Genomic DNA, 61,809 nt, shown 5'->3' on the forward strand with positions numbered 1-61,809 from the left:
ATAGGGCATTTACATTGATATCAAAATATTTACCCCTGATACTAACCTTGGTAGAGCATCCTACTGGAAGCTAAATAGATCATTATTAAATAATGATATAGTTCAATTTGAGGTTAAAGATCTGCTCTCACACATTTGGGAAAGGGCTTGTGAAGAAAAATCTTATTGCAAGAACTGGGAGCTCTTTAAATTTAAGGTGTCCAAATACCTTAGAAAATATGGTAGTATTCTTGCTAAGACCAGAAGAGCTGAGGAGGAAAAGGTGATCATTAAGATAACTTCCCTTTCTCAGAGGTCACCAGCCGATCTATCGGGGGAGAAGAAGATGGAACTAATTGAGTTACAAAATAAACTGGATAATATATATAAATTAAAAGCAGAAGGAGCCTTTATTAGATCTATAATGTTCACTCTATCAGTGATATAGAATCTAAACAGTGTGATGAACCCATCAAAGTTGAAGAGATTATAGAGTCTATCAAACATCTAAAGAATAATAAATCACCAGGTGTTGATGGAATTATATCAGAATTTAACAAATTATTTTCTGAACAAGTAGCTCCCTTCCTATTTGAAGTCTTTTTAGAGAGTATTAAAAACATTGTTCTCCCTCCTACAATGAGTCAGGGGTTAATAACACTGATACCTAAGCCTAAAAAAGAAGTGTTGCTCATCGATAACTGGCGTCCAATTTGTCTTCTTAATAATGACTACAAGATATTAGCCTTACTACTTGCAAAAAGAATCAACGAAGTCCTGGATGCAATCATTGATGAAACACAGTCTGGCTTCATGAGGAACATACATATTTCTAACAATGTCAGAGTAGTTTTAGACATACTTGACTACCCAGACCTAATAACTGAGGATAGCTTCATATTACTTTTTGATTTTTATAAAGCATTTGACACTGTAGAGCATCAGTTTCTCTTCCACTCCCTTGAGAGACTTGGCTTTGGAGATTTTTTCTGTAAGGCTATTAAGCCTCTATGCAAATGGTAACAGCTCTATCAAATTGAAATATGGCACCTCACCTATATTTGAGTTAAAGAGAGGAATTAGGCAAGGTTGTCCTATCTCTCTGTACCTGTTATTATTAATCACCCATATTCTTGCAAATTCTTTAAATAATAGTCCTGTACAAGGTATTTCCATAGCTGGTAAAGAAATTATTATAAGCCAGCTGGCTGACGATACTACACTTTTTCTGAAAGACGCTAACCAAATTCCCATATCGATCAATGTGATACAATCCTTTTCCAAAGCGTCTGGTCTATATCTTAACATTAATAAATGTGAACTCATAGCTGTCAAAGATTGTGTGACACCTTCATATTATGATATTCCAGTAAAAGAAGAACTTACATATTTAGGCATAACCATTACAAAGGATCAGAAGTATAGAGGTTTACTAAATGTTAAACCTCTTATTAAAAAAACCCAGAAGAAGCTAAATCAATGGCTACAGAGGGACTTATCTTTGAAAGGTAGAGTCCTAATAACCAAGGTTGAAGGTATCTCTAGACTAACATATGGCGCTCTATCTTTATCTTGACAGTAAAATAAGCAAGGAGATAGACCAGATGCTTTTCAACTTTCTGTGGAGAAACCGTATCCGTTACATTAGGAAAACTGTTGTAATGAACACATGAGAATGGTGGACTGAATTTTCTGGACTTGACTACTTTAATTAACACTTTTAAGATCAATTGGATAAAACAATTCCTAAGAAGACCCACTTCTATCTGGAATTTTATTCCTCATCATGTCTTCTCTACTTTTGGTGGCCTTAACTTCATGTTGTTTTGCAATTTTAATATTGACAAAATTCCAGTGAAACTTTGCTTTTCATCGGCAGGTTTTCTTGTTATGGTCCTTAATTTAAACACAATTTTTCTCCACACATATATTATATATGGAATAATAGGGATATATTGTATAAAAATACTTCTTTGTTTTTAGAATATTGGTTCCGAAATAATATCCTATTGGTGAGCCAACTGGTAAATGCAGAGGGTCTTTTACTCAGTTATAAGGAATTCTTATCACTTTACAAGGTCCCTGTAACACCTAAAGATTTTGCAATTGTTTTAGATGCCATTCCCTCAGGTGTTGCTTTATTATTCAGGAACGTGTCAAGACCTGACCCTCAGAGCCTACCTTCCGTTGACCCTGTTGACTCATCAGTAGGAAAGATTTGTTTCTCTTTTGGTCCATTTAACAACAGAGCGATATGAACCTTGTTTCAGCAGGATGTCATGCCTTATTGGAATGGATTTATTGATAATATCTGTTGGGAAAAAGTTTGGATGTTGCCACACACATACCTACTTGTTAACAAAATTAAGGAAGTTTCCTTTAAAATTATTCATAAATATTATCCTGCCAACCACTATATGAAGAAGTTTAGGGAAAACATCAACTCAAATTGCTCCTTTTGGAATGACAACCCAGAAACAGTGTTACATGAATACAATGCCAAAGAATATGCAAGAAAACTCTGGCAAGACATCAGTAGATTTATAATTGAACACATTTATGAAGATTTTACACTATTGTGGAGAGATGTACTGCTTGGATTCTTTACATATGACAGAATAAATAAGCTGAAACATTTTTATGTAATTAATTTAATTATTCTTTTGGCCAAATTTCATATACACAAATGTAAATTTACAAACAAAAAAAACACATTTTCTTACCCTTCAAAAAGAATTTGAACTGTATTTTAAGACAAAAAAGCTATTAGAATTGTAAGTGTATGTCCCTTAAGGTCCCTTAAGGTCCCTTAAGGTGTGTAATTGTAATGTGATATTGTACCCCCTAGCTCGATTGTCCATTGTTTATAATCTATATATACACACTTGTGTTCCCTCATGTACTTTCTGTATTGATTTGTAAAAATATATATTGTCTGGCCAGCTCGGCAAAAATATGATTTGACATTTGTTCAGGTACAGACTCCCACTCTTTTCTGTACAATTTTGATTGAGACATGTTGATTGATGTAAGTTCTGTTCAAGATCAAACATTCGTGAGCAACTATAGTCATTGGGTTTGGCTCGTCGAACCCGTACTACTGCTGCAGTCAGCGAACAATGATTTGCAATTTGCTGAAATTGTTGCTGGTCTGCTGCTGACGTCACTCACAATGCACTTTTGCAGCCAGGCACGTGTGTTGTGACAGAACATCTTTTTTGTTTCATTTAGAGGGAAATTGCGTGCATTTTAGCGTTTGAGTCATTTTTAAAAAGTTGCTAAATTTGTTGCTAGGTGCAGTTTGGAAAAAAAAGTTGACAAGATAGTCTGAAAAGTTGCTAAATTGGCATCACTGATACTCAGAGGATATGCAGTCAGGAGACAAATTATGTGTATCTATATAATTGTCCTTCTGCATATTCATGACTTGCATGTTTCGTCACAATATGGTTTTGAATGTTTTGGACTGATGGCTGACTTAGCATTCTACTCAATGCCTTGTCAATGAGCACTGATGAAGATTCTGTCAAGTGCATTAGTGGCTTGGAAATACAATGACATTCAAGCTAATTAGTAGGAAAACCTTTTGTCATCATTGTGATGTCACCAGATTGACTTTAGATGCAGTATGTTAGCTTGCTAAAGTTGAAGGGAGGCCACCGGATTCTAGCTAGTGTTAGCATCGTTGTTAGCTATTTTTGACAAACTGCTAGCAAATGACAACACTGCCTAAAGAAATGGTGGAAAAATAGTTTCTTACTAAATCTTAGACTACTTTTGCAATGTCATCTTATTTCCAGACAATATAGCGTAATTTAGACTAAACAGTAGTTAGCCTCTGTCCAAAATGACTGGGCTTATCACCACTTTGGGGCACCACCAAAGATTTTTATAGCTAAACCAAGATAAACCACAGCCTGTCGTTTCTAACAGGAACAAATGAGCCAGTGGGCAAAACAAGCTAGTTGGGCAGAGCTAAGCACGAGCTAGCGAGATCCTATTGGCACGTTCTACCGTCATCTGCATATTTCCTTTAGGGAACACCTACTTTGAAGTGCAATTCACCTTTGCACTCAAAATAATTAGTCTAACCTTTGTTCAAAACAGATTCTAGTTTTGGGAACATCAAATGTTTAAACAATGAGAAAATTTGCAGAATATCGGCCAAAATCCATCTCGTCACTACCATATTCGACCGAGTGACAGAGCTGCAACGTATGAGAGCTTGTTTGCAAACCCATATGTAAAGATACATTTAAGATATGCAACTGGCTCACGGGTTTTAAAAAAATCATAAGACCTCAATCAAACAACAAGATAGACAAACATGAGTCCATGAGATATATATATTTTTGTTTTATGATTTTTAAAGAAATATAAGATTAATTACAGCATAATTTACAGATATGTTTTTTCAAATAACATCTACAGAGTGAACTCAATTACCAATTCAACTGAGCACTTAAGTCAGGAAGTGATGGACAAGTGTGGGGTTGTGTGATGTGGCATCACATCATGCGCATATACAGTCAAACAGAAGTGAAATATCACTTGAAACTGATACTAAACATTATGCAAATTACAAAAAAAAACAAGGTCTACACATTCAAGAAGTGTTAGCTTAAAATAAATCATTCATACAGTATGAGAAAGGCACTACATAAACCATTTAGGCAAAGACTAGTGCAGTACTGCGGCAATGATCATCTCTATTGTTATGGTTTAATGAAAACAACAAATGGTATTCTCATTATGACAAACTATGAAGGATAAAGGGGTATGTATGAATTCAAAACACCAAAGAATAATGTACATTTCTATCTACAATAACAGGTTGGCATTCATTGTCATCAATCTTGTCCTGGAGGGAGCTCTGCAGTGGACACTAGCTGGCACAGCCAGTCATAAAATCTGATTTTAAACCCAACCCTAACCCACACTGATAACCCCAACCTTAAATTAAGGGGGAAAAAAGTAACTTTTTCTTTTCATACATTTTTACATCGCCAATTTTGAATTTGCAGCTGGTCCAGCTAGTGGAAATTGCTCAGGGCAAGATTCATGACAAACATCAACGTACTTTACAATCCAGGGAAGAAATCAGTATCTTCCCTTCAACTGAGACATGCTGCCTGTCAGCTGAGAGCAGGGCTGAACCCAGGGGAGAAGGTCAGAGAAATATCCTGCCATTATCAATGCCATTTCAGACACCTAAAACAAAAACCAGCACCACTCACATAAATTACCTATATGAATGAATGTTCAATTAACAAATTCACAAGTCACCTTGGTTTTTACAAACACATATTACTGACTCGTGTTAGTGAGATTCTAGATACAGGTTTTTTGTAATATGTAATAAGGAATAAGATACAACCGGAAAGAATGGACCAGGATATGTCTCAATCAGATACAGGTGTCCCCTTCAATAGAGAATGACATGGGACACAGACAGACGGACTACCAAAAAGGTTATCACGTTAATAGGTCATTGAGAACTATGAAGCTAACAAATAACTTATCTTTGAAAAGCTAGACAGCCATCTTCCTCTTTAGACATTCTTATAAAAACAAGCGCTGGTTCATAAATGAAGGTGAGAGATCAAAACCATTTTAAAAGAAAGTCAAGGAAACAAAAATATACCTTTTGTATTAAAAAATCTACAATTTAAATAAAGTACTTTGTGAAACACCCACAGGAAGTGAGACATGGCTTTTCGAAACATTGAAACCAACCCATCGATCACACCGATAGCGTCATTGCATTTTGGTACACCTAAAGTACATTCCTTTCCAATGGAACGCTGCATTTGCCTTTATCAAACGTAGGCATCAAACTGTATGTGTAGATGGCTTGACAGAAATGGGAGCAGAAGGTGAATGTTGAACTTTTGTTGCACACATATCCAGATGATTCTGCGTACCATTTTGCGCAATGACACTGTAGGTGTGTATTTAGGCGTTAAGGTGAAAGGTAAAGAACAAAACAAGAGGCTAAATGTAATGCATCTCGTTCCCTTTCACAATATGGGACAGAGGTACCTGTGGATTATAGATTTTTGAAGAAAACGGGGAGTTAAAAGATTTAAAATGAGTCTGACTCATTCGTCTCTTCACATGGGTGACGCTACGTCAGAGCTCAACTCCATGTCCAGAGTGAGGGAATCTGGGAAGACAGAAAGCAAGAGGGCTACCATTAAAACAAGTTAAACCTTGCCTCACATGCAAGCACAGTACGAGTATGTGCATGTGTGTGTGTGTGTGTGTATTAGTGTCTGTCAGGACTTACCCAGCGGGCCAGGGTTGGCCTCAGCCTCATTGTGCATCAACGAGTCCAGGGTGCGAGGGGACATGGGAAACAGGTCACTGGTGTTACCAGAGTTAGTGCTGCAACAAGACCATACAGGAGAAGAGACATGTTAACACACAGACGTCATAGTGATTAGACCTCTGTCCTTTTTACCACAAGCGATAAGCTAACTGTCAGTCTACTTCCAGTGCGCAAGTCATTTTCATCATCACTGCTGTTATGTCACCATAGAAAAGGACAATACTCCACATTATTACAGGTTGAAATACATGAATCAAGTAGTTCAGTGTTGACTGGGTCAGATTAGTAACCGGTTAGGACAGTTCAGCCACTATGTGTCAATGTGCTTCCCAGTGGCAAACGAATGACTGAAGTTAGACGACAGTAGCAGAAAGAAAGGAGAGCAGTAGATGTGTGAATGAGAGACAAATGACTTGTCCTCTTGGAGGCAGCACTGAGCACATTGTCACATAAGGATGCTGGGATAGTTAGTGGGAATGTTAATGACAAGTATTCTTGACAATCTAGTTTGTTAGAGCAGGCCAGTGGGCAGAAACACACCAAAAACCCCTACACCCGACAGACATTATATTCTAAAAGTGTAATGACGTCTCACAACAACCTACTACTATAAAGTCATATGTGGAGAACAGTGGAGGCTGCTAAGGGGAGGACGGCTCATAATAATGACTGGAACAGAGCGAATGGAATGGCATCAAACCATGTGTTTTGATGTATTTAATACCATTCCACTGATTCCGCTCCAGCCATTACCACGAGCCCGTCCTCAACGTCCCACGGTGGAGAACTAAAGGAAGGACCAATGTTAGGGCTTTAGGAGTTCATCTCCACTGAAGGCACTTCTAATGTAGAACTTCAGTCTACAGCCTTTCAATCCACAGCCTCTTCTCCCCTCCTGCTGTTCTAGCCCGTTCATAATGACATTGAAATGTAGACCATTTTTGATACCATTATCAAGCTGTAAACTAAACATGGCTAGTGTGGACTGATTTTAATGGAGTGGTCATGACACCAGTACGTAGACTTACAGGGAGTTTGAAAGGTGAATGATCTACTGGGAAAGGATGTGATTGGGAAAGGGAAGCCATCTTTGAGTAGAATGAACCCAATTCAAAATGGCTGCATACAATATGACTGGAAGATTCTGTGGTGTTAGAACCAAGGAGAGCGACAGTGAGTTGGAAACAAAACGGTGGGGGGGTGAGGAGGCCAAGAGACTTATTACACCATTCCTTGTCTGAGTCTTATCCACCCTCTCACACACATACGTAGAGAAACACACACACACACACAGCCCTACATGCCGCCCCCCACCCCCACTGCCTACCCAGGGAATATCCCGTTCCCAAGCAGCTCGCTGTCCGGAAAGTCCATGAACACGGAAGGGCACCTACGGAGACAGGTCAGGATCTCACTGAGCAATCCTCTCCATCACCCCCTCCACCAAACAGACATCTCTACCTATGTAATACACATACTCATCTAATCCTACAGAGACAGGTCAGGATCTCACTGAGCAATCCTCTCCATCACCCCCCTCCACCAAACAGACATCTCTACCTATGTAATACACATACTCATCTAATCCTACAGAGACAGGTCAGGATCTCACTGAGCAATCCTCTCCATCACCCCCTCCACCAAACATACATCTCTACCTATGTAATACACATACTCATCTAATCCTACAGAGACAGGTCAGGTTCTCACTGAGCAACGCTGCTACACCCCCTGTAAACAGTACCTTCAACCCTGGGTTAGCCAGTATACAGACCCTTCTGATCCCTCTGCTAAACTCATACACGCCCTCTCCGTCCCGGAATAGAGAGCACTGAATGGACTTCAGAACACCTCACACACACACTGTCTGTTCCCCTAGAAGTACAAGGAAAGGTTTCTCTTTGGTTCTACTAGTGGTGATCTGTATGCTTATCTGGGGATCGTTACTTGCTTCCTCCACTCTGCTTTGTCTAGAGAGATGTGTACACTTTGCTCTTGCCTGCCTACAGTCCTGTGCTTCCTGTTCCACTGTCCCCAGGTCAGACCAATGCTGACTAATAGTGAATCAGTCTGTCAGTTTGTTGGTGATGACGATCTGGGAACCACTCTTCCAGGGTAAAACTCCCACCCTCCCCACCCTTACAAGAAGCCAACAAGGGGATGTTGTAGAAGATAAAAGTTTTACAGTTTGCAACATGACTGTCCCAGTTTCCATTACACAACCTAGTGTGAAGTTACTTAGGAGCATTAACTCCTTGGAGGGAAGAGAGCACTAACAGCTCAAGGAAAGTGGATACTTACGGGGTTACACAGATGAACTTTGTCTTTAAGTATGGTTGAATGGCTGCGGGAGAAAACCAGAACACGTTTTAACGTACACACAGATCAAAATATTCCCCATCTCACAAAGCATCAACCTCTAAAATGGTAAAGAAGTATTCATTGTGGAGGTACTTCCAGATCTTCTACCGCTAACTCATCCCACAGTTTCCATGACAATACGTTAAACTTCCTGATTGACTTACTACTACACGGGTCTCCGAGCTCCGCCTCTGGAGCAGCTTCCGGTCGGCAGTACTTCCCGAAGGCGTCCTCCTTGGGGATCTCTGGGAAGAGGTAGACCAGCGGAGACACCAGGATGTTGGTGGCGTCCATGATCTTGTATCCCATAATGATCTCCGCAAAGGACATGCTGTTGAGCTGCTGCTTGGTGTAAGGCTCCACCGACTGGATCTGAGTCTTCCCTAACGACACACAGAGAGAATGAGAGGGATACGAAACCATGTCACAAGAGCAATAATGAGATTATGTTGCACATGATTTAGTTCAGACAAAGACCAAATGACACAATAGGAAAGCGAGAAAGACAGACAGAGCGTCAACCAGCCCAACACGCTCTCCTCTTACCACTGATGTCCTTCTCCACCCAGGTGAAGGTGATGCCTCCCTCCTTACTGCTCTCACTGAAGCGCAGCAGGAAGGTACCAGGAGGCTTAGGGCTCAGGATGGCCCTCTCCCTCTCCTTACTGATGAAACCCAGAATATACCTGCACAGAGAGAAATTACATTTTTTATTGTCACTTAAGACAGAGAAAGACAATTTAACTGCATTAAACTTGTGCATTAACCCTAAAACCTGTACTCCTCCTCAATCCAGTTTCCTGCTATCTAGGGTTCAACGGCTCAGTATTACAGTTCTCAGCAGTGCACATATGAACTCAATGTCATGAACTCAACTCCCTCCAACTTGGATTTTGCCCAGCTGTTCCAGTAACAAGTCGGTAAACAAACAGAAGCGACCTCTCACCCTTCATTCCACAAGGCCAGGATGTACTTCTTGACCAGGTCAATGATGTTGTCCAGCCATACCCAGAAAGAGAAGCCTTTACCCGCCATGTTCTCCTGAGGACAAAAGAGGAACTAATCAATTCAAACTGAAGCCATTTACGACAGATAGATAGCTATAACAACATCTCAAGAGAGACTGATTGGGCAAGGACATACTTTGCAGAACTTGGCCCAGGTGATCTGGCATCCAGAGTAGTTCACACACGGCCCTAGACAAACAACACAAACACATTTAGTAGGCAGTGACGCCATACAGACCATCCATAGAAATATATTTACTGGAGTGGACACTCATTCCGACTCCCATTCAATGCTCTGTGATAGACATCATTCTATTGCTTTGGAGCCATGCAATCCAGATGAAGGTAGAGTTGCAGACAGAAAGGTTCCTTGCCTAGTAGTTTCTCAGCCAGGGTGGTGAGCTGCTCGATGGTCAGGCCTCTCTTAGTGGTGGAGGAGAACTGCCAGCTCAGCACCTCCGCTACCTGATCCCACGTCCCCACCGGAGGCTTAGTGAAGAAGTTCACATTCTATAGGACACGACAACAGGAAGAGGAGGTCAAGGTGGATTTTGTACACATTTTAACCCTCTCCAAGACAGATGCCAATGCAAAGAAGGTATGACACAGGAAAGATGATATCAATGAGACTATTTGGGGGACAGAAGTTGCAGGACAGCGGTCTAACGTGAGGTGGCGCCAGCCGTCTTACCTTGGGGTGGTTGGTGAGCATGTTGTACCACAGGATGGAGGCCCAGGCGTTGGGCATCTGGCAGATGTTGGAGATGACCACCACTGGTAGAGAATGGGTCTAATGGACCATAGAGAAAACGCATGAGGGATGTTAACCCGGACGTAGGCTCAATTAGCATATACGTATGGAGCAGAAGCACCTTTTGCCAGGCTTTCAACACTAACCTAGGTTGTTCGGTCATTCTATTCAAGTCTGACATGAAATGCCATTTAACACATTAATTTAATTATATTATTTTTGGGATTGCTGTGACAAAGTAGTCGGCCGTACGGGAGGAAAAGCTGTCCATGTTCTGAGTGAGATGGCAGAGACATGGAGTGCTTAGTCCCTCACTGAGAATGAAGTCTTAAATCACACAGCAGCACCCCCCACCTCGCTAAATGGTGTCATTTATAGAAGACGGAGTGTTGTGGTAAATTATTTCACAACGTGGGAGTGCCAAACCCTCTCTCTCAAATGCCCGCACGCTAATTTCCCTCCATTTCTCAATGCTAATGTGTTAATTACCCTGGCTAATGCATTTTCACACTGCTGTGTTCAGGGTGGGGCATCGCCGCAGTGTTGAGCTCAACACAAAGCACTAAGCCCTGCAGGATATAAGCATTAGATGAATGATTCCTGTGTCCCAGCAGGGGGCTTGGGCTAGCTGCGGTGAAATCAGAGGGAGGAACCATGGTGGTGCTAAGGGAGGTGTTGAGCGGGTCAGAGACAGATTACCCCTGGACTCGCGCCACCGGCCCGGGGGTGGATGGGACGGATGATGGGGCGAGGAGCAGCAACAGTAGGGAAGCACGGAGAACAAGTGTGATTACTGAATCAGCTCATTAGTATTCTCTGCATGGGGAGAGCAGAGCCAGGCCCCTGGAAGCCTAGGGCGCCATCAAGCTAATGATGATGACTGTTTTGTCTATTGGCTCGCGTGTGTGGCAGAGCCAACTCGTGGCCTTAAATATCTCATCTCCGTGTAATTGCTGCTGACGTAGGATTAAGGTGGAGTCAGGGGACTACATGCTGAGTGTTTGGTGTGGCCATAATGAGACTTGACAAAGACCACCTGGGAGTTAGGAAGCACAACAGCAACTCCCCACGCAGCCTGTGTGCACACAGGTAGAGAGCGGAGCTAGGTCTCACCTCCAGGTCGATCTTCAAGCCCTGGTGGTAGACCTCTGTCTCAAAGGTGATGAGGTGGAGCTCCTCTGTAACAATCAGGGAGGCCTGGGGAGGAACAGGACAGTCAGGGTTATAGGTCGATTTGACACTACTGCTACTATCAATACTGATGACAATTCCCCAAATTATAGGTTTAAGTTAACAGTATCGCTAGATCAGTCACCATAAGAAAGGGAGCATTCAAGATTGAGTGTGGGACTCACATCACTGTTGGTCCTGCCACCATTGCCACACCTCTGTTCCCTCAGGGTCTGAAAGAGAAGGGCAGTTATCAGTCAAGCAACATACTGTACAGTATCACACTAGACTCACCACTATACTGACTAACACACATCTACTCACCAGGTGTTTGAACTCTGCTGACAGACTGCCGTTGTTGGACTCCTCCATGTTCATCACCTTGGTGTTGGTACCTAGGATGTTGAACTTTCGGGACCTGGGAGAAGCAGGGGACAGCAGGTAGGGTCGGTTATTCACAGGCTCCATGGCAAAAGGGACGTTCTAATATTGATAGGTTAGGAGACAAAGGGTTTCAATGTAACATAAAAGTCACTTACCCTCGAATGGCAGCCACGTCCCCAGATTCCCTGAGAAACAAACAATAGGTCAATTCACAACTTCCCTGGGACTGAGTCGATCGTTGTGTTCTACGCAAATCAGACATGATCGTGGGAGTGATGGACGCAAGGCATGCAAAACTCACTTATCAATAATAACTTTGATCTTCAGCTGGTAATTCAATTCTGGAAACTTCACCAGTAATCTGAAAAGATTTATAAAATAACATTTGGTGAGAGTACATAAAGCAATCGCCAAAGACATCAAATAAGGCAGTTTGGTATTCAACATAGTCATCAACTGGTGGCATTGAGTTGTCCCGCAGCTCCTCTTACCTGACTTTGTTGGTGAACTGCACACCTGTCTTGATGACCAGTGGTCTGTCTGGATGCATGGGCATACAAGGCTGCCTCTCCACCACGAACGCACTGCAACACAGTGACCAGATAAGAGGTGGTGCATTAGAGCACAACGGTGGAAGTCTGTGATCGACAAAACTCTGAAGCCTCATCATAATAAAATGTCAAAATATCTCCATATTTACCAAAGGCTATGCCATGTATCCGAAACATCTGAATATTATGCAAATTCGATCCTATAATAAATATCCAAACCATCTGGACATGTGATAGATATTGAAGCTAAAAGAGAAGTTCCCCACCTCTTCATGAGGTTCCTGAACAAGTCCACTATCTTCTCCTCCAGAGCGGGCCGGTGCTGGATGATGGGGTCTCCCTTATAGGACACCTTTTGCTGGAGCTCCTCCAGCTTCTTGATCTGCTGGCGGATCTGCAGCTGAGACTCAGCCAGGGAAGTAATCCTAGAGGTCAAAGGTTAATCTAGGTCAGTCATTATGGCAGTGCTACTTTGTTCGTTAAACAATTTTGAAACTACAATTGAATCTTATGGTGTCTTGTATCGACTACCAATAACAGCAACTTCTCCTTCTTCGCCATTCTGACGTTTACTCTACATGAGTGTTGGGGGAGATAGTGTACGGTCATGGGGAGTGCACATAAAATTATTTTAAGTAAAGGCTACTAATGGTAAATGACCATGTCTCCAAGCGGTCCAGGCAAATGTTGGGTGGTCCTCCGATGCAGGCAATCTGCTGCCTCCTCTTCCAGTCAGCCAGCTCGTCATCTGTCAGGTTCTTCTGGACAAAGTCCATGGCTGACAGCAGCCCTGCCATCTCAGTCACAATTTGCTACAACAGAGAGGGACAACAACACATCCTTCAGACACTTATGTAACCAGTGTTAAAGTGATATTCAGGGGGCTCTTGAATTACATTTTATTAATCCACACGAGATGGATATCAGCCGCAGTGCAGCGCCCGATGAGCAGTTTAGGGGGTTAAGTTCCTTGCACCTGAGATATTGATGCCAGCAACCCACCGGTTGCCAGCTCACTCCCTGCCAGCATTAGGATTCGAAGAGACAACCCTCCGGTTGCTGGCCCGGTTCTCGAACGTCGAGGCTATGATTATATCTTGCACACGATTCTTAGGATGATTATCATGTTAGACAACATGATTAGTGAATTTGTTTTACAATTTTGGCCTCGGGGAAATTAAAACTAAATAGTCTCCAGCCCCACATTCTCCAATATTAGACAGCTATTATCGCCCTCGTCATCTTGCTCATAAATATTGAGTGCCTGACAACAGCATGAATATTAGTTTAACTCAATTGAAAATGAATGAACGAGCACACATTAATATCAACACACATAACACAGATCTCTGCATGTGTAGTGAAAGGTACTGCTGCGGAGTCCAAATGTTTATGTCGGGGATGCATCAGATAGGGAAGCAGGCTGCTTGGGGCAGAGAATTAGAGAATGACTAACCCAATTCTATTTAACAAACATGTAAATATGCAGGTTTATGTAATTTACTGCACACACGTATGTAGTTCAAGCAGACTGTCAACTAGCCTAGCCGACTTATCGCAGAAATTCTGACTATCCTGATTCAGGGTATTCGGACCCTCAAAGAAGGGGTGTATGATATAGGGTCAGATGGACACTAAGGAGGGGTGTACAAGGGCCCTACCCTCCTGAGCTGGTCCAGAGCACTCAGCATCTGTTCCAGCTGAGACATCTTCTGCCGGGTGGCTGCCGCCTGGCTGTTCCCATTCATGTCCTGGGACAACTCTGAGCAAATAGGAGAGGAGTTGGGTGGGTTATCTGTAGATTTAAGAGTCAGTGATATTTGGTAGTATTTGATGGTGGGCCAGAGTTTCAAAACAACAAGCAAAATAAATAGTAGTAATAGAGTATCAAATTAGAGCCTCTAACAGACTCGTATCATATCCATAAATTCAGATAAAATTAAATAAAAATAAATCTAGAATTGTATGTAATATTAAAAGTGAAACTTACCACCCTGACTTTTAAGGGTCTTGTAGTTGAAGTCAAAATCATCCTGGAGATTCTCAAGCATCTTCATCTTTTGTTCCATATCCTATAGCAAAGCAAAGCAACGCAAAGCATGTCAATCAAATGAGGTATAAAAAAAACATGCCTGTGTAAAACCACATTCTTCGGACTAAACATGCAGTCTCACCTGCACCCTCTTCCTGATGTCCTGCAGGTTGTGCTCCAGGATCTGTTGTTTCTCTGTCACCACAGTGCCAGACGGGTGAGACGCCGTTCCGTCCTGTGCGGCGGTGGTGGCGGACTGCAGCAGCCTCTGCTCTTCCCAGAGGCAGCGGGCTACGATGCGGGCGATCTCCATGGGTTTCTCCAGGTACTTGGACTGCAGGTGCTGCTTAATGCGCCGCAGGTTGTGCTGGTAGAGCACGTTGTTCTCCTGCAGGAAGCGGCTGTACTGCTGGTCAATCTCCCCCAGCAGGTTGTGGAACACCAGTGTGGCGTGGGACTCCTTGTTCGCTGCGTACGCCCTGCATAGAGCATTTAGAGAGGGGTTTAGCGAAAGCTTACGTTTTTTTTCTCTTCATTTTATTGATTTAATTGATTTAATTAACCAGGTAGGGTATTGAGAACAACCTATAGTAACAACCTAGCTTCTAATAATGTTCAAATCTCTAGTTATAAGTCAAACAAATTGTAATAACTAAATCCACAGATAAGACATGATATACTTTCCAAATGCAATCTATTCAGACCACGTTAAGTTACAGCCTAATTCTAAAATGGATTCAATTGTTTTTTCTCCCCCTCAATCTACACACAATAAACCATAATGACAAAGCAAAAACAGGTTTTAGAAAGGTTTGCAAAAGTATATTTAAAAAAACTGAAATATCACATTTGCATAGGTATTCAGACCCTTTACTCGGTACTTTGTTGAAGCACCTTTGGCTGTGATTACAGCCTTGAGTCTTCTTGGGTTCGACGCTACAAGCTTGGCACACCTGTATTTGGGAAGTTTCTCACATTCTTCTCTGCAGATCCTCTCAAGCTCTGTCAGGTTGAATGAGGTGCATGGAGATTGATGAGGACATGTTTTAATTGAATCCATTTTAGAATAAGGCTGTAACGTAACAAAATGTGGAAAAAGGGAAAGGGGCCGGACTACTTTCCCGAATGCACTGGTATCCATGTCATATGGAAATATGACCCACTGAATCTAACCCACTGAATCGAACTTGCTTTGGTATGAAACTAAGAACCATTTGGCAGGAAAGATAGAAAGATATTTGCATTAGGAGCACAGACTTTTACGGTAACAAGGAAGTTTGGGAACTGAAATAGCTTTGGGTAAATCCATTTGAAGTCACTATTTGACAGCATCACTTTTGCTTTAAACAAAACTTTTCATACATGTCTGCCAAAGGAAGAAGCTGTCAGAAAGTGACTGTTTGGACCTGAATGCCAAAACATGCTCAAAGTTGAACCATTTGGCTTTCCCCAGCACACCATGAGGCATCCATATCTTCACCAATGGAAAATATCAACGGTTGAGTTTGATATAATTTAAAAGTGTTGTCAAACGATTGTTTATTATTTTATTTGTTGTCTTAATAAAAAAATAAAAATCTTTAACCTCAATTACGTGTAAACTCCGATTTTGTTCATACGTTGTAGCTTAGACCCTACTTCAGATCCTCTGAGGTGTTTGTGTTGTGCCGCCGTCGGTTGAGACACAACATGCTGTTGAATGCAGGGTGAGTGTCATTTCAATCATAGAAATAGATTTAATAGAATGTCCTGATCAACTCTATGCGAAGGAGATGTGCCGCGCTGATGTGCCGCGCTGCATGAGGTAAATGCTGGTCACATCAAATACTGACTGGTTTTCTGCCCCTACTTTTCCATGCCCCTACTTTAAAAAAAAATATATATTTTTTTTTAAAGGTGTCTATGACCAACAGATGCATATCAGTATTCCCAGTCATGTGAAATCAATAGATTAGGGACAAATTCATTTATTTCAATTGACTGATTTCCTTATATGAACTATAACTCAGTAAAATCTTTGAAATTGTTGCATGCTGCGTTTATATTTTTGTGCAGTGTAATTACTACCACAAAGATGACTGCCGGTCCACCCACCAACGAATGTCGACTTAAAGATGGTAATGTCTATTCTATGATGTATATTTCAATAGGTTTCCTATGGATGATTGGCAGTAGAATTTAAAACATATCCCCATTAAGTCAAGAATCTCTGATGTGTGTGGACCGACAACCATGTTTGTGGTACCATTTGAAAGTTTCTCATTTGAGCACATTTACCAGCCAAAACATGACACCCACCTGTATTCAAAGAGCATGTTTGGTCTCAACCGATGGCGGGCACGACACAAAAACCTTAGATTATGTAAAAATAGGTTGTTAGCCGCAACATATGCAAATATGAATAAACACTGGAGTTTACGCATTTTTTTGATAATTGACATTAAAAGGTTAAATGAAATTATAAAATAGTTTGACAACCTTGTTCGTAAGCTTCTAAATTAAATTAATCTCAAGCGTTTATATTTTCCAGTGATGAAGACATGTCTCATGGTATGGTGGGGTATGCAATATAGGTCAACTTTGAGCACCTTTATCTCTTGAACGTTTTGGTATTCAGGTCCAAAAAGTCACTTTCTGAGTACTTCCACAATGGGCAAATGTGTATGGAAGGTTTTGTTCAAATCAAAAGGGGTGCTGTCAAAAAGTTATTGAATTCATATGGATTTACCCTTTTTCCTGGCAGAACTGACAACTTGAAATCATGAGATGCCAATTAGGACAATTATTTCCTGTGTGTTGTTCCCTGACGTGCTCCCTGCTAACAGTCTAGCTGTAATGTTGTTGTTGCTACTTCAAAATAAATCTAAACGATTGTAGAGGAAAATCAATGCCACACTGATTACTAAAGTCAACATTTTTGAAAACAGAATTCCTCACAATCAAATGTAGACCGCATTATCTACCCAGAGAATTCTCTTCGATTATAATTACAGCCATATATATCCCCCCCAAGCAGACACATCGATGGCTCTGAACAAACTTTATTTGACTCTTTGCAAACTGGAATCCATTTATCCGGAGGCTGCATTCATTGTAGCTGGGGATTTTAACAAGGCTAATCTGAAAACAAGACTCCCTAAATTTTATCAACATATCGATTGCGCAACCAGGGGTGGAAAAACCTTGGATCATTGTTACTCTAACTTCCGCCGACGCATATAAGGCCCTGCCCCGCCCTCCTTTCAGAAAAGCCGACCACGACTCCATTTTGTTGATCCCTGCCTACAGACAGAAACTAAAACAAGAGGCTCCCACGCTGAGGTCCTTCCAACGCTGGTCCGACCAAGCTGACTCCACACTCCAAGACTGCTTCCATCACGTGGACTGGGATATGTTTCGTATTGCGTCAGATAACAATATTGACGAATACGCTGATTCGGTATGCGAGTTCATTAGAACGTGCGTTGAAGATGTCGTTCCCATAGCAACGATTAAAACATTCCCTAACCAAACCGTGGATTGATGGCAGCATTCGCGTGAAACTGAAAGCGCGAACCACTGCTTTTAATCAGGGCAAGGTGACTGGAAACATGACCGAATACAAACAGTGCAGCTATTCCCTCCGCAAGGCTATCAAACAAGCTAAGCGTCAGTACAGAGACAAAGTAGAATCTCAATTCAACGGCTCAGACACAAGAGGCATGTGGCAGGGTCTACAGTCAATCACGGACTACAAGAAGAAATCCAGCCCAGTCACGGACCAGGATGTCTTGCTCCCAGGCAGACTAAATAACTTTTTTGCCCACTTTGAGTACAATACAGTGCCACTGACACGGCCTGCAACGAAAACATGCGGACTCTCCTTCCCTGCAGCCTTGCGAGGGTTAACACGTTTAAATGTTTTACTCACAAGGCTGCAGGCCCAGACGGCATCCCAAGCCGTGCCCTCAGAGCATGCGCAGAACAGCTGGCCAGTGTGTTTACGGACATATTCAATCAATCCCTATACCAGTCTGCTGTTCCCACATGCTTCAAGAGGGCCATCATTGTTCCTGTTCCCAAGAAAGCTAAGGTAACTGAGCTAAACGACTACCGCCCCGTAGCACTCACTACCGTCATCATGAAGTGCTTTGAGAGACTAGTCAAGGACCATATCACCTCCACCCTACCTGACACCCTAGACCCACTCCAATTTGCTTACCGCCCAAATAGGTCCACAGACGATGCAATCTCAACCACACTGCACACTGCCCTAACCCATCTGGACAAGAGGAATACCTATGTGAGAATGCTGTTCGTCGACTACAGCTCGGCATTCAACACCATAGTAACCTCCAAGCTCGTCATCAAGCTCGAGACCCTGGGTCTCGACCCCGCCCTGTGCAACTGGGTACTGAACTTCCTGACGGGCCGCCCCCAGGTGGTGAGGGTAGGCAACAACATCTCCACCCCGCTGATCCTCAACACTGGGGCCCCACAGGGGTGCGTTCTGAGCCCTCTCCTGTACTCCCTGTTCACCCACGACTGCGTGGCCACGCACGCCTCCAACTCAATCATCAAGTTTGCGGACGACACAACAGTGGTAGGCTTGATTACCAACAACGACGAGACGGCATACAGGGAGGAGGTGAGGGCCCTCGGAGTGTGGTGTCAGGAAAATAACCTCACACTCAACGTCAACAAAACTAAGGAGATGATTGTGGACTTCAGGAAACAGCAGAGGGAACACCCCCTATCCACATCGATGGAACAGTAGTGGAGAGGGTAGCAAGTTTTAAGTTCCTCGGCATACACATCACAGACAAACTGAATTGGTCCACTCACACAGACAGCATCGTGAAGAAGGCGCAGCAGCGCCTCTTCAACCTCAGGAGGCTGAAGAAATTCGGCTTGTCACCAAAAGCACTCACAAACTTCTACAGATGCACAATCGAGAGCATCCTGGCGGGCTGTATCACCGCCTGGTACGGCAACTGCTCCGCCCACAACCGTAAGGCTCTCCAGAGGGTAGTGAGGTCTGCACAACGCATCACCGGGGGCAAACTACCTGCCCTCCAGGACACCTACACCACCCGATGTTACAGGAAGGCCATAAAGATCATCAAGGACATCAACCACCCGAGCCACTGCCTGTTCACCCCGCTATCATCCAGAAGGCGAGGTCAGTACAGGTGCATCAAGGCTGGGACCGAGAGACTGAAAAACAGCTTCTATCTCAAGGCCATCAGACTGTTAAACCACTAACATTGAGTGGCTGCTGCCAACACACTGACACTGACACTGACTCAACTCCAGCCACTTTAATAATGGGAATTGATGGGAAATGATGTAAATATATCACTAGCCACTTTTAACAATGCTACCTTATATAATGTTACTTACCCTACATTATTCATCTTATATGCATACGTATATACTGTACTCTATATCATCGACTGCATCCTTATGTAATACATGTAACACTAGCCACTTTAACTATGCCACTTTGTTTACATACTCATCTCATATGTATATACTGTACTCGATACCATCTACTGTATCTTGCCTATGCTGCTCTGTACCATCACTCATTCATATATCCTTATGTACATATTCTTTATCCCCTTACACTGTGTATAAGACAGTAGTTTTGGAATTGTTAGTTAGATTACTTGTTGGTTATTACTGCATTGTCGGAACTAGAAGCACAAGCATTTCGCTACACTCGCATTAACATCTGCTAACCATGTGTATGTGACAAATAAAATTTGATTTGATTTGATTTAGTGAACTGTAGGTACTAGGTGTTAAGGGAATTTTTTTATCAATGACAACTAATTATGTATACATTTCAATCAGGACATGTACTAATCAGAATACTATTATGTTACTGTATATGTATGAATTTTCTTTTTAATCCTAGTACTGAATATAATGTGTGTAAATATAATCAAGAATTAGAACAATGACTGTCTGTTCCTTGGTAGAAATGAATGAACTATAATCGCCAGACTGGCTAGAATGCTTATCTACACAGGCTGACCTTGGCTCTAGTCGAGGTGGGAAGTCTTGAGAACTATAGAGCCTTTCTACCAGTGTCAAGAAGAGACGGAACATTTAGAAAACGCTGACATCATTTTCAGTTTATAACCTGTGGTAAAATGTGTAAGGAGCAGTACTCTCGTGAATAAAAGCTGCTGTTTGACTTTAAGACTGGGCTCTGTCCATTTTGATAAAATAAGGGTCATACAAATCCTTATGAATTGACAGTGTTTAATTTTAATTGGGTGTTAAAACATAGAGGAATTTAATTCCTGGAACAATTGGTCCTTCGAACGCTGAATCTAAATATCCGTCCCTGCCATCTGAAGGTCCTATGCCGAAAATCGTGCACGAGCGGGTTGGGTCCCGTTATTTAATACCTGGCCTCTAAATTGAGGGTAAAAAGACCAGGCCGGTGTACACCCCAGACCAACAGAGACGCTGACTAGATCCAACGAACAGTGCTTTTCCCAGTCGGCGGCAAGATCAGTAGCCTTTATTCTCGAATTTGGGAGGAATTATTTGGAATATTTTTGATTGAATGTTCTAAAGGAGTTTGGATTTAATCAATGATAGGTGCTTGAATATTCTGAACAAATACAACGGGTTTCTACTTTGTGTTTTAACCAAAATCGATAGGAAGGAAACAGGTCTGAAATTGACCTGTGGTAAGGTGCACTACCATAAATAAACTAGAGCTTAATAAATCCTGGTTTTGCAAGCCGGAAGGTTATTAAGGAGGGATATAGTACGTATTGGATGATAGGACAGTCGTTCTGTACAAATAGGATAGCCATTAATTCAAAAGAAATAAAGTTTTAACCTGAGTAGTCTATCTGTATATGGGAAGTAGTCTGACTATGAAGAAGTAGCAGATAGATATATTAAAACAGGTGAGGATAAATTAGGCTTGGTGAGAAGGCAGGGTAATTCTAGGCGAACAAAAAAATTGAACCTGTACAATGCTGAAAGAAATTAATATCTAAAGAGGAGGAGAGGGAAACTTAGTCTAGAGTAGTGAGATATGAGATATTAATGTTGAAAGTCCCGAGGAGAATATCCTACGGGTGAAATGTAATGTCCGATCAAAAGTCAAATCTATTGACAAAGTTTCCAGAAAGGAGAAATACATATAGAATCCCATACACATTGATTATCATTAAAGAGACACACACATAGTCAGACAGAAGAGCTAACTAAAATAACTGTGTAACGATAAATACACTTAAATAGGTCATAGAAATATATACACAGACAATCATGAGAGGCATATTCGCCCGAGATTAAGACGGGATATTAAATAGGTGCTGGGGGATAGGACGGTGATCTTGTACAAATAGGATATTAACTAGGCGTGGGGAGGCAGGCTATGCGGACAAGATAACTGGAATGGTCATTTGAATTGTGGGAGTATTGATCATTGTTCCGATTCAACAAATAGTACTGAAATATCCAATTGAGGAGGAGAAGGAAAACCAAAATCTAGAGAAATGGGATAAAAGCCAAATCTATAGACAAGAGGTTCCATGCGAGAGGGAAGCCTAAGAAATAACGGCGTGAGATAACGATTATTAGCGTTCTTTAAAAGCCCTCTGACACAACCGGAAAATAAGATATTAACTAGGGATTTACAACCCCTGGGCTTATAGTTGTAAGGTAAGACCTAATATCTGATTCAACAGTCAAAGCTATTGACAAGGTTTCCATAAAGGAGAAAACACAAATAGAAATCCAAAGAGGTCCCGGAACTAACGGGAGATTACCGTTATAGGAGAACAAAGAGAATGGAAGGGAGGCGTCCAAAATCTGACTCAGACAAAGAACCTGAATAGAAGCTGATATTACTAAAATAGTCAGGAAGGATTTTAAATTAGGACGATTTTCTGAGAATTCTCGGTATCGAAGTTTGCGACAACAGACAATTATAATAATATAGTTATTGGCGGGCAAACTCAATCATTTCAATAGCGGGACACCTAAAGGTTCGTATTTCAGCTTTGAAACCGATAGACTAAAATTGATTTTAGATTGTAATTCATCTATTTGTATGTTTTGCCTGAAAAAATATGGTCACTAGTGTTTGTATAAGATATTAACTGAACGTATTAATATGTTGTTTAGATTGAATTGAAAAAAGAATAATCGCGAGACAATTTCGATGTAATACGCTATTTTGCCCAAAATGATCTGCTGGAATAATGTATTGAGATGGGAGTCATATTTAAATAAATGTATCATAGAAGAGAAAGTCACCTAAACCTAGTTAAATGTAGGGAATAACGGAGAGATACGATACAGGTTTGTGCCACCAGGATGATATTTTTTTTACGAATTGACTGACATACGATACATTTAGCACAGAACATGGTACGTTTAAATGTTAGGGTATAGAAAGTTGAGAAGTTTGGTTGGTTTTACTTTGTTGATGGAGTTTAAAGCAGAACTCAATCTGAATAGGGAATATATATTTTACAGAGGCAGGCTGACTTGCGGCGTCATTTTACGTTGACAACACCGTTCCTCAAATTTAAACAGAGAAAATGGGTTGTGGCATTTAGAGGGAAAATGCGTGCATTATAGCTTAGAGTTACTTTTCAAAAGTGGCTAAAAGTTCCAAATACATTTTTTTTTAAAGGAGCTGAATATCGTAAGGATAGTCTGAAAAGATGCTACAGCTAGCAACAGAATTGCTAGGCATTCAATTGGGCTATATAGTGCACTACTTTAGACCAGAGTCCTATTCCCTATATAGTGCACTACTTTAGATGAGAGTCCTATTCCCTATATAGTGCACTACTTTTGACTATAAAATAGGTAAGAATAGTTGAATCGTAAAAAGTTGTGGTTGTTTTCCCGAGTATTGATTTTTGGTTAGGTAACGCCAGTGAATTCGAACAAGAAGTTAACGTATTCTAAAAACATTATCTGTTTTCATGACGGGGAACAAGTAAATGTCTTTTCTTAAAGGGACAGTGCACGTTTATCACAGTGGTTTGAGTGTATGGCAGTGTATAAAATATTTTGGGGCGACAATTTGGAGATAGACTGAATGAGTTACATGAAACATCGAGGGATTTAAAACGAATGATGTGAAGGGATTATCATAATTATTAGGTTTCGTTGTTGTAGTAAACGTTTGGGTTAAAGGGATTTCCCTGTTCCCAGAGACAAGATATCTTAAAGGGGTACACTCACATATGGAATATTAGGAGTTTTATTTTCTGAGTTTTAATTAGACAAGTGAATAATGTATTGGGAATAGAGTCGTAATTAAAATGCTAAGTCAAAGACGAGACAGTTACTTAAATCAAAATGAATTCTTAATAATAACGAAGAGACAATTACGATTTATGCCCATTGAAATGTTCGTATAAATTTAGCGAATTGAGAGATGAGATGTTGATTGATGTTGTAAATTCTAATTCAAGATTCAATGAGCGTGATGACATATTTCCTTCCCCACTACTAACAAACAGAATGAGCAAGCACAAAAATTAGCCATGTCATCCTGCACAGTGTTGCCAGCAGCAGTGGTGTTAGTGAACTGTAGGTACTAGGTACCTATTCTGTAGTGGTGTTGTGAACCACAGGAACTAGGAAAGTACCCACCAGTCCTGGCTTTCGATCCAGGGGGCGAGGAACTGCCGGAGCTCCATGGGGAAGCTGTCGCTGTATAGGTGGTACAGCTGCTCCAGGTACCTGGTCTCCAGCTGCTGCAACTGGTTCCACTGGGCCATGTTGCCGGCTGCCTCCACAACCCTGTATAGGACACACATGAGGAAACAGTTTGAGGGAGAAAGGGAAAGCAGGGAAGACACAATGAAGCTAGATACTAATGAGGGGAACAGCTGTGGTCTCTTGATACAATGATCGGCTCTTGAGAGCTAGCCAATGCAGGACGAAACCTTGAGGCCACCGTACAGTACGCCTCTACTTTGAAACATTTCCAATACCTTGGTCAATTGATTTGTTCAAACTCCGATTGTCTTGAATCTGATGAGAGCATGTATAGACACGTCATATTCGACCTGACAGGAAGACCTAAGAAACCGAAGACAAAGTAGCTGATGGTACCTCAGCCAGCTTCCTATAAACACATAGAGACATCCTGTTCAGCTCAACACACAGCCTTCACCGAGAAACACAGACCAAAATAAACCCTGGCCTTTGGCCAGACAGAAACCCTGTGGTCTCCCTCATTACAAGAAAACTATTCAGACTTCAAAGTAAACAGCAACCACATCATTGATATTCATCACCAGCAGAATATAATGTCACTGTTGTAATCGTCAACAAACCATTGAATTATGTAGGCCATGTAATACAGACGACACAGTCTGCAAGTTGGCACAAAAATGTTGCTGCTCCTCATTCCTTCATAACAGTGTAATTATATTTTCAATGTGAGTGATTTTCCACTAACAGCGGGCATGATTTCAGTTAGTTATTTGAGCAGCCATGCTAACCCAGGCCTGGTATTCTTTCTACATTAGCGTACTTGCTAAAAGCCTTGACAAAATCCTAATTACCACCAGTGAAAGGTAGAGAACAACAGAGCACCCCCCCAGCCCTGAGAGATCATACAGTCATCAGCAAACATCTGCCACCCTTCTCATTTTACTGGACACAGGGAGGAACACAATGTTCTCCTAGTAGCTCAAATGCACAATAACTTGCAAGGTGGTGGGGAGGCTACAACTGCCCTGATAACAAGTCCCTATACAGCAGCAAGACCATGTTGTACTGTAGGCTAGATGTCAGGACATCCAGAAGAGAGAAACAGGAGCAGACTGTATAGTCAGGGTAACATTTTAAAATCATGGGATTTGAGATTTCTTCCATTCTTTGCATCATCATATCTAATATGCTCCATTGACAGATTCAAATAACAGAACTTATCCAAGGAATTGGGTCTTTATGATTGGATAACAGGTGAACAAACATGCTCCAACCGCATTTTGCTTTGCAGAGAAACCTAGGGTTGCGTCCCAAATGGGAAGATTTTCTTGTGCCTTGGTCAAAAGTAGTGCACTATAGAGAATAGGTTACCATTTGGGATGAATCCTCATTTATAAAATGTCACTTCCTCTTGTCCTACACAGGTGAAACAATGAGTTTAAATTGCCTGTGACCTTTATTGCTCGTATTGGCGTTGAAATTGGTAGATTTGATTGCAATCCTGGTTTACTTCCCCTGAACTTTTCTTACCATGTCCACTTCCTGTCCGACTGGAATAAGGACAATAAATAAAATTGTATAATTCCAGTCGATTCCACAAATATGATAAAAAGTCTGTGAAATCATTTATCTAATGCAAGCAGAGGTTATGAGCCACAAGATCACACAAAAAAAGCTTGTGATGATGTGCACTGGAAAGCACCGGTGACAAATTGCTAAATGTTTGCCACTGTTTGTTATGTTGCTAGCGTGAACAAGCATGTTCCTTTTGCTAAAGCTTTTTGTCGTCGTTGTATTTTACCCCCTTTTTCACCCCAAATTTGATCGTCTCATCATTGCAACTCCCCAACGGGTTCGGGAGAGGCGAAAGTCGAGTCATGCGTCCGCCGAAAACATGACCCGCCAAACCGCGCTTCTTAACACCCGCCTGCTGCACCAATGTGTCGGAGGAAACACCGTCCAACTGACGACCGAAGTCAGCCTGCAGCCAATGCTTGCTAGCAGATATCCACAGAGTTCCAGTCCTTGCGCTAACGCTAGTTAGCAACTTCCTTCAAACTGCACGCAGAGACATAAGAAATGGGGTATCCACGAGTTTATCTGACTCTGGAGAAGTAGATACAATGACAAAGTATCCCTTGAAGTCATTCAAAATAATATTACTGTGCGTGAAGTTTTAAACGCATTCTGTCATTACTAAATGTGTCATGTGATCGACATTTTAACATGACTATTTTTTTATTTATTTTTTCCACACAGAACTGCTTTAACTCAGCGACATTTGAGTTTTCAAGCCCTGCCACAACATCTGAATTGGGATTAGGTCTGGACTTTGACTAGGCCATTCCAAAACATTTTAACCCTTTTCATGTAGACTTGATTGTGTGTGTTTGGATCATTGTCTTGCTGCATGACCCAGCTGCGCTTCAGCTGGGTCACGGATGGACATTCTCCTGTAAAATTCTCTGATACAGAGCAGAATTCATGGTTCCTTCTATTAAGGCAAGTCGTCCAAGTGCTGAGGTAGCAAAGCACCCCCAAACCACATGAGGTTGAGGTTCTTACTGTGGAAGGCAGCATTTGGTTTTTGCCAGACATAATAGGACTCATCCAAAAAGTTGACTCAAGTTTTCCAAAAGGCATCTGGTTGATCATCAAAACTCTTGGAAGAATGTTCTATGGACAGATGAGTGAAAGTATAACCGTCTGTGAGCTGGAGCTGAAGCTGAAGCTGAAGCGCATCTGGGTCATGCAGCAAGACAATGATCCAAAACACACAATCAAGTCTACGTGAAGATGGCTAAAAAGAAACAAAATTTTAAGTTTTGAATTGGCCTAGTCAAAGTCCAGACCTAATCCCAATTGAGATGTTGTGGCAGGACTTCAAATGAGCAGTTCATGCTTGAAAACCCACAAATATCACTGAGTACAGCAGTTCTGCATGGAGAAGTGGGCCAAAGTTCCTCCACAGCAACGTGAGAGACTGATCAACAAGTAGAAGTGATTGGTTGGAGTCATTGCAGTTAAAAGGTGGCACAACCAGTTATTGAGTGTAAGGGGGCAATTACATTTTCACACAGAAGCATTGGGTGTTGCACAACTTTGTTTATGAAATAAATTAAATATGTAATTGTTGTTATTTGTTCACTCAGTTTCCCTTTATCTAATATTAGGTTTTGGTTGAATATCTGATAACATACAGTATCAAAAATATGCAAAAGTAGAGAATTAGAAAGGGGACAAAGACTTTTTCACAGCACTGCGCCTGATTAAAAGGTGAGCCACTTTCGTGGTACTGGTTATCCCAAGTTGAACTTAGTTGACCAAAGTTCTCGCTAACTTCTCAAACCAGATACGTAGTACCGGGCTCTGAACTCACCACCGCGGGTTCAGACTAGCGTGACCAGGTCGGTCACGTCTGCGTATATACCTAGCAGGTTTGCATGCTCAGTAATTAGTATGTTCTATGTTGAGGGGCGTTTTCCTATGTGTGTCCTGATATGTTCAAATATATTATGTATTGGCCATTGATGTTTAAATTATCGAGATGTATTGACTATGGAGTGACATATTCATATTGGCTGAATACCTGCTCAAGGGCTTGCTCATTTCGAGAGAGCTTAGGCTAGAGTGACATCTTGTCCCAGGGCTCTACTAAACTCTGCTGTGAGGGTCCACTACATTACAAGGTTATTTGAGAAAATGAAAGATTGAAATGAGTAGGGGTGCCCTCTAACTTTCCTCATGTTAGACATGTCTCCTTTCCTTTCCTCATTCCTCTTTCACTACACTGATGGAAACAGGTGCATCACCCTGCCTGGGGTGTATTCATTACGCTAATTCTGTTGGAAAAACGTTTTGTTTCGTTTGCTTCTGTTTGGTTCTTAAACGTTAAATGGCTTCCATTGCAAGGCATAATGAATACACTAGAGGTCGACCGATTAATGGGGCCGATTTCAAGGTTTCATAACAATCGGTAACCTGCATTTTGGGACACCGATTATGGCCGATTACATTGCAATCCACGAGGAAACTCCGTGGCAGGCTGACTACCTGTTACGCGAGTGCAGCAAGGAGCCAAGGTAAATTGCTAGCTAGCATTAAACTTATCTTATAAAAAACAATCCATCTTAAAATAATCACAAGTTAACTACACATGGTTGATGACATTACTAGTGTATCTAGCTTGTCCTGCATATAATCGATGCGGTGCCTGTTAATTTATCGAATCACAGCCTACTTCACCAAACGGGTGATGATTTAACAAGCGCATTCGCGAAAAAAAAGCACTGTTGCTGCACCAGTGTACCTAACCATAAACACCAATGCCTTTCTTTGAAATCAATACACAAGTGTATATTTTTAAACCTGCATATTTAGTTAATATTGCCTGCAACATTCATTTATTTTAACTAGGGAAATTGTGTCACTGCGTTCTGTGCAAGCATAGTTAGGGTATATGCAGCAGTTTGGGCCGCCTGGCTCGTTGCGAACTGTGTGATGACCATTTCTTCCAAACAAAGACCGCAATTAATTTGCCAGAATTGTACATAATTATGACATAACATTGAAGGTTGTGTAATGCAACAGCAATATTTAGACTTAGGGATGCCATCCGTTAGATAAAATACGGGAACGGTTCCGCAATTCACTGAAAGAATAAATGTTTTGTTTTCGAAATGATAGTTTCCGGATTTTACCATATTAATGACCTACGGCTCGTATTTCTGTGTTATTATATTATAATTAAGTCTGTGATTTGATAGAGCAGTCTGACTGAGCGATGGTAGGCAGCAGCAGGCTCGTAAGAATTCGTTCAAACAGCACTTTCCTGCATTTGCCAGCAGCTCTTCGCTTTGCTTCAAGCATTGCGCTGTTTATGACTTCAAGCCTATCAACTCCTGAGATTAGGCTGGCAATACTATAGTGCCTATAACAACATCCAATAGTCAAATGTATATGAAATACAAATGGTATAGAGAGAAATAGTCCTATAATTCCTATAATAACTACAACTTCTTACCTGGGGATATTGAAGACTCATGTTAAAAGGAACCACCAGCTTTCATATGTTCTCATGTTTTGAGCAAGGAACTTAAATGTTAGCTTTTTTACATGGCACATATTGCACTTTTACTTTCTTCTCCAACACTTTGTTTTTGCATTATTTAAACCAAATGGAACATGTTTCATTATTTGAGACTAAATTGATTTTATTGATGTATTATATTAAGTTAAAATAAGTGTACATTCAGTATTGTTGTAATTGTCATTATTACAAATATATATATAATTAATATTTAAAAAATATATATATTTTTTTAAATCAGCCGATTAATCAGTATCGGCTTTTTTTTGGTTCTCCAATAATCGGTATGGGTATTGAAAGATAAAATCGGTCGACCTCTAGAATTACACCCCTGGTGTGAGATCGTGCTACGTGCAAAAACCAGACTCAAACCACAACACAAAGCAGCTGAGCTGACTCATCATCATGTGTCAAAACTCAAACTGTCACCTTCTAATTCAATTACTTGTTGTTTTCTTTCAACTTCCTCTTACTGGAGATTCTCAAGTCATACAAAGTGCATGGGCTTAAATGGATCCCATGTTAGTTAATGAACAGCTAAGCTTGTAATTTACAGTACCTCAACAGGTGACAACCCAGTCAAAACCCATAAAATATAGATGACAAGATAGATTAACTACTAAAAAGCAGAAACTTCCTTTGTTCAACCGGACCCTGCATCCATGGGTAGCTTTTTGCAATTTTGGGGGGATTTCTCATGTCTTACTCATTGGTAGGAAGAAGTTTGGTGTTGGGTACTATATTTGACTATTATCTGAATCTTATAAAAAAAACTGTTTTGCCAATTTGGGTGCAAAAAATGTGCTAAAATTCTCAGAGATCAAATTATACTTTAACAAAATTATTTTTTCGAAATGCTAAATCGTCTCTTTCACTAACTACAGAAATGCTTTCAGAATGATCCGAGATGGTGGGTGTCGAAATCCTCTCTCTTTTTTGACTCAGTCACACTTAGAACATGAAAAGGACACCACACGATTCAGATCATATCCAAAGTGGGCATTACCAGTGCCTATAAAGACTGCTGGCTTCGCTATAGTTCTCCATAGACAACTGAAAAGAGCAGAGCTTTTGTCTGAGCAGCACTTGTCCCATCATTCCCATTAGAGAGTGGGGTGGAATGCACATGCAGACGACAGAGAGCCACAGAAACACAGAGCTCCACCAGGGTTAACAACACAGCTTTGTATAACACATTTCTACACCTCACTACAGTATCAAAGTCTGACTCAATGCAGTAAGCAGTTATTTTAAGTCACCAGGGCGCAGTTTTTCCAGATCAAAATGATCCTGTGTTTTGCTCCACCTTCCGATGTGGTCCGTCCTCATTTTTGGATGTAGTTTTAAGAGAAAATGGAAACAAATCTAAGCACATCATATGCTACAACACATATGTTATATGATACAATATATCAACCAAATGTTATGGTCTTTGTCTTTTTAAACAGGGAACACAACACAGGATCATTTTGTTCTGGATTAAATGTTTAGATAATCTGGGCCCAGGTAAAAAATTTAAAATAAATAAAAAACACAGCAATTTAAAAAATGATATTTAGACATAAAATATTCAGGACACACCAAGAGAAAAACAACTTTCAGTTATCATAAAAGCACCGCAAAAGCTGAAACAAGAACATTGGAAAGATTATTTGAGGAAGAGATTCCAGGAAAATGCATTACTTTATTCCGGTAAGTGTTTCCTGGTGCAGTGTCAGTAGAACATGGGACAAGTAAGGAACAACATCAGCGACAACCTTGCAGCTTTATAGTCACTCGCCAATGCTATGTAAACAACTAATGATGACAAATAGGTGGATTGTATGCTATTTGGCACATGGGTTATCTTACATGTGCTGCTGCCGATCATCAAGCAAAAGGGGCCCGCAGGGGCCGGAGCTGTCATCAAGGCAAAGGGTGGCTACTTTGAAGAATCTCAAATATAAAATATATTTTGATTTGTTTAACACTTTTTTGGTTACTACATGATTCGATGTGTGTTATTTCATAGTTTTGATGTCTTTACTACTATTGTAGAAAATAGTAATAACAAAGAAGAACCCTGGAATGAATAGGTGTGTCCAAACCTTTGACTGGTCCTGTAGGCCCAAAGGCTGAGACAATAGAAGACAGTGGCAGAACAAATTCAACCACACCTTTGTTTCATCACAAAACCGGATAGCTACCTCTGTCCAGTGAAGTCCACAAAGCATATTGCATGTAACAAACAGCTACATGACCGATAGCATGTTCAAGCAAGTTAATGTTTCCCACATTTTCAGACCACTAAACAACTATTGATTTAAAACCACAGAGTTAATGCAAGTCACAAAGAAAACCGTAGCTGCCTCCACTATTCCAGCAACATTTCAACTTCAACTAAAATATACCAAAAACAATTTAGTCCAATCAACGTAAGCTAAATATGATGAGGCTGTCCATGGTTCTGATTTCTGTGTGTGTGTGAGTGTTTTTGTGTGTGCACGCCTTCGTTCTAGTAGATTGAAACGCCAATGCCACCCTCCTCTCTTTCATGTTGATGAAACAGTCTATCACTGTCATACAAAACACTCTTTTATTTTAGGCTACCTGGCTAAAATGCTTGCTCCCTAGCCTAACTTCCCATTCATGGGCAACGTTAGCTAGTTAACATTAACCTTCTACATTTAGCTACATATTGAGTTTCCGTCCTTTAAGGCCAGGGTGCACAACAATGTATGAATTAATAGTTGGATCCGAAACAGCATAATAATCATTGGCCAGTACTGAGAATGAAGTAAAACCACAAGTCCAAATCCCTATCTCCATCCATGGCTAATTTAGGCAAGGGTCCATTTTAGCTTGCTGGCTAACCACAGGAGGACAACAACCCAACGAGATGGAACAATTCAAGTTTTTCAATCAATGACTTATCCTCTCAATGGGATTTGATAGGAGTGATTCCAAATCCAACGTGGCTTCCCATTACACTTTTTTTTGGTGTGCCAGGCTCATTCACAGTTGAGCTCAGCGCTGATTGACTAATTGCTTATACTTTTTTTGTCCATCGAGGCCAGACAGTTTTGATCGCTCTGATGCTTTCATCCTGTTAGGATTCAATTCGCAAGAGGCTGAGCGTAGGACAATTATGAAACAGACGAAATAAATGATTTATTATTTTTCATGTTTGGGCTTCCCTTGGCATCCATTAATACACGCCACTGGTTGTGTGTGTTTGTAATCCCTCAAACTGTAGACTGGTTGTTGCAAACCTGGAGGCATGCATGGTTGATGTGATGACTTTCCCAAGCACCGTTTGATGGATCAAATGGCCGTGACATGCCCACATGAAAGTGGTCATCAAAACCTGCACCACTGGATGTGGTTTTGACCGAAGTCAGCATCCCATCATGGTTGCACTTGCAACTTCATAAAATGTGCAATATCATCTTTGAAGAAATGGCCAGCACATCATCACAATAATTAGGCATAAACGGTCGGCGTATGCTATCATTTGAAAGCAAACGTAGAACATACAACCGCTGCAACGATTGGTAGGCCTAATCTATTTGCGAAACAGTGTGATTAAACTTTTGGCGACTTATGTAAAAGCATGGAGGACGTAGCTCCAGTTACTTAATGTCGAGTGATTTTCACCGATTGGAGGACGTATCTCCAGTTACTTTGTGTCGAGTGAGATTCACCGATTGGCAGTGTATCCTCAATCTGATAATACATTGATGCTGCTCGCCCACCACACACAACTACAATGTGTTGTGTAACACATTTTTAGAACTTTACTGTCAGGGCCCAACCACAATATGATGTATAAAGAATACAAAGTAAAGGGGTCTGCGAATGCCTACTTACCCTACTGTCCACGGGAAAGTGTCAGAAAAAGGATCCCGTCAAATCGTAGCCAGAAACCAGCCTTAAACCACCAGAACGAAATGTCTTATTGTACAGGACAATCGAGAACTTTTAACCAAACTGTATTTCTAACAATCGGAACTACAGTAACGTAGCCTACTTCAATGTCGCGATACTATACACACTGACAGCTAGTTGTCCAATTCCACCAGGAGTGCAGACAAACTTCGAGAAGGCGTTGATTGACATACCTAGGATGCAACAGAAGACGAGAACACAATTTCGTCCAATCTTTGTGTAGGATATTGCAAAGAAGGCGGGATTAAAGCTAAAGGGAGGTTATGTGTGTCGTGTTTATTGCGCTCGACACGGAGGCTGTTCCGCGTAAAACACGCTCCCTCCGTTTGTAGGGAAAATTGCATGTACGAGCATGACCTTGCAGCGGGAGAAGAAATAACCCCAACAGAACAGCTGAACTGGAAGTCATCTGAGTTACTGGCAGTCACTACGTCATCAGAAGTGTAATAAGTAGAAATGTGAACAACGTTGATATTTCTGTTTTACACAAATCAATATATATTCGCCATCGACAAATACTCTAACAAAGGCTTAGAAAACAGTTTTATTCTAGTATTTGCATATTCAAATTATACTTTAACAAAATTATAGCATATAAATTATATGCTATAGCATATACAAATGGGGTCTAGTCTTCTTCTTCATCATCATCATCAATGTAGGCTATAGCAAAACAGTTCAGCAATAATTAAATATTTGATCAGCATGTTTACTTGGTTTCATGGGACCTAAGAATTACAGGGTTCTATGCTCCTAAACATTCACATTTTTATTGTGCGGCATTGCCCATCAATTTGAGAGTGGTCATCTCTCAGGTAGCTAACCTTATAGGCCTAGGTCATTATAGTACATTGGGAGACTAATAGAATAATTTGAGTGTCCCTTTTCAGCAGGGAAATAACAAGAGTAGAAACATTACTGAGGTTATCATAATCGTAGAAGGTCAGGTCACATGCTGTGAAAACCAAATTAATATGATCGGTTTCCTGAGATTAGGACTAAACCTACACTAAAACGCATGCACAATGGAGTTAATCTCACTGTAGCTACAACTCTGGATCCTCTACCACTCCCAAATGTTCAGTTATTTGTTGTAATCTACGGAGGCAAGGAAACACGGTTGACAATGTTAACTTTCATTACAAACTCACTCACACATCGAAGCAGCATGACTCAAATCTATATCCCTAATGACCAATAGCTCAAGCACTCTTCTCTTTAATTGACGGTGTTTCGCATCATTAGTCAGTGTTTATTATGGAGTAACATCGGCCTGTCATTATTTACAATGTGTCGGTTTTAATGGTTTTCAAGGAAAAGTGAACATGTTGGTTTCTTCTTTATGATGCAAATTCATTCAAAGAAAATGAATGGCCTCTGTTTACCCCATGTGACTAATCTGAGTGTAGTAATGGTCTATAATACAGCTGTACTGGCTGCACTTCACATAGGTTAAACTTTGACCCATTCAATCATCACAGTGGTAAAGTCTGGTGTAAATCATATATCTTTATTGATACATAAGTGGTTAGACAAAAAAATAGTCATTTAATTCAACAGAAAAAGCAAGCTTCATTTTTTGATCTGTCATAACAACAGGGAGATATCATCATCTCAGTTCAGTTGAAAATGTCAGTGCTACGTTCTCTATACTTGTAATCAGGATATGTACCGTATCCTGCAGGGTTGAGGTCAGTTGTCTTTCAATTCCAGACAATTCAGGAAGTACACTGAAATTCAAATGATCTTAAACGCTTTTCAATTAGGAACATTTGGAATTGTAATTTGGTTTACTTTCTGAATTTACTGGAATTTAAATGGAATTGGCCCCAACCCTGGTAACCTGCAGTAGTTTGCCTGATCATTTTACAAAAAACTGCATATTGGCTGACAATGCTGCGAGACTACACTACATGGCAAATAAACAAATAAACAGTTGAAAGATGAGCAGTCACTGCTTGTATCTCCACTCTATCCTGAAGAAGGCAGGAAATGCTATAAATCTCCTCGGGTTAATTGGGGGAGATGAGGGGTGTTTAGAGTTGGATGTAAACTTAGCTCGTGTTTGACAAAAACTTAGTCAGTCTTTAATGTATCTGTGTGTTCAGTATTGGCCTTGGCATTTATGTAATGAGAATCCATTTCAGCCTTGTAAAAACATTAAGTAAACACAAAATATGAACTGCACAAAGACCTACAGATTTTTTGAGGAATAACTTAGGTTGCTTTTTGACTGCATCATCCCTCCTTCTCTCTGCACTGACCTCTCCCTCCACATGATCACCCTGCCCCACCCCCTCACTCTGTCTCTGTCTCTCTCTATCACACACACACACACACACACACACACACACACACACACACACACACACACACACACACACACACACACACACACACACACACACACACACACGCCCTCTCTCTGTGTTTCTCCTCAGAGGAAGCACTCTCCTTAATCAGATTCCTGCCTCATTGATTATCCTAATGGTGTTCCACAGAGACCTCCCCTCCCTACCCCGGCCCCTTCATCAAGGTCGGTCAGACACAGAGAGCTATGGAGACACGAAAGCCTTCTGGAGCTTTTCTACGTGTGCTTTCAGTCCTTCTGTACATAGTCTCACTACTTTGTTTTCCAGAGGCACGTCTTGTAGGTAGAGAAAGAACACGAGACAACAGCTTTTAGCTTGTATTGCATTTACTGGTCTTACTTCACGTCAAACTCAAATCATCTATTCTAATCACCATCGTCTCCCTATATCAGACCCTTGCCAGACCACACAGGCACAAACAAGCTGACAAGTAATTCAAATAGACAGAGACTGAGGTCCAGGAACGGACATGTATTTTATTTGTTCACATTTGTAACATTGCCATGTCATTCACAATCCCTTGTAATTTGCTGCCGGCACAATCAAAATTGGATAGCACTTACATTTCTGTATGTCACTATAGACTTTCATTTAACTGTCACCTGGCACATTGACATGTGCTGGAGGGGTTCCTACAAGATTCTCTCCTTTGTCTCCCCACAATTACAGCACCCAATGCAGTCCAGGTGAAGTGCTGGATATATCCTGTCGTTAGCTGTGGCCATGGTGATAGATTCAATAAGCAAGGCTCTGTCAATCTCAGACAGACTCCTGTTCCAGGAGAGAAGCCTCTGGAGTAACAGTAACGTGGCAGGTTAACACAGTTATGTCTGTGCTTATTATAGCATATATGTACAGTACAGGCATGATTCTCGTAGCACTGTGAGCATACATGCATACATTTGTACAATGTGTGTCAGTACAATTAAACATGTTTTTTTTCTTTGTCTTTTATTGAACATTATCATGTAAGCACAGTGAGAGGGGAAAAAAAACAGGGACACAAGTTAACTTCTACAGAACGACGGCACTAGGAACCTTTGATTAAAAGACGGCTCAAAATGTAATTCTCCTGTCATCAGTGACCAGCCCTAGTAACAACCAGGTAGTTTGGTGGTTACACTGGTAACTTAAAACTGAGAGTAAGATAACGATTTTCCAGATATCACAATATAGTACAACTTAAAAACTTGATGAAACATTCTTTAAAAAAAGGAAGGCAAAACTATGCAACTAAATTCAGATCTCTTTCAAGTCGTCACTAATCCTTCGTCCTTCTCGTTCTCCGTTTCAAAACCCCAAAAAAATAGGATCTGTTGCGATCCTGTTTTTTTACGTGAAAAACTTTTGAAATAATTAAAGAGAAGGATTACTTTACACACCTGGCATCCATCCACCCCATAACATCATTTAAAGGTACACTAGTTTTTCCCTGATTGGCTCAAGATTTGTGGCTGAAACGTTACACTCGCACAAAAATAGTTCCATTTATGCCAATCAGTGAGTCTTTTCCTCGTCTTTTTAATATTGCATTTGCCATGACCCTCCCTCTCGGTCCTCCAAAATGAAAACAATCAACCATTAGGGCCACACTGTTGATCAGAAATGAAAGCTTCATAGTGCTCCTCTAAGAAAAATGAAAACTAGCTTCATCTTTATCCTTATCTATCTCGTCCTTTCAAAACCTTGACATGTTGACAGAGCTTGTCTGCCCACTCATACAGTAGAAATCTGGCTGCTCAAAATGGCTGTGAACATTTGTTTAACTGATCTGTAAACTCTTCAGCCAAGGAAAAGAGGGTCCCCTGTGTCACTCCCCATGCACGTTGAAACCATCTTTAGATGTTTCCAGTTTGTGCTCTTACTCTTCATTTGTCAAAATTTAATTTCTCTGACCTGCACATCACATGACCATCAACCATCAAATCAAAAAATCTCAAGACACCCCAACACTGGGCACACACTGGTCGAATCAACTTTGTTTCCACATAATTTCAAGGAAATGACGTTGGACGTGGAATAGATGTTGAATTGACGTCTGTGCCCAGGGGGGATATTTCCATGTACACTGTTATGTACTGTATATCCTACGTTAGCAATTATTGGACATCAAATCACAATAGCAACTACTATTTATTCCATTAGCATTGTGGGTATTCTATTTCAAAAACAAAAAAATAAACAAAATTATATCAACAAGCAATATCCCAGACTAGACCAACCAGAGTCATTCACAAAGACAAGAAAATATGTAAGGAAGAAACAAAAATGCGAGCCTTGGTTAAAATGTTTTGTTGTTCTTGTCTAGAACAGCAAATACTACATTGAAAGTAATTCCTGGTGAGTAATACTTTTTTTTCTCAAACAAGATGTATTTAGGCACGTATGACTAAGTCGCTTTGGATAAAAGTGTCTGCTAAATGGCATATTATGTTATTATTATTTTTATTATAAGATGAATAGATTGTGAACACTGTCCCGACAGTCCTTATCATGCATGCTGTGTCACTGTCATCCAAATGTAGTATGTTTCTCTCCTCTTCTTTACTCTCCTCATCCCTCTATCATATTATTCTTCCAATCCTGCTAGGCCCTGTAGACAGAGTTATTTGCTGGTTGTCTTCATGCTTGTCTTCACCACAGGGAGCTTACTCTCCAGCCTGATCAGATGCTCTGCCACCTGGTCCTCAGCCACCTCCAGGAAAGCTGCCATCTCTGGGGTGTCTACTCTCACCAGCTCCTCCTCCTCTTCATCCAACTCCAGGACAGCAGCCATCTCTGGGGTGTCTACTACTCTTACCAGCTCCTCCACCTCCACATCTCCCTCTCCCGCCTGCAGGGCCTCATTCTCAGCCACCTCCACCATCTCTGTGCCCTCTGTGTGCACCACTTCCACGTCTCCATCACGGAACTTCTTCACGTGGAAGGTGAAGGGCGGCACGCGGTACACGGTCGTCTTGGAGCGGGCGTAGACGGTGTGGTCGGGGGTCAGAGACTTCTTCAACATCTCCTTGGAGCCCTTTAGCTTCTCCTTCCGCTCCATGTTGGGGGTCATCTTGTTGCCCAGCTTGCCCATCTTCTTCTCCAGGCTATGCTTGGTCTTCTCTAGCTTGTCGTGGGTCTTCTGCCTGGTCTTCTCCAGGTTATCCCTGGTCTTCTGCTTGGTCTTTTCCAGGTTGTCCTTGGTCTTCTGCGCTCTCTTCTCCCTCTGCTCTTTGGAGAAGGCCTTCTTGATGTTGTCCACGCGCGCCTTGCTGGAGCGTTTTATCTTCTCCGCCCGGGACTCTTCGATGATCTCCTCGATCTCCACCTCCTCGTCTGAGTTGAGGCCAGTGAGCGCCGCCTCGCCCCCCTCCTCAGGGATCTGCTCCAGCCCCCCTTCCACAGAGCAGCCCTCAGCTACATTCTCTGCCACCTTGGATGACTTTAGAGAGGCTTTAGCGGCCTTATTCTCATCCTGTGAAGACACAAAGGAGAGAGTGGATGAGGTTAGACAACAGGAAGAGTCAACATACAAGATAAGTATGAACGTTTATGTTTAAGGCTCCAGTTAGGGTCAAAAGAACCGCAGCAGATCCTGTTTTGCAGCCAGCTGATAGACTAGGACAGTATTACATATTTCTTTACTCTGTTTTACCGTTTTATATTTGATTTGTTTTCAAGCATGAGTTTGCAAAGACAATATTAAATCTACCTCATTATATATCAGTGCTCTGAGGGAGATAAGCTGTTCCCATCCTTTGTGTTCATTCATAGGGAACAATGTGTTCACAGAATGGGATTTGTCCAATATATATATATACACACATTTTCAAATTGACTGCATGATTATAGAGATTATATTGAAGTGTCACGTTAATTAAAGCCCGAGGCAGAGAAAATGAATTAATATCAATTCATATGAATGTGGGCTCTGAGATGGAAATGAAATTTGACATTTGTGTGTGATAAATTATTCATCTTCATGGCTTGCCTCAGATATGTAACTTTATATTTATCAGTCGCATAAAAAAAATATATGAAACATGACTGCTACTGGTGGCCAGCCCCATCTAGTGGTCATACAATACAAACTGACCAAGACTCCAAAATCAGCACAGACAATGAAATACTGTCCAGCCAATAGCAGACTTTCCATATGTACCCTAGAATGAATGACTACAATACTTTAAATAAAGTCTGACTGAAACCTCTGTTTGTATGTGAACCTGCAGACTGTGACTGATGTAACATTTAAGAGTGAGAGACTTTAGTCAGATTGAAAGTCAAATGTCTAGTTATGTGTTTCCCTGCCGGTTGCGTGATAACCACACCAAAGGGTTAGGTTATGTAAGATGCTTACTGAGATGAGCTGTAAAGAGGTAGGACTACCAGTGACATTTGAAAGGTTGTAGGTATCCATCCTTACACTCACTAAGACTGAAAAGCCTATTAGAGAGAAAGAGAGAGAGAGAGAGAGAGAGAGTATGTATGCATGAGATACACCAGGAGAACATTTACCACAGTTATCGCAATGATTCAGCGAGGTAGGAGTGTGCAGTGAGGTAGTTTACCAATAGCAGGAAATGCTTTTGTGTCTAGTTGGCTCAGTATGCTAGTTTCAATATTTGGCACCATACAAACCTGTATGACATGCTCTTTCACAAGCTGTTGGTGATTATACTTATTTTGTGTACTGAACATTTACCAATTAGTTTGGCTGAGAAGACCCTGACACTAGTTTCTAGTATAACCAAAATAACTGCAAATGTTCTCAGTAGTTCCAATGGACTGGATCATACAGTCTTGCACTCCATCTAGAGGTCAAGAAAGTTCTAGCAGCCTGTAAAGGGATGCCACATCAGATAAGGCATTGTCTGTTCCTAAAACCAGCACTTCACACTGACATTCACAAATACTCACACACAACCCATCTGTCCAAAACATCCCTTGACACCTATGCTTCTCTGACAGCTGCCACTCACTCAGCGTCTCAGTGATTTTTTTCTCTCACAATGTTAGAGAAATGTTGTATTGCTGAATATCCACTGAGGGAGACCAGGAATATGCAGAGGATGTTATCCCTCCTAATTCCCTATTCTAATCCTAGCATACCCCTCTGACCCTGCATCCCATAGAGATAGCTATGTCTTTGTTGTCACTGCCCCGCCCTGTCCCATCATAGCACTGCTCACATCACACATCACACTTAACACTTTCCACTGACTCTATGCACACTCATAAGACTATATGTACACTCAAACACTACACTACACTACACACACACCCTTTTACACTCAACATATGCTGCTGCTACTCTGTTCTTTAATTTACTCTTATTATTATCTATCCTGATGCCTAGTCACTTTACCCTGCATTCATGTACATATCTACCTCAATTACCTTGTTGATCTGGTACTGGTACTCCCTCTATATAGCTCCATTCTTGTGTATTTTATTTTATTCCTCGTATTACTGTGCCTCGTGTTACCATGTGACTTATAAGATTGTGTTTACATTTGACTTTCACTCATTCTGTAAAATTCTATAGTATCACTTATCTCTTCAAGTGTCTCTTGCTTCTCTATCGCTCTCTCTCTCTCTCTCTGTCTCTCTCTCTCTCTAAACTCTTTAACCCTGTCTGTCTCGACACCCTCTCTGTCTCTGTACACACTGTCCAGATATAATGTTGGGAAACTGTCCCAGTCCTGATTGTCTGAACTGAGTCACCTTCCTCTCTCCCCTGCCATATGTGTGTGATCTCACATTGAGATAGGGATAGGTCGGCTTGTAATCAGGGAGTGAAACAATCACAACTGAGTCTGTGTTATCTGAGGGTTGGTGAGCTCATCTTAACTTAGTTTTTTTTTTACTTCAAATTTTTTTTTTACCCCAATTTCGTGGTATCCAATTGGTAATTACAGTCTTGTCTCATTGCTGCAACTACCGTACGGAGAGGCGAAGGTTGAGAGCCGTGCGTCCTCCGAAACACATCCCAGCCAAGCCGCACTGCTTCTTGACACAATGCCCACTTTACCCGGAAGCTGCACCAATGTGTCGGAGGAAACACAGTACACCTGGCAACCATGGCAACCATGTCTGTGTGCACTGCGCCCGGCCAGCCACAGGAGTCACTAGGACATCCCTGCCGGCCAAACCCTCCTCTAACCTGGACGACGCTGGGCCAATTGTGCACCGCCCCATGGGTCTCCCGGTCGCGGCCAGCTGCGACAGAGCCAGGATTCGCACCCAAAATCTCTAGTGGCACAGCTAGCACTAAGATGCAGTGTCTTAGACCACTGTGCCACTTGTGAGGCCCCATGTTAGCTTTGTGTGTTCTCCATTTCTCTTCCTCTGCCTAAAAATAAAACGCTCATCTCCACATTCCCCTTTCCCTGTCTACTTTGCAATGTGTTGCGTAATCACACTGCTTATTGATTCCTGAGGCGATGGCTGGGGGAGATAATCCGTCCGTTAGCTGAGTTTGGCCTGTTGACAGAGTTGGGCATAATTTGAGGCACTGCGATGGAACAGATCTGTATCGCTTTAATCAACTAATTCGGTCAGGAACTGCCAATGTAAAAACAATGCCATGGCAACCCATCACAGTAATAAGGTTAAAGATGGAGATTTGCATCATTGTGACACATGAAAGCAGGTTTGTAATGTTTCTTTAACATCTCATGAAAGGTGTACTCATTGTCCTCTCCTACCTCTCCACCCTGCTGTTACCTCATATTAAATCGTTCTTTATCATTTGTTCCTTCCTGTGTAGGTGTACTCCCAGAGCATCTAGCCCTCCTCCACCTCAATTAGTATCACTTTCCTTTCTCCCCTTGTTATCGTCAAGGCAACAATCCCTTGACACTTTCTATTTGCTTCATCATAGTTCAAACAAGCAGCTCGGGATCACAGCTCATGCAAAGCCAAGGCTTTTTGTGAAAGCTTTCATTACTCTTGTACCGGGGGAGATGTGAGTGTTTTTTGCAATGATGAAATACATTTTAAAAAGTACTTGACTGGAGCAGCGTGCACTGTTAAACAGGATAATGTGATGTTCAAGCCTGCAACATATGTTCTGAGACAAGTTGTGATTTTGAATTCCGTACTTTGGTTTATTCTGACATACTGAACATCATACCTCATCACTGCCAGGCAGATAGTATGTTCATACGTTTCATATACTGTATTTCTGCATCGGCATTAACCAATACCACACCCTTCCCCTTATTAATCCTTGTGCTGGTCTGACGTTCACAATGGTACTAGTGGAACCTATCATAAAATGACCATCGCTTCCTTATCTGGTGCTGTGTCCTACTCTGCATGCAGTGTGTGTGTTTATTTCGGGCTCGCCTTTCCCTCTCTCCGGATTCCATCCACCATTCCCTGGCTACTAGCCACTGTAACATTCTGCCCCCTCCCCTCCTAGCCTCTCCTCCCAGTCCTCAACAGGGCAACAGATAAACACAGGAGCATGTCACCACGGCAACCACCATTGTGGAATATCGCCCCAGGTGGGGTGTGAAGATTAGCCTGATAAACGACTATGGAGGATGATGACACCCCAGCGACACCATCGGAGGAACGAAAACGCTACGGTACTGTGTTCTATGGGACAGATTAGATTCAGAACATAACTGTCATCATCATACTAATATCAACAGTCTTGCTATAGCTAAACAGTACATTACCCCTAAGCAGCATGTTGGCCTGGCCTACCACTGATTCCATTGGGGTGACATAATAAGATGATGGGTGCCTCGCCCACCTCGGTACAATGCCACATTGAAACTGAGAGAACAAATTGAGAGGGCAGTTCTCTCTGATGCCAGCCAGCCACTATGTCTAGACTAGGACCCATTAAAAAGCTCTTTCCCCCAACCAGCCCTTGGTTCTTCCAGAGTCAGACCCTGTTGACTCTCAGAACCTTCACTCAGAGCCTCACTGCAGAATAACAATCAGGAGCTGTGAAGTCTGGAACAGGAAGAGGCTGCAGGCAATGGAAAAACTGCTCAGCCGGGCATTCTGGGGATGTCATCCAAACGTAGGACGCTACATCATTGAGGGCATCGCCGTCTCCTGTGTCGAGGTGGTGCCCCGACGCAGCCGGATTAAAATCATGTAGGAAAGGAAATGCACGTCTTTGCAGCAATCAGTAGCTCTCCCTGTGTGTGATTAATGAGAGAGAGAGGGAACCCTGTGTTACCCTCCTCTCTCCTCCCACTCTAGCCGTGGAAAAGTCTGGTCTACATGTCAGTGTGTACGCTACTATGCTTGAAGGAGTGCCTGTGGAGAATGTGGTTTGTTGAGTGTGTGTGAGTCTTCACAGAAAGAAAGAGCTCTGTTTGTTAATGTCTCTTTCTTTGCTCGGCTCGAAAGGGAGAGTGGCCTGGGGGGGGCCTGAATTACAGTTCATGGAAAAGCTGGCAGATGGAGGAGATTTAGCACTGGTCACACTGTGTGTGTGTGCGCGCGCGGCACACGCATGTTTGTGTGTATGTGGAACAAGAGTATCTGTAAATCTCTATGTGCAATACTGTGTGTGTTTGTTGGCTATGACAGTGTATCCTATTCAGGGTGCTGAGTCCAGGCAAGTCTATTGCTCATGAGTCGTCTCTCTGAGGGAAACACTCCCTAGGAGGTATTCTGAAAACACACAAACCAGCCTGAGGCAGTAAACAAGTCATGAGAGAGAGAGAGAGAGAGAGAGAGAGAGAGAGAGAGAGAGAGAGAGAGAGAGAGAGAGATATATATATATATGAAGGTACAGTGGTAAACAGGCCTCTTAACATTTAAAGTCTTGCAGTCCCCATCGATGCTACATGAAGCCTATCCTGTTTTGGCACCTGAATGCAGCATTTTACTATTAAAACCTTAAAAGGCTTTCTAGTTTGGTTATTTTTCTCTGAGTTTGAGTGTTCTGACTCATAGGCACTGCGGATCATTATTAAGCACACACTAGTTGCCATGGACGACAACAGAGCAAACAGTTGTCCAAACCACAGCTAAAAACTACAGAAGCTATGGCTATAAGGGCACTCTTTCGTCTCCTAGCCAGCCCAGGGCCCCTTTTCTGCAACACAAAGCCACACTCTCAGAATCTCTCTCCTTAGATATCAGTCACAGTCCTATGACATCAGCATTTTATAACGTCAATTAAATAAACCTAATATTAATGTCTGTCTGTCTTTCATGACCTATCAAAAATGTCATGTGGATTTGATAATTGTTGTAGATAAGGAATGTCACAGACTAAATTGTTTTGTAAATTACCGTCCATGCCCTTTTGGATGGAACTGAAGGTTTTCACAACAAAAGTTTTGGGAATGTAGATGAGGACATGTTTGGATGACATTAGGATTGATGCCAACCCTTTACTCTGGTACTCTCCCACATGCATCAGATATTTCACAAGAACAAGAGATGAAGCCTAGTGAGGTAAGAAGTGCTCCTTGGGTTTTACTAGGAAATGGACATCTACCTACAGATGTAGGATCTTAATATGAGCCAGTTCACTACAGCAGGAAAATAATCCTTCAGCAACAGTAAATGTGAATTATTATATGGATTATAATGAATTTACATTTTATTTGTAGGGGTTGATACATTTTCCGATAGGGAATATCAAGTCTGACATTTTAAAATGAAAATTACAATCCTTTTTAAGCCTTGAATATACTACAAGTTTGCATTTCATGCTGTGCAGGAAAATTCTCAGTAACAAAAGCGCAATCAAATTAAGATCCTACATCTGTAATAAATGACCTCTACTACCATCTTAATCAGATGCCCGTGACCTCCCTCCCCCATTCCTCCTGGGGCAGAGATGAGAGGCATGCCTCGTGAGTCACCCTGGCAGCTGTCTGATCCTGTCTAGCCCCAGTCTGCAGTATGCAGCTGTGCCTTCAGCTTTCACAATGGCCCATCTGGGCCCCTTCTACGGCAGGAGCAGAGGGTGGAGGGCCCCTGGCAGTTGTAAACATGGTGCTAGCAGCTGATGTACTACAGGCTACTGTACATTTCCGTTGCTTAAGCCTCCTATAGGTATAGTATTTTGGGGCTCAACACATTTAACACACGACTATAATGAGAATCGTTATTTACAAGAAGCTGTTACAGAAGGGAGTGGGGTAGTCTATGCATCCCAGCTCACTATTTTAGTTCAATTAGACGCAGCCAAGGCACAGAGATCAGGTTCTCGTTCCGTCTACCTCGAGGATTCCCCAGGATGCTCATGACCACCATCATGATGCAGTTGAGGAGTACAAAGGGAATTCTGTGCAATGACCCACGACACGTTTTGCTCCTCTCTGATCTCACCATCCCACTATGGCAAACAATGTAACATAGCCCAACTGTGATGAAATGAAGCAGTGGAAATACACTCTACACCTTTGCCACCAGGACCTCTCCCTTTCCAAACTGAATTCCAGACATTCCAGACAGCCAGGTTGAAAAAGTTCCCTGTATTCTATTTGGGCACAATTGTGGTGTAATGGTACATCTTGTTTGACACCGGAAGGGAGTTCCTTGGGGTTTCTTTCAGAGCTATGTGTGACCTCACCACACAGGAGTCTGGCGGGGATATATCCCTTTCCAAGGCTCAGCCAATCCCCTCAACCTCTCTCCATGACTACAGCCACTGGATTCCCTACAACTACAACCACTGTCAACATGGCATCACCAGCCATCATGGAACCTTTGCCTTTCCACATGTTTTTCTGTAGGACTGGAACGTCTGACTCTCTAACGTAGTGATTCTGTAATGTCTGTACTGAGATCTGCTCCCAGCGTCTAACATTAATGCCAGGTTGACAGTTTAGATGTAAAGTCTGTATCAGATCGCATCGGGCTGTAGTAATGATTAATGGAGCCATCGTTCCTGCCTAATAACATAAGACACACATCAAGCCATTAATCCTGCGTCATGTCAGTCTGCCTTTTGTTCTAACTGTCTCCACTGCGTAACTGATTCTGCTTTATCTAAAGGGCACATCCTTGGGGAAGGGAGGGGGATGTTTTAATGGGAAAAGTTTGACATTCGAGGAAGAGCTTTTGTTCTCAGCCTTTGTCTGCTCGTCAGGTGTGCGGCAGCCTCTGTTTCGGTTTACACTATCAGACTATCCCTGGAGTTTATTGGGACCAACACAATCCAATGTGTTCTCCTTCCCCTCGTCCACCTCTGGTGGAAGGTTATGCCCCCCAAGACGACTGATTAATGTCCTATTATGAGATATGCCAGAGTTGTCAGAATCTCTACCGCTGAAGTTCATATCTCATAGTTGACATCAACATACCTGTGTGCGAGGCATTAGTTCTATTACCTGCACTTAAATGTCTTCCCTCTCAGAGAGAGACGTGTTAAGTAGTTCTAGGCAGTGGTGTGTCTTAATAAGGGTGAAGTATAGGAAGAGTAATAACAACTAAAGCCAGTGTCAAACCCTCCATCCACCAACGAAAGCTCCTTAATAAGAAACCATTTTAAAAGCTTGATCGGTCTAATGTCCTCTGTGTGCAGTCTGCTAGTTTAATAATCAGAGTTATGAGTGGCCATAACCCACCCAGTGCCCTGCCTAGATCTCAGTGATAGGATATAACTCACAGGCCGGTGCCAGGAACACACAGTCCGAGCAGCAGGCACATGTCACCAGCTAACACAGCCGCACCTGGAACTGCAGGACACACGCTCTGAATACACATATGTTATGCACTGTGTTTTGATGTTGACATCTGAATAGCCGCACACAATCACAAAGACACAGGTGTGCACACACAGAGATACAGAAACACGGAGGCACATCCACACACACACACACACATACACAGACACCATCGTTCTGTGCTGCTGCCGGTGGCTAAATCAAGTCTCACTCTATGAAACAGGACCCTCCGCCATTCCATTCCACATCGTTGCAAGAGTATTTATAATCAAAGCACCAGAGCAGATTTTCTTTTACACGGTTTCTGAAAAATTTGGCTGAGTTATTACGATCTTGGCAGAGGCCTTTGAAGTAACGGCTAGAGCGTAGGCTACAACGTACAGTAAGTAACATGTTGCTCCAGGCTAGAGCGTAGGCTACAACGTACAGTAAGTAACATGTTTTCAGTGGTTGCCTCAGCTCCCACAATTCTGTTGACTGGAATTGGAACAAAATATCTGTTGACCAACCCAGGAACGTTGAGTGGCAGATGGACAGGTGCCCTGACCTTTAGCTTGCCTGACAAATCATGTCTTCTGTTGTGGGAGCGAGGCCTGTAAGCCAAGAGGGCAGTGGGTGGTTGAGCCCAGTGTAGACGTCTGGGTCATACGAGTAGTTCATGTTTGTATATCTTAATAAGTGCAGCTCACAGTGACTTCATCTGGTCCCCTTAATTTGGTCCTCAAGTGCAAGAGTAAAGGCTTTGACCCATACACTCGCTCACAAGTACACACACATGCACTCATTGACAGGATGAGAGCTGAATTAGCTAACGGGCAGCAGGAAACAACAGTCTTGTGGGTCTGCGAGTCAGACGACACAACAACAAGTGATGCTGTTTCCCAACAGGACCCCACCTCTCACCCCCAACAGCATCAAAATGAGCCCAGCGTGAACCATGCACATTGTTAACAATGCTGCATGTGCTCCAGCTGTAAAGTCTACTGCTAATATATAAATAGGCATGGCCAAAGAGACACACACTACAGTGGTTTCAGGGTAATATACTGTGTTCAGGTTGGCAGTGTCTGAGGGCCACTGGCCTTCAGCCTCAGGAATAGCAGGGGTCCTCTTTCTGCTGCACATATCCCACTGGCAGTGATATAAAACCCTGTACGCAAGAGTAACACTGTCTATCAGCCAATCCCTTATCAAGCCTTCACACAGCCATGACACCCAGATACTAGCTATGAGACAGATCTGTCAACCTTCATGAACCCATTGATCTTTGTAAAGAAATGATTAGAAGGAGAATAGCTTTTACCACCGGGTGTGATCGGGCGGAGCAGGGGTCTTCAACAGGTGGCCCATCTGTTTGGGCTTCATTCTGTCAATTTGCAGTCTACAAATGATTATAATTATGTTCCGTCCCCCAGATCATCCACTCAGAATCTAGTTGGGGACTCTAATGGTAGAGGGAGGTGTAAAGAAAGACAGAAGAGAGGTGGATAGAACCACCACCGCTGAAGGGCGTATGTAGTCGGGTTTTAGAGGCACGCTGCACTACCACCAGACCAGACCACGGCAAAGCCCTCCTAGCTCTGACGGAACTGTGTAAAGCAATATGGCTGAAACTCTACCAAGCTCTCTGAGTTATTAGGTGGAGCTAAATGATTGAACCTATCCAGTCATGTCTGGTATATCTGTTTCTATATCCGTGTCTTTTGTTAGGGGCCAGGGGTTGATTTGAAATCAGGCATACATTGCATTCTTTAGGACATAAACTCTATGAATACTGTGACAAGAGAATAGAAAATAGAATAGAAAATAGAGAATAGAAAATAACTATTCTGTGATTTTGAAACATTAAGTTACAGGACAAAGCACGAAGAACCTTAACAAGGGAAGGCATACACTCCTTTTGTCAAGAGTGGAACCACATTGTTAAAATAATACACAATCCTTTTACACAAGTTAGAACAAAGGCAGAGAGAATCCTTTCAAGCCAGGGAATGATACTGTGACCTATCGCAGCGCTTTTTGATATTTCCCAAGTATAAAAAGGAAAGAAAAACTAAATGAATGACAGCTCAGTGCTCTTGGCTGAACTCTTCCTAAAGCCAGAACAGATATGAGAGAAGAGGGAGATAATCATTAGAGGAGCACAGACGGCTACACTTTGCCAATAGATACAGTCCATGTAGTTAGCTGGCTCCAGGCTGTTCCAGTCTGTTCCTGGGCCATGATAAAGACGGTGATGATGGGAGGGAGAGCCAACAGAAAGAGCCTGTGGTTTGGAGTGGACTCAGGATGTTCAAGGAAAACCCACACCGGAGGAAAGAAGAGGAACATTTTATTTGACGCAAACATACAAGAATGTAGGATCTCCTTGTCAAAACGAGGGCTCCCCCTTTTTCCTGGCATATTATGGCTGTGGTCTTCCTTCTGTTCTGTCCATACAACATTTAGGATCCCCTGAAAACTCGGGCAGACATCTTAGAACAAAAATAACAATAAAGTGAGTGTAATTAAGGTGAAAGGGCATGAAGGGATATACACTTCAAATAAACTGTACATGAACGGCTTACCAAAACTGATATAATACTCCTGAATTTGCACTCAACATAGAACATAACACCATGTCAGTGTGTCATTCAGAAATGTGAACAGTGCGGGAGAGGGGCAGTCAACTAACGTTTCACACACGCAAATGCACAATGACCCTAGAATTGAATCTCTCAGCCAGTGTTCTACAGAAGAGCTGACACGCAACAGTGAAATGTAGAGCCTGCCAGACATCTCTCCACAAGCTGCAGGAACCGGAGGGTGGGGGGTGGGTAGGAGTATGGATGACAGGAAAGGTTGACCCGGAGGGGACTGAGAGACAGTGAGGGAAGGTGGGAGATTCCAAGGGGATGAATCAGTGCCAACTTGGTCTGCTGTCTACCTCTCCATTCCCCTCTCTCTCCACCCTACTGTACGTTATCATCACACCCCTCCCCGGTTCCCCCACAGTGATCACAGTGAGTCTTTGGAGGACAGGTTAGTCCCCGACTAGACCATAGAGGGGTCACAAGCTTGAGGTTATTGGTTCTGAAGTGCTGCCATGTTTGCCTGGGGTTGGGGACAGAGACTGGGGGAGACAAGCTGTAACTGAGAAGCTGGATGTCTCCTGTGATAAAGGACTGTCACTGTCCCCTGACTCTGTCCCCTGACTCCGTCCCCTGACTCCGTGCCCTGACTCCGTGCCCTGACTCCGTCCCCTGACTCCGTGCCCTGACTACGTGCCCTGACTCCGTGCCCTGACTCCGTGCCCTGACTCCGTCCCCTGGCTCCGTGCCCTGACTCCGTGCCCTGGCTCCGTGCCCTGACTCCGTCCCCTGACTCCGTGCCCTGACTCCGTCCCCTGAGTCCGTCCCCTGACTCCGTCCCCTGACTCTGTCCCCTGACTCTGTCCCCTGACTCCGTCCCCTGACTCCGTGCTAGAGCAGTACAGGGATGCGGAAGAGACTCATCCATCATAGACACACATATCCTCACAAAGTATGGTGATCTTGAGTCTTCAATAACAGATGAATGAGTGGACTGACAGTCCATGCTACACCCTCAATGCAATGATCAGATGGGCGGAAGGCCTTGGTCCACAGACACCTCTGAAGCATCCCTGGGGGAGGGGAGGAGTAGAGGAGGAGGAGAGAGAGAGGGGGGTGGGGTGATAGAAGATGGGTCAAGGGACATTTGAAGTTGAGAGAGGGTCATGAGATGTAGCTTTGCCCTAGGCTGTCACAACACTGTCAGCTGCTGCTGGGACCCTCAGAGAGAAAGAAAGAAAGAAAGAAAGAAAGAAAGAAAGAAAGAAAGAAAGAAAGAAAGAAAGAAAGAAAGAAAGAAAGAAAGAAAGAAAGAAAGAAAGAAAGAAAGAAAGAAAGAAAGAAAGAAAGAAAGAAAGAAAGAAAGGAGAGAGAGAGATTGTGTGTTCTTCTGTCGATCCAGGTTTAATTATAAAGCATCCCTGTCAGTATGTTTCCCTGATGCTAGTAATATGAAAGGATGTGACTATTCTCAGAGTGTACTCACACGAGAGAAGAACAGCTGTGGTTGACGCCAGCACAAACTCACACAGGCAAATCACGGAACATGCACGGACAGAACATGGAACCCTTGACTTGACACTTGACACTATCAGCAGTTGAAAACGTAAGGTTATTTGCGTAACCCCAGTTCTCTGATGATGGACATGAGATGTATCACATGTGGGGTTTGCTAGGACCGCCTACTCTCTCGAAAGTACCTATCAAATGTGTTTGTTGGGGACAGACAGGTAGAGTGGAAAATGTGGTGAGAGACCATAAAAGGAGCCAGTCTCCCGCTGTCTGGTTATTCTCAATCATAATTATCTTCCTCACACTCTTGCGAGCAGGGCAATGATATAGTCACTACTCCACGACAAAAACTGCAAAAACAGAGAGTGTGCATCAGTATCTGGCAGGCCTGTTTTTTCTTCTCTCTCACTGGTTATGCCTCTCTCTCCAAGTGAGGATGGATAATTGCTGATATGCTAGGCCAGCAGCATACCACCCTACATCCCACTACTGGCTTGCTTCTGAAGCTAAGCAGGGTTGGTCCTGGATGGGAGATGCTGCTGGAAGTGGTGTTGGAGGTCCAGTAGGAGGCCCCCTTTCCTTGGGTTGAATTATTTTATCCCAGGGCAGTGATTGATTGCCCTGTGTAGGGTGCTGTCTTTTGAATGGGATGTTAAACAGGTGTCCTGACTCTCTGTGGTCACTAAAGATCCCATTGTAGGGGTGTTAAACCTGGTGTCCTGGCTAAATTCCCATCTGGCCTTCATACCATTATGTCCACCTAATCATCCCCAGCTTCCAATTGACTCATTCATCCCCTGTAACTATTCCCCGTGTCATGGCTGTAAATGAGAATGTGTTTTCAGTCAATCTACCAGATAGCTGCCAGGACTAGTCCTAAGCAGGATTTTAACTGCCGACCGGGAAATCACTGGTCATCAATGGGCTCGAAGATGAAGAGGGAAAGGATTGGTATCGCTCGGGCATCCAGGGGGCCACTGTTCCTTTGTCTGTTAAACTGGATATTCTCAGCCAACGTGTCATTTCTCCCACCACCACTAGGCTCATGGTACGACCACATCCTAGGACGACACTACAGGAAGCATGGATGCTATGGTCTGTAATCATACAGACCTCCTCCCAAGCATCTGGGTCTAGGGTCTCCAAGTTCAGTTTCTTCCTCACCTCCACCAGTAACTCAGCCGGATATTACTCAACAATAAAGAGGTCCCGTTGAGAGCTCTAAATGCTTGGGCCAAGACCATGTTAGTTTTCTGAAAAACAGAGGCAGTGAGGCTGGTGTCGTTAGTAACACAGCACATGGGGCTGAGTTGGTGAGCCAGTGATGGCTGCACCATGGGAGAGTTGCCAAAACTATATTGGGTATGTCCAGGCTTGGGGTACCCTTAGCAAGAATTCTGCTAGTGATGGGTTTTTCCCACAAGCCCTTAGCTTCCCTGAGGCAAGCTGGTACTGCAGGGAGCAATTCCTTTATCAAGGCTGTATGGGACTGGAGTCTCTTTCTGTCGTATAGGTCCCTTGACGGGCCCTGAGCCCGCTTGCAGATACTGTATGAAGGAGCCCAAACTCTATTGGAGGAAGGTCAGCTCCACTGCTCTTGGGCCGTCAGGTCAGCTGGCGTGAGAGGGCGGGAGAACGTGATCGTAATCTCGAGGATCTCCGTGAGATTAATCCCATCGTCATCCTCATCAACCCCTAACTCACCCTCCCCCAACACTACGTCGTCAGACAGTGAGGGGAGGGAGTCAAGGCCATGACCTCGCTGCAACTGGGCTTAGTTGCGGAGAGCTGAGCCTCAGCTATCGCTGTTGGCTCAAAGACAAAGAGGGGCTATTGAGATGCAAGCACGTTTTAGACCTTTTCTCATAAGCACTCCGCAGTGCTCACAGGACTCAGGGTCCTCGAATAGAGTATGGGAATCTTTCCTGCTTGACCTATGTCACCCACCCACACACACACACACACACACACACACACACACACACACACACACACCAACGAGCTGAGAGCGTTTGCCACAGAGACAGTGGGAAGGAGTGAAACCTGACTCAGAGCCAGTGTTGATTCACCATGCTGTCACTCTCTGGCCGAGCTCCTCCTCCTTTAACCCGACACCATGCAGTCGCTGGCAATAAATGGAGCTGGGACTGAACCGTGTAGGACTACGGCAACATGAAGGCCACAGTTCATACGACTGACTACTGGTAGAGTCACAGTTCAGACAGTTACAGTGGTGTGGAGTGGAGTCACAGTTGACAGTTCAGACAGTAACAGCAGTGGCATTCACCATTCTGAAAGTACATTCAGTAACATAGGGGTCAAATTTCATTGGGTAATATGGGAGTCAAGGTTAACACAGTAACAGTTCAACAGTAAGTATTAGTTAGTTGTTTTGATTGGCAAAGCACAGGTGATGGAGAGGATGAGGAACTGAGGAATTTTCAGCTCCATCCATGGCTTTTTTGGAACTTGATTAAGCATGAATTTAGGGAAATGACAAGGCATCAGTAAACAGAGAAACCAAAAAGTGTTGTAATACTTTTCACTTCACATTGGGTTGCTCGCACGCACACAGACTGTAAAAGAAGTCAGAATGCCTCAGACAGAATCCAGGACTGGGCGATAGGAGCAGCGTGTCAAACAGCAGGGGGGCCCTCCTTTACTGAGGTAATTTATTAAGACCGGCCGTCTCCGATTGGGTTCCTGCTAAATGCCAATAATGTAACCTAGTGCCACAGTGGACATTCCAGGACAGGGATCTGACAATAAGACCGCAAGCCAATGCGGTCTTTGGTAATCACTCTTCCCAAATATGTCAATGTTTTATAAGGCATTATACTGACCTCCTCTATAGGCATTTCTAAAGATTAAAAGACAAAATATATCATTTAGGCATTAGACAAAATGTATTTTCCAAATAGGTCCTTCCTCTGCTTCCTTCTCCTCTGGTTGATATACTGTACTGCAATCATGCCAGCTAATAAGATCAGAACTGAGTTGAAATACAATTTAAAATATCTCAATTACTTTCACATGCATTCAAAGTAAGTATTCAGATATATTTTATTTGAAAAGACAAGTAGTTTAATATTTTAATGCATTTGGAAATATACTTTGAAAGTATTTGAAATACTCAAAAACACTTACTCAAAAACACTCCCATGCATTTAACACAGGTATTTGAAAATAGTATTTGAAATAAGTATTTGAAAACGATGTCAAATACAATTTGGCAGACTATTTGGTTTTTACAAATAACCATTAAAATACTCAAACAAAAGTACTCATTTTGGGTTGTTTATCAGAAAATCCTCAAATACACAGAAAAAGTATTTGAAATACCAAATACTCAAAGGCACATGTATTTGTAGCCAGGTCTGAATAGGAGACAAGACATCACTGAACTTGCCCCCTGCCAGGTTGCAAGCTACCAAAAGTCTCGCCCTGCCATGAGGCTGCCAGCTGCAAGCCATTAGACAGACATTGCAGCACGCAAGGCTAAAAAAACACCAGCCCATGGAGTAGCAGGCTGCCACAGAGAGAGTGGCTGTTCAGACTCAACTCTCTGCCACTCATTCACACTCTCTCCCTTCCCTTTCCCTCACTCATCATAACGGAATCCCTCTGCTTGACTAGGACTTTATGCATGTACACTGGAGTGGTGTGACTAGGAGGTATACAGCCTGGTAATCTGGAATTAGGCTACTCTGTATTGAGACACAGGGGAAAAGTACCCCCGCTGGTTGCTATGGAGAGGGCAATACAAAGAGACAGCCATACATGTGAGGGGGGAACGTAGGAATGCATACCAGGGCATACTCAAGTTTATATTGGGCATGAAACAATATATGTACTGTATCTTCACTCACTGTATACGCTCAGGTAAAGCGAAGCTAAATACCCCCAAGCGCATACTGTAAACAAATAAATTATAACTCTGGAAATCAATGATAATGCAGAAAGTGAGTACAAAAATACAAATAAATTATAACTCTGGAAATCAATGATAATGCAGAAAGTGAGTACAAAAATACAAATGCATTAAAAGAAACGCTTTGAAAGCAGCTTGGTTAGCCCTGCGAGGAGCATATAGTTGTAGGCTACAGCTACTTAGAGAGTAGAGTAGAGTTGACTCTTTCCACAGTTCTATATTCACACAGAGTTATTGAGGGTTTTCCAGCCAGATAGGCCATGATGAATAGGCAGCATGGCACCGCTTCAAGACTAAAATGACGTCTTCATCTTACACTGTGTTGAGGCTTTCAACTATCTGTCACAGTCAGTTGTCATAGGTCGGGCGTTGGTTTAATCACATGTGGACCACCGGTACTACTGTGTTTATGGTGTCATCTTATGATTTGGTCCCACAGGTCTGGCTTTATATAGCATTAGCCGCATTGGTCAACCATGAGACACTGTGGTCTGGGAAAGGTCAATGAACTCACTCCACGTGTCATTATTCATACAAACTACCGCACTGGGCAGACGTCAATTCAACATGTATTCCACGTTGGTTCAACGTAATTTCATTGAAATGATGTGGAAACAATGTTGATTCAACCAGTATGTGTCCAGTGGGACTAAGATGAGTATCACTACTAACTAACACACTTGACATGCATAGCCAATCTGTGCAATATAATTTCCTGTTGGTAGACAGTGTTTGGGGTTTTTCAGAAAGGGCTGAATCCTAATTTGGGATACATGCACGTAACTCCAATGTTGAAATCTTTGACATTATGTTTTAGTAGAAAGTATAAGTTACACACACACATCTCAAATGATAAATTACACCATCGCATCAGCATTCGGCTCTCAAGCAAGAGCTTCCTCTCCTGTATCAGTGTTTCTCTACTCCAGTCCTCGAGTACCTCCTAACACATTTGTATTGTTGCCCCGGACAAGCACACCTGAATCAACTTGTCAACTAATCATCAAGCCCTCTAATGAGTTGAATCAGGTGTTTTTGTCCGGACCTAGAGCAAAAATGTGTACGGCTGGGTTTCCTCGAGGTCCGGAGCTAAGAAACACTGGTCTAAATACCTCACTGGTCTAAATACCTTACTGGTCTAAATACCTCGCTGGTCTAAATACCTCACTGGTCTAAATACCTCACTGGTCTAAATACCTTACTGGTCTAAATAACTCACTGGTCTAAATACCTCACTGGTTTAAATACCTCACTGGTCTAAATACCTTACTGGTCTAAATACCTCACTGGTCTAAATACCTCACTGGTCTAAATACCTCACTGGTCTAAATACCTCACTGGTCTAAATACCTCACTGGTCTAAATACCTCACTGGTCTAAATACCTCACTTGGTCTAAATACCTCACTGATCTAAATAACTCACCAGTCGTGGAAAGCCTGAGGCCGAATAGCTTTGGCCAAGTATATCAGCTAGAGCAGTACCAATTTTAGGGTAAACTCATCCTTGAGTGAAGAGTCACTCACTCTGGTGAGAGAATGTTAAAACAGTTGCTGTAACGTTATAATAAAGTTCAGAGTGTATTTCACACCGGCTCATGATTTTCCCATGCATTATGGAGAATTCACCCAACCCTGTGGTGGAATCTAGTGGTCTTGTACAAGCTTTCTCCACCTCACATCTGAAGCAGCCTACTACAACCCACTGTTACAATCTACCATACACAAGAGGCTGTGTATCCATCTTTTGATCCACTCAAACACTGATACACTGCTAACACTTTCTAATAACTTTCATGGATAAGCATTACTAAACTACATATATGCTACCTTCATTTTTCCACTCTGTTACCGCAGAGAATTTTCCTGCGCAGCAGAAAATTTAAATTGTATTGTGTTCAAGATTTTTTTAAAGTTTGTAATTTCCACTTAAAAAAATGTCAGACTTGATTTATCCTAACTAAAAATGTATCAACCCCTACAAACATGTCCATTAATTATAATCCACATATTAATTAACATTTCCTGTTCCAGCAGCATTATTTTCCTGCTGTAGCAAACTGGTCAAAAAAAGATAGCACACCTGTATTCAGCCTGGCCTCAGAGCCTGTTGGTATGAATACACACCCCTCTGTTTCCCACTCTCACCTGGTAGATGAGAACCTTGAAGTGTCGTCTCTTGAGCAGCTCATTCTCGTTGCTCTCCAGCTTCTTGATCTGGCCCGCCTGCTTCTCCAGGTTGGTGCGGACCGTCTTCACGTTGACGCTGACCTTGCGCACCTTGTCCAGCATCTTGTTGACGGTGTTGGCTGTGCCAGTGTGGCTCTTGGACAGCTTGGCCAGCTCTCCCTGGATGCAAGAAACAGACTTCTCCATGTCCTGCTGTCTGGTCTCCAGCCCGTTCTGGGTCTGTTGGATCTGGTCAACCACCCCGATGATCTTGTCTAGCAGAGTCAGCACCATGACCCCGTTGACCTGCGCCTCACTCTTGGTGCCCGTGGCCAGCACCAGGTCCACATCTTCTGAAAGGTCGTCTTCATCGCTGTCGGTGGCGGGCTGGACCGCTGCGGCCACCAGGGACACCTCCTCGTCGTCGTCAGACACCTCGGTCAGAGACACTCGCCCCTTCTGCAAGCCTGCTGGATCCGCCATGGCTGTCAAGTCCAAACACACACCGATCAGCTCTCACGCTCACTCAGGATAAAAATACACTACCGAGAGAACAAACTTTGAGGGGCCACCCTGACCAAAATTCTAATACAAATACGTTTCCTTTCTATGAAGGGACACTTCCACTTCCTTGGCGTTTTTCCTCTTCCCAATTTCAAGTCTACTTGTCTTCTTGCTGTATTTCTTCTCCTCCTTTTTCTCTTATTCTCAGTCGTCTCAGTCTTTCTCTCTCTCTCTCTGTCTTTGCGTCTGCCCTGGGATGCTGGCCAACCAACGGGAGTGGAGCCTCTCACTGCTGAGGCATGTGTGTCCTGACTCAAATGACAGGACTCCCTATGATACCACCCAGTCAAACTTTTCCTTTCCTACAGCCGGCCCCCAGTCCACCCCACCCACCCCCCTGCTCCTGGGGCTCCACCCCATCCCCTGCCCAGCCTGAGGGTATAAAAACCCCAAGCCCTTGTCTCCACCCCTAGTGGTTGGGCAGAGCCTGGCAGACCCCGCCCCAAGGGGGTAGGGACTGCCAGAGGGGAGGCAGGGGAAAGAGCCAAACATGCACACAATGGCACAAACTGGCACAGATTAAGTGCAAGGTTTTAAACTCCAGTCACTTGCATAATTCATTTAATCAAATCTGTAATTTCAAATATCATACCACATGGTTGAGTCAGAATAGAGTTTTGGCTAAACATGCTCTATAACTGGGAATAGAGCCCAACAGTGGAGGTGTCATAATACCCATAAAACCTAGCAGTCAAACAGGGAAATGGTTCCAGTCGTTTTCCCACCACACATTTTTCCCATAGGGAATTTTAGAAACATTTAAAATAAGAGATGTGCTTCGTGTAGGCTTACCCTGACGTGATGTTTTGATAGCCATATAAATCTCTCTCGGACAAGGTGAATTTATCAATATATTCTATTTACTCTCAGATTTGAAAATGCTAATTAGTATCAAAGTAGACATGCAAGACTACAAATCCCTGCAAGCTCCTGCATGTCATCTCTAGCTGACACCTTTGCTGACAGGTATTGTGTCAATTTAAAACTTGGACAAGACAGTTCACAGAATTGTAAATTTAAATACATTTTGCCAATTTATTCATTGTTAAACTTAGATAGTATTTTTTGTTTAACGTTTGCCTTGATTCGGCAGTCTCATCCAGATCCTCATGGCATTTGTAGTTCTTTATGAGAGCCACATTAGCAGCTAATTAGTATTTCATTTTTGAGGGGTTATTTATTGATAAAAGTCACCTTGTCCTAGAGAGATTTACACGGTTTACATCAAAACGTCACGCCAAGGTAAGCCTACACGAGACACAAACCTAATTTGAATTATTTCAAAAAATCCTCTATGGGAAAAATGAATGGTGGAAAAACAATTGGAACCATTTCCTTGTTTGACTCCAACCTGTAAATGACAAAAATGTAAATGAGACAGAGAATAGGGAGAGAAACTAGGAGTAAGGTACATTTTTTTATTAAAAAACATGGATTAATTTTTAAATTTAATATAGCAGTACACGCACAGAATTTTATCCGCCATATTTGTCCAAGTGTTATTTATGTTTTGGCGGTGGTAGACAGACCAAACAGACCCCACCTTAATATCGTCTCCTTATAGAAATCTATTTGTAAGCAATATGGACTCTCTTTCTTGGGATCCTACATGTCTTGCATAAAGAGGATGAAAAGTATGGTGATTGACACTGTTGTTTAGATCTCCAGCAGAGGGCATATTGTCTTCATGGGCCCTCCACATTGTGAAGTTGCACACTGTCATTTTTCAGCAATCAATTCCAATGACAGTAAGCTAACACATTCTTGTCAGGTCAATGCTAGTCAGTCACTCAACTTTACATTTATGGCCTTTCCTGTTTCCAAATATAAATTTTCTTCATTACAGGGTTCGTGGTAAATTTTTGGACCAGTCACAATTAGGCAGGCCAGCAATCTCACATGTATCGGCACACCGGAGACCAACTTACTCACACAGGACAGGCCCATCTACACACACTAGAAACAAGCTGTTCAAAGAGAAAAGGAAATATGTCAGTATCTAGTCTTCTAAGTGCACTTACTCAATTGAGGGCCACATCACAATCACAGACACAACTAGGTGTTGGTATAGTTGCCCCCAGAGCTATATACTTAGAATAAATACATGGCTCCGTTTGTCCCAAACCTCTGCTTCATGGTCAGATACAGTGCCTTCAGAAAGTATTCACACCAATTGTCTTTTTCCACATTTTGTTGTGTTACAGCCTGAATTTAAAATGTAATACATTTAGATTGTTTTGTTGTCCCTGGCCTACACACAATACCGTATAATGTAGGATTATGTTTTTAGACATTTTTAGAAATTAATGAAAGATGTCTTGAGTCAATAAGTATTCAACCCCTTTGTTATGGCAAGCCTAAATAAGTTCAGGAGAAACAAATGTGCTTAACAAGTGACATAAGTTGCATGGACTCACTCTGTGTGCAATGATAGGGTTTACATGATTTTTGAATGACGACCTCATCACCTCTGAACCCCACACATACAAGTACAGTTCACTTATGTCTGGAGATGTTGCTTCAATATATTCACATAGTTGCACCCCCCTCATGATGCCATCTATTTTGTGAAGTGCACCAGTCCCTACTGCAGCAAAGCACCCCCACAACATGATGCTGCCACCCCCGTGCTTCACGGTTGGGATGGTGTTCTTCGGCTTGCAAGTCTGCCCCTTTTTCCACCAAACAAAACAATGGTAATTATGGCCAAGCAGTTCTATTTCTGTTTCATCAGACCAGAGGACATTTCTCCAAAAAGTACAATCTTTGTCCCCATGTGCAGTTGCAAACCGTAGTCTAGCTTTTTTATGGCAGTTTTGGAGCAGTAGCTACTTCCTTGCTGAGCAGCCTTTCAGGTTATGTCGATATAGGACTCGTTTTACTGTGGATATAGATACTTTTGTACCGGTTTACTCCAGCATCTTCACAAGGTCCTTTGCTGTTGTTCTGGGATTGATTTGCACTTTTCGCACCAAAGTATGTTCATCTCTAGGAGACAGAACGCATCTTCTTCCTGAGCAGTATGACGGCTGCGTGGTCCCATGGTGTTTATACTTGCGTACTATTGTTTGTACAGATGGACGTGGTACCTTCAGGCATTTGGAAATTGCTACCAAGGCTGAACCAGACTTGTGGAGGTCTACAATTTTTTTTCTGAGGAATTGACTGATTTCTTTTGATTTTCCCATGATGTCAAGCAAAGAGGCACTGAGTTTGAAGGTAGGCTTTGAAATACATCCACAGGTACACCTCCAATTGAATCAAATGATGTCAATTAGCCTATCAGAAGCTTCTAAAGCCATGACATCCTTTTCTGGAATTTTCCAAGCTGTTTAAAGGCACACTCAACTTGTGCATGTATGTAAACTTCTGACCCACTGAAATTGTGATACAGTGAATTATAAATGAAATAATCTGTCTGTAAACAATTGTTGGAAAAATGACTTGTGGCATGCACAAAGTTGATGTCCTAACCGACTTGCCAGAACTATAGTTTGTTAACAAGAAATTTGTGGAGTGGTTGAAAAACAAGTTTTAATGACTCCAACCTAAGTGTATGTAAACTTCCGACTTCAACTGTATCTGTAAGGTCCCTTAGCCGAGCAGTGAATTTCAAACATAGATTCAACCACAAAGACCAGGGAAGTTTTCCAAATCTTTGCAAAGAAGGCACGTATTGGTAGATGGGTAAAAAAAAAGCAGACATGGAATATCCCTTTGAGCATGGTGAAGTTATTATTAATTCCACTTTGGATGGTGTATCAATACAG

General features: G+C 42.4%; 2 protein-coding genes across 8 annotated transcripts; both read right to left on the reverse strand.

Moving 5' to 3' along the window:
- Positions 1 to 4,311: 4,311 nt before the first annotated feature.
- Positions 4,312 to 33,411, reverse strand: LOC112258660 (signal transducer and activator of transcription 3). 7 transcript variants are annotated; one of them, XM_024433175.2, is made up of 23 exons: positions 33,204 to 33,411; positions 24,197 to 24,346; positions 14,709 to 15,045; positions 14,525 to 14,606; positions 14,196 to 14,296; positions 13,195 to 13,346; positions 12,801 to 12,959; positions 12,475 to 12,567; positions 12,285 to 12,344; positions 12,139 to 12,168; positions 11,924 to 12,017; positions 11,785 to 11,832; positions 11,543 to 11,626; positions 10,370 to 10,468; positions 10,053 to 10,188; positions 9,815 to 9,867; positions 9,618 to 9,712; positions 9,218 to 9,357; positions 8,836 to 9,054; positions 8,612 to 8,654; positions 7,638 to 7,700; positions 6,269 to 6,366; positions 4,312 to 6,169 (listed from the first exon to the last, which is right to left on the reverse strand). In XM_024433175.2, exons 2-23 carry the CDS (start codon positions 24,322 to 24,324, stop codon positions 6,093 to 6,095), a joined length of 2,391 nt encoding a protein of 796 aa, XP_024288943.1. In that variant the 5' UTR covers positions 24,325 to 24,346; positions 33,204 to 33,411; the 3' UTR covers positions 4,312 to 6,092. The 7 variants fall into 7 exon arrangements, with proteins under 7 accessions (XP_024288943.1, XP_024288942.1, XP_024288941.1 ...); XM_024433174.2 differs by having other exon boundaries at positions 4,312 to 6,145; positions 14,196 to 14,329; XM_024433173.2 differs by having other exon boundaries at positions 14,196 to 14,329.
- A 2,698-nt stretch (positions 33,412 to 36,109) lies between these two features.
- On the reverse strand, positions 36,110 to 58,330 carry LOC112258661 (caveolae-associated protein 1). The gene is made up of 2 exons (XM_024433180.2): positions 57,455 to 58,330; positions 36,110 to 39,110 (listed from the first exon to the last, which is right to left on the reverse strand). The coding sequence occupies exons 1-2, from the start codon at positions 57,956 to 57,958 to the stop codon at positions 38,259 to 38,261; spliced, it is 1,356 nt and encodes a 451-aa protein (XP_024288948.2). The 5' UTR covers positions 57,959 to 58,330; the 3' UTR covers positions 36,110 to 38,258.
- Between the last annotated feature and the right edge of the window lie 3,479 nt (positions 58,331 to 61,809).

The sequence above is a fragment of the Oncorhynchus tshawytscha genome, linkage group LG09 (assembly GCF_018296145.1).
Source record: "Oncorhynchus tshawytscha isolate Ot180627B linkage group LG09, Otsh_v2.0, whole genome shotgun sequence".
Taxonomy (NCBI): domain Eukaryota; kingdom Metazoa; phylum Chordata; class Actinopteri; order Salmoniformes; family Salmonidae; genus Oncorhynchus; species Oncorhynchus tshawytscha.

Bases quoted from the DNA above. Each gene is read 5' to 3' on its own strand.
- LOC112258660 (XM_024433173.2), bottom strand. From the start codon at position 24,324: ATGGCCCAGTGGAACCAGTTGCAGCAGCTGGAGACCAGGTACCTGGAG. The intron at 15,046-24,196 runs GTGGGTACTTTC...TGCTCTATGCAG, and splicing joins TGGATCGAAAGCCAGGACTG to GGCGTACGCAGCGAACAAGG. The intron at 6,367-7,637 runs GTAGGCAGTGGG...GTCTTGTTGCAG, and splicing joins GGGAACGGGATATTCCCTGG to CACTAACTCTGGTAACACCA.
- LOC112258661 (XM_024433180.2), bottom strand. From the start codon at position 57,958: ATGGCGGATCCAGCAGGCTTGCAGAAGGGGCGAGTGTCTCTGACCGAG. The intron at 39,111-57,454 runs GTGAGAGTGGGA...GTGTCTTCACAG, and splicing joins TCAAGGTTCTCATCTACCAG to GATGAGAATAAGGCCGCTAA.